Raw genomic sequence first — 72,089 nt, 5'->3', positions numbered from 1 at the left:
CAACAACACAATAATAAAAATAAAAGACAATACTGAGAGAAAATATTGGCAAAACGTTTAAGAAACAAGTAGTAATTATCATTGTATATAAAGAGTTCCCATGTTATTAAGAAGAGGCAATCCTCTTATAAGATGTTGGATAAAAGATACAAGGAAAGAATTCATAGAAAAAAACACTGTATACTACATATATATATAATTATGCTAAACCTTCATAGCTATCAGAAAAATTGAAACTAAAACAATATCACTATGTAATTTTTACTCAGGTTATAAACACTTTTAAAATTTGATAGTGCCGGGCTTCCCTGGTGGCGCAGTGGTTGAGAGTCCGCCTGCCGATGTGGGGGACACGGGTTCGTGCCCCGGTGCGGGAGGATCCCACATGCCGCGGAGCGACTGGGCCCGTGAGCCATGGACGCTGAGCCTGCGCGTGCGGAGCCTGTGCTCTGCAACGGGAGAGGCCACAACGGTGAGAGGCCCGCGTACCGCAAAAAAAAAAAAAAAAAAAAAAAAATTTGATAATGCCCATTTGGGGGAGGGTATGAAGAAACAGTTACTTTCATAAGCCATTGGTGGAAGTTTGAAGTCATAAACCATTTTTAGAGGGTACTTTTGTCACTATCAAAATTTAACATTTCTGTAAACCATACGCATGAATTTTACTTCTATATATTTAGCCTATGGAAATTCGTATTTGCCCAAAGATACATGTATAAATTCATTGCTGTATTTTTTTTTTTTTGGTACACGGGCCTCTCACTGCTGCAGCCTCTCCCGTTGCGGAGCACAGGCTCTGGACGCACAGGCTCAGCAGCCATGGTTCACGGGCCCAGCCGCTCCGCGGCACGCGGGAGCCTCCCAGACCGGGGCACGAACCCGCGTCCCCTGCATCGGCAGGCGGACTCTCAACCACTGCACCACCAGGGAAGGGGAAGCCCCTCATTGCTGTATTTTTTAAAGCAAATAAATCAAATCTATCTAATTTCTGTCAGAGAGTAACTAAATAAATCATGCCTTGTCAGTTCTATGGAATACGTTGTACTTAGTAAATAATGATGTCTATCTATATAGACTGACATTAGAGTCACCAAGATAAACTCTTAAAACAGTAATCATATCTCAAAATGTGTGTGATAAGATCTCATTTATATTTTTCCAATGTATGTATGTGAGTCTGTGTGTGTAAATGCAAGAAATAGTGGATTATTTTGAACTAACGTTTTGGTGGAAGAGAAGTGGCTGAATTTGAGAAGGGAAATATCTTTTATAAGCTATACAGCAAATTTTTAAATATCATCTCTCTGTGGGCAATTACAAGCTAAGGTACATAAACTTTATCCTACAGACCCAAAGTAAGCCTTTGAATACCAGCTAAAAAAAATTCTCTAATTTTATAGGCTTCACCTAGCAAAAGAATTTTTTCCTCCCTATACCTTATGGAAATTTCATTAAAAGAAATTACAATCTTTTTACAACACCTAGATGAAATCTAGGTGATGAACAATTTTGTTTAACACATATCATTTGCAGTTCAACTAGTAATTCAATTACATGAAATCACTTTTTTTTTACTTTCAAAACCAAGAGAGTAAAAATATATATTAAAAAAAAGAAAACATTGGTCTGGAGGTTTAAAAAAAAAAGACTGTAAAAATGTAGCCATGAAAATGCCTCTTTTACTAGACTTTAAATCGTTTTAGCATTCACTCCATGGATAAAAATTCTAGTTTTGCTTCAGTTATTTGGATATTTGAGACCAAATGAATTTAAAGTATGAATAACAAAAATAATTACTGTAAACTTTCTATTTTGGCTGGGAATAACATCATGTTCATACTTGGCAAGATTTCCCAACATAGTCTAATATATAGCTAGCTGATGCCTTAGGCATTTTTCTGTAGACAATTTATTCACCAGCATTATAAAATAATGTTTAAAATGGTGTAGTCTCACAGTTTCCTTTTAAAAAATTAAAGATGGAGTCGTCTCTTTATTTGTTGTAAGTCTTCAGAACTAAAAATTGTTGAAAATAAATTCTTATATCACTTCAGCATCAGTACTCAATGTTAAATAATAACTGGGAACAAAACAGAACAGCATTCTCTTCCATTATAAAATCTTTTCAAGAAAGATTTTCCTTTAATTCTAATCAGAAGCCATAAAATCCTCCTTTTGTTTGTGTGTATTAGCTTTAAGGATCTCCACAATGCTCATATAATGTCTGGAATTAGGAGATGTGTGGGAGCTTAAATAGAATTTGTCAAATTATTTCTCTTTTTGCGTTTAGATTTTTGAGCTCCTTGTAAAGGATAAAACTCATTTCAGTACTATTTACTGGATGTTGGTCTTTGGAAGCTTCAATGAATGGGCCAGAGGCAAGAACAGGTTTGCTTATAGAAGGCAGAAGTGGGAGCATTTTGCATTTATATTACGGCTATAGGGGAGGAGCTTCAAGATGGTGGAAGAGTAAGACGTGGAGATCACCTTCCTCCCCACAAATACATCAGAAATACATCTACATGTGGAACAACCCCTACAGAACACCTACTGAATGCTGGCAGAAGACCTCAGACCTCCCAAAAGGCAGGAAACTCCCCACGTACGTGGGTAGGGAAAAAGAAAAAAGAAAAAACAGAGACAAAAGAATAGGGACGGGACCTGCACCGGTGGGAGGGAGCTGTGAAGGAGGAAAAGTTTCCACACACTAGAAGACCCTTCGTGAGCGGAGACTGCGGGTGGCGGAGGGGGAAGCTTCGGAGCCACGGAGGAGAGCACAGCAACAGGGGTGCGGAAGGCAAAGCGGAGAGATTCCCGCACAGAGGATAGGTGCTGACTGGCACTCACCAGCCCGAGAGCCTTGTCTGCTCACCCGCCGGGGTGGGCGGGGCTGGGAGCTGAGGCTCAGGCTTGGAGAGCAGGGAGAGGACTGGGGTTGGCTGCGTGACCACAGCCTGAAAGGGTCTAGTGCGCTAGCCGGGAGGGAGTCTGGGAAAAGGTCTGGAGCTGCCGAAGAGACAAGAGACTTTTTCTTGCCTTTTTGTTTCGCCATGCACGAGGAGAGGGGATCAAGACTGCCCCCTAATTAAGCTTCAGAGACGGGCGCCAGCCACGGCTATCAGCACGGACCCCAGAGATGGTTATGAGACGCTAAGGCTGCTGCTGCTGCCACCAAGAAGCCTGTGTGCAAGCACAGGTCACTATCCACACCTCCCCTCCTGAGAGCCTGTGTAGCCTGCCACTGCCAGGGTCCCGTGATCCAGGGACAACTTCCTCCGGAGAACACATGGTGCGCCTCAGACTGGTGCAACGTCATGCTGGCCTCTGCCGCCGCAGGCTCTCCCGGCACTCCGTACCCCTCCCTCCCCACGGCCAGAGTGAGCCAGAGCCCCCGAATCAGCTGCTCCTTTAACCCCATCCTGTCTGAGCGGGAACAGATGCCCTCAGGCGACCTACACGCAGAGGCGGGACCAAATCCAAAGCTGAAACCCGGGAGCCATGTGAACAAAGAAGAGAAAGGGAAATCTCTCCCAGCAGCCTCAGGAGCAGTGGATTAAAGCTCCACAATCAACTTGCTGTACCCTGAATCTGTGGAATACTGAATAGACAACATATCGCCCCAAATTGAAGTGGTGGACTTTGGGAGCAACAACATATATATATATTTTTCCTTTTTCTCTTTTTGTGAGTGTGTATGTATATGCTTCTGTGTGTGATTTTCTCTGTATAGCATTGTTTTTACAATTTGTCTGAGGATTCTGTCTGTTTTGGGTTTTGTTTTGTTTTTTTTTTTAGTATAGTTTTTAGCACTTGTTATCACTAGTGAATTGTTTTTTGGTTTGGTTGCACTCTTCTCTCTTCTTTGTTTTTTATTACTTAAAATTTTTTTTTATTTTTAATTTTAATAACTTTATTTTCTTTTCTCCTTTCTTTCTTTCTTTCTTTCTTCCTTTCTTTCTCCCTTTCTTTCTTCCTTTCTTTCTCCCTTTTATTCTGAGCTGTGTGGATGACAGGGTCTTGGTGCTCTGGCTGGGCACCAGGCCTGTGGCTCTGAGATGAGAGAGCCAAGTTCAGGACATTGGTCCACCACAGACCTCCCAGCTCCACGTAATATCAAACGGCAAAAGTCTCCAAGAGATCGTCATCTCAAAGACCAGCAAGCTACAGAGTTGGACACCCTATGCCAAACAACTAGCAAGACAGGAACACAACCCCATCCATTAGCAGAGAGGCTGCCTAAAATCATAATAAGGTCACAGACACCCCAAAACACACCACCAGACGTGGACGTGCCCAACAGAAAGACAAGATCCAGCCTCATTCACCAGAACACAGGCACTAGTCCCCTCCACTAGGAAGCCTACACAACCCACTGAACCAACCTTACCCACTGGGGGCAGACAACAAAAACAATGGGAACTACGAACCTGCAGCCTGCAAAAAGGAGACCCCAAACACAGTAAGATAAGCAAAATGAGAAGACAGAAAAACACACAGCAGATGAAGGAGCAAGATAAAAACGCACCAGAGCTAAAAAATGAAGAGGAAATGGGCAGTCTACCTGAAAAAGAATTCAGAATAATGATAGTAAAGATGATCCAAAATCTTGGAAACAGAATAGACAAAATGTAAGATACATTTAACAAGGACCTAGAAGGACTAAAGAGCAAACACACAATGAAGAACAACACAATAAATGAAGTTAAAAATTCTCTAGAAGGAATCAATAGCAGAATAACTGAGGCAGAAGACGGATAACTAACCTGGAAGATAAAATAGTGGAAATAACTACTGCAGAGCAGAATAAAGAAAAAAGAATGAAAAGAATTCAGGACACCCTCAGAGACCTCTGGGACAATATTACATGCACCAACATTCAAATTATAGGGGTCCCAGAAGAAGAAGAGAAAAAGAAAGGGATTGAGAAAATATTTGAAGAGATTATAGTTGAAAACTTCCCTAATATGGGAAAGGAAATAGTTAATCAAGTCCAGGAAGCATAGAGAGTCCCATAATGATAAATGCAAGGAGAAACATGCCAAGACACATAGTAATCAAACTATCAAAAATTAAAAACAAAATATTAAAAGCAGAAAGGGGAAAACAACAAATAACACACAAGGGAATCCCCATAAGGTTAACAGCTGATCTTTCAGCAGAAACTCTGCAAGCCAGAAGGAAGTGGCAGGACATATTTAAAGTGATGAAAGGGAAAAGCCTACAACCAAGATTACTCTCCCCTGCAAGGATCTCATTCAGACTTGACGGAGAAATTAAAACCTTTACAGACAAGCAAAAGCTAAGTGAATTCAGCACCACCAAACCAGCTTTACAACAAATGCTAAAGGAACTTCTCTAGGCAGGAAACACAAGAGAAGGAAAACACCTACAAAAAAAACCCAAAACAATTAAGAAAATGGTAATAGGAACATATATATTGATAATTACCTTAAATGTAAATGGATTAAATGCACCAACCGAAAGCCATAGACTGGCTGAATGGGTACAAAAACAATACCCATGTATATGCTGTCTACAAGAGACCCACTTCAGACCTAGGGACACATACAGACTGAAAGGGAGGGGATGGAAAATGATATTCCATGCAAATGGAAATCAAAAGAAAGCTGGAGTAGCAATTCTCATACCAGACAAACTAGACTAAAATAAAGACTATTATAAGAGACAAAGAAGGACACTACATAATGATCAAGGGGTCAATCCAAGAAGAAGATACAACAATTGTAAATATTTACGTACCCAACATAGGAGCACCTCAATACATAAGGCCAATGCTAAAAGCCATAAAAAGGGAAATGAACAGTAACACAATCATATTAGGGGAATTTAATACCCCACTTTTACCAATGGACAGATCATGCAAAATGAAATAAATAAGGAAACACAAGGTTTAAATGATACATTAAACCAGATGGACTTAATTGGTATTTATAGGACATTCCATCCAAAAACAACAGAATACACTTTCTTCTCAAGTGGTCATGGAACATTCTACAGGATAGAACATATCTAGGTCACAAATCAATACTTGGTAAACTTAAGAAAATAAAAATCAATTTTCAAGTATCTTTTCCAACCACAATGCTCTAAGACTAGATATCAATTACTGGAAAAATTCTGTAAAAAATACAAACACATGGAGGCTAAACAATACACTACCGAATAACCAAAAGATCAGTGAAGAAACCAAAGAGCAAATTAAAAAATACCTAGAAATTAATGACAATGAAAACATGACAACCCAAAACTTATGGGATGCAGCAAAAGCAGTTCTAAGAGGGAAGTTTATAGCAATACAATCCTACCTCAAGAAACAAGAAATATCTCAAATAAAAAACCTAAACTTACACCTAAAGCAATTGGAGAAAGAAGAACAAAAATACCCAAAAGTTAGCAGAAGGAAAGAAATCATAAAGATCAGATCAGAAATAAATGAAAAAGAAATGAAGGAAATGATAGCAAAGATCAATAAAACTAAAAGCTGGTTCTTGAGAAGATAAAATTGATAAACCATTAGCCAGACTCATCAAGAAAAAAAGGGAGAAGACACAAATCAATAGAACTAGAAATAAAAAAGGAGAAGTAACAACTGACACTGCAGAAATACAAAGGGTCATGAGAGATTACTACAAGCAACTATATGCCAATAAAATGGACAACCTGGAAGAAATGGACAAATTCTTAGAAAAGTACAACCTCCCAATACTGAACCAGGAAGAAATAGAAAATGTAAACAGATCAAGCACAAGTACTGATATTGAAACTGTGATTAATAAGCTTCCAACAAACAAGCCCAGGACCAGATGGCTTCACAGATGAATTCTATCAAACATTTACAGAAGGGCTAACACCTACCTTCCAAAACTCTTCCGGAATATAACAGAGGGAGGAATACTCCCAAACTCATTCTACAAGGCCACCATCACCCTGATACCAAAACCAGACAAAGATGTCACAAAAAAGATAACTACTGGCCGATATAACTGATGAACATAGATGCAAACATCCTCAACAAAATACTAGCAAACAGAATCCAACAGCACATTAAAAGGACCATACACCATGATTAAGTGGGGTTTATCCAAGGAATGCAAGTATTCTTCAATATACGCAAATCAATCAATATGGTACACCATATTAACAAACTGAAGGAGAAAAACCATATGATCATCTCAATAGATGCAGAGAAAGTTTTTGACAAAATTCAACACCCATTTATGATAAAAACCCTCAGAAAGTAGGCATAGAGGTAATTTACCTCAACATAATAAAGGCCATATATGACAAACCCACAGCCAACATCGTCCTCAATGGTGAAAAACTGAAACCATTTCCACTAAGATCAGGAAGAAGACAAAGTTGCCCACTCCCACCACTATTATTCAACATAGTTTTGGAAGTTTTAGCCACAGCAATCGGAGAAAAAAAGGAAATAAAAGGAATCCAAATCGGAAGAGAAGAAGTAAAGCTGTCACTGTTTGCAGATGACATGATACTATACATAGAGAATCCTAAAGATGCTACCAGAAAACTACTAGAGCTAATCAATGAATTTGGTAAAGTAGCAGGATACAAGATTAATGCCCAGAAATCTCATGCATTCCTATACACTAATGATGAAAAACCTGAAACAGAAATTAAGAAGACACTCCCATTAACCATTGCAACAAAAAGAATAAAATACCTAGGAATAAACCTACCTAAGGAGACAAAAGACCTGTATGCAGAAAACTATAAGACATGGAAGAAAGACATTAAAGATGACACAAAAAGATGGAGAGATATACCATGTTCTTGGATTGGAAGAATCAACATTGTGAAAATGACTTTATTACACAAAGCAATCTACAGATTCAATGCAATCCATATCAAACTACCACTTGCATTTTTCACAGAACTAAAAGAAAAAATTTCACAATTTTTATGGAAACACAAAAGGCCCTGAAGAGCCAAAGCAATCTTGAAAAAGAAAAGCAGAGCTGGAGGAATCAGGCTCCCAGACTTCAGACTATACTACAAAGCTACAGTAATCAAGACAGTATGGTACTGGCACAAAAACAGAAATATAGATCAGGGCTTCCCTGGTGGCGCAGTGGTTGAGAGTCCGCCTGCCGATGCAGGGGACACGGGTTCGTGCCCCGGTCCGGGAAGATCCCACATGCCGCGGAGCGGCTGGGCTCGTGAGCCGTGGCCGCTGGGCCTGCGCGTCCGGAGCCTGTGCTCCACGGCAGGAGAGGCTGCGGCAGTGAGAGGCCCACATACAGCAAAAAAAAAAAAAAAAAGAAATACAGATCAATGGAAAAGGATAGAAAGCCCAGAGATACACCCACACACATATGGTCACCTTATCTTTGATAAAGGAGGCAAGAATATACAATGGAGAAAAGACAGCCTTTTCAGTAAGTGGTGCTGGGAAAACCAGACAGCTACATGTAAAAGAATGAAGTTAGAACACTCCCTAACACCATACACAGAAATAAACTCAAAGTGGATTAAAGACCTAAATGTAAGGCCAGACACTATAAAACTCTTAGAGGAAAACATAGGCAGAACACTCTATGACATAAATCACAGCAAGATCCTTTTTGACCAACCTCCTAGAGTAATGGAAATAAAAAAAAAAAATAAGCAAATGGGACCTAATGAAACTTAAAAGCTTTTGCACAGCAAATGAAACTATAAACAAGACGAAAAGACAACCCTCAGAATGGGAGAAAATATTTGCAAACGAAGCGACTGACAAAGGATTAATCTCCAAAATTTACAAGCAGCTCATGCAGCTCAATATCTAAAAACCAAACAACCCAATCCAAAAATGGGCAGAGACATAAATAGACATTTCTCCAAAGAAGACATACAGATTGCCAACAAACACATGAAAGGATGCTCAACATCACTAATCATTAGAGAAATGCAAATCAAAACTACAATGAGGTATCACTTCACACCAATCAGAGTGGCCATCATCAAAAAATCTGCAAACAGTAAATGCTGGTAAGGGTGTGGAGAAAAGGGAACCCTCTTGCACTGTTGGTGAGAAGGTAAATTGATACAGCCACTATGGAGAACAGTATGGAGGTTCCTTAAAAAACTAAAAATAGAACTACCATACGACCCAGCAATCTCTCTATTGGGCATATACCTTGAGAAAACCATAATTCAAAAAGAGTCATGTACCACAATGTTCATTGCAGCTCTATTTACAATAGCCAAGACATGGAAGCAACCTAAGTATCCATCGACAGATGAATGGATAAAGAAGATGTGGCACATATACAATGGAATATTACTCAGCCATAAAAAGAAACAAAATTGAGTTATTTGTAATGAGGTGGATGGACTTAGAGACTGTCATACAGAGTGAAGTAAGTCAGAAAAACAAATACTGTATGCTAACACATATATATATAGAATCAAAAAAAAAAAAAAAAACGGTCCTGAGGAACCTCAGGGCAGGAGAGGAATACAGATGCAGACGTAGAGAATGGACTTCAGGACACGGGGAGGGGGAAGTTTACGCTGGGACGAAGTGAGAGAGTGGCACGGACATATATACACTACCAAATATAAAATAGATAGCTAGTGGGAAGCAGCTGCATAGCACAGGGAGATCAGCTTGGTGCTTTGTGACCACGTAGAGGGGTGGGATAGGGAGGGTGTGAGGGAGACGCAAGAGGGAGGGAATATGGGGATATATGTATACATATAGGTGATTTACTTTGTTATACAGCAGACACTAACACAACATTGTAAACAATTATACTCCAATAAAGATATTAAAAACAAAACAAGAACAACAAAAATCAATATGGTGTTGGCCAACTACACTATATCTATGTAACGTGGCTGTGTAAAAAGAGTCTTTCTTAACTGTTTTCAGTTTCAATAACCACTTTTTGGAATTTATTTATTATGTTTCCAGCAAAAATTACTATATGCTCAGTAGAAAACAAAGAAATCTCAGAAACCTGCATTAAATCACCTGCAGTAGGAAACAACCAAGATTGAGCCACAAAAATTTATCAGGTGGTCAATACTCAGTATAGTTTAAAGACAAATGAATAGAGGAGAGGCTGAGGAAGCAAGTGTATAGAATATTTAAGGATTTTAACCTGTGGGAATGTCAATTAAAGTTCAGAGGAAAGTAAATATTATAATTAATACCTGTTAAATGCTTTTGGCCTTCAGGCTCACCCTGCCAGATGATGCATAATAATTAGAAAACATTTCATTACCAGCTGGCATCAAAGGATGAAATGTGTAAGAAAGAGCTTTGAAAACTATAAAGTTATGAAACAGGGTAGCTGCTGTTTCCATTATTAGTATCAAATGATACACGAAGTGGGCAGGCCTTTGAAACCTCACCGATAAATATTTAGTGATTTGTAAACTTTAAATACTGGGTACAAACCATAACCATAAGGGGATAACCATAAGGGGTTATATAGATGATTCTTCCCACTAGTCATAAATGCATAAGTCAAATTTTAAGATTTTACTGAGAATTATCTTTCTAACTTAGAAAGATATTAATATTAACTCTGATATTAATGCCACCAATTTATTTTCAAACATAAATTCCTCACATAATTAACATGAAGAAAGTCTATACTTTCCTACATTCTTAATATAAGTTTAAGGGGAAGGAAGACTTCAAATCGGTACCATATATCTATCATGTTTATTTGCATTTACATATTTAAAAACAAAATGAAAATTAATGATCAAAGAGCTTCAAATATTGCCATGCAACCAGCAAATGCTGGATGTGGGATTTGAATGAAAGGTCTATTAGAGTCCTTAGTCCAACATGCCTCTCCAACATAAATTTTTTTTTCAAAATTACTACTCACTGAAATTAAAACTCCACACAGATGTGTTCTATGAGAGCTCTGAGGCCAATGAAAGATGTAGGAGAAAGGGGAGGCTGTAAGCTGCCTGCTAAGTCTTTACATCTCCAGCATTAGTCTGTTAAAGAGTAGGTCAGTAACTGGTTGCAATTGTTGGATTTGTTTACTGAGATGTTTTCCTGTGTAACCTGTTGACCAAAGTATATCATTCCATACTCAGCAGTTACACAAGTTCTATTGACTTGCTTATCCGAAGTGCTTGTAATGGGTTTGCTCCACTCAATCATCCACCCATCCAATCATTCAAGTACCTTCTATGTATCAGGCACTTTGCTAGGAGTTAGAGATACAAGACTGAATAAATCATATTACCTGCCTTCATAAAATTTATATCCTAGTGGGAAGACATGTCTGTATACAAATAACAACTAAACAATAGAATAAGTTTTATAATGGAGAATAGATCTGGCTAGAAGGCAGAAAGTCTTTGATCTGAAAATTGATGGATGCATTTTCAGGAGTGTGCCAGGCATTTAAGGCAGAGATATGATAGTGTAGTTGTTTGAGGGGAAACAGAAGGTAGTTCTACATGGCTGGAAAGTAAAGTACATGGATTACAGTATATGGAAAGCTGACAGGTCATAGAGTCAGAAGCCAGATGACTGTTTAATTTACTCACATGCAAAAAGCAAAAACTAATTGGTCTATAGAAAATCCTGGGTACTTCTGGGTAATATTTTGAAATAACAAAGGCATTTTGCTAGACCTCCATAGATAATATGGGAGCCAAAGAATATGAAAAATAAGCAATAACTTTTATCAGCCGTGAAAACTAGAATTTTACCCTACTGTCAGAAGTATAAGGAATTTCTACTAGGTACAGTGTGGAACAAATGAGAGAGAATACAATGGTGAGGAAATAGAGGAAACTGTAACTGAATCCCACTCTATACCCCTGGACTATGAGGAGTTAGAATACATCAGGCCAAGGCCGGTAGGATGGAGTTTCCTTCGGAGTCAATGGCCAGGAGGCAAGAGGGTTAGAATGGCAGATCAAAGTCATTCTATCAAGATGAAAAAAACAAGAGTAGGGAAAAGTCATAAAATGTATGAAGAACTGTATTCTAAAGGAGGAGAATGACTTTAAGAATCAAAGTCAGTGAGTATCAAGAAACAAGAGAAAAATGCAAGGAAACTTTGGATTAACGTTCTCAATAATATTAAATAAAGTAAGGCAGTCACAAAAACAGGTTGCTTTCTGAGATCAGAGAAAATAGCATGGAAACTAGAAACTCAGTTGTAAATTTACCAAATACAATGACGATAATAAGCAGCATATACAAAAATGCAGGCAAGGGCTTCCCTGGTGGCTCAGTGGTTGAGAGTCCGCCTGCCAATGCAGGGGACACGGGTTCGTGCCCCGGTCCGGGAGGATCCCACATGCCATGGAGCGGCTGGGCCCGTGAGCCGTGGCCGCTGAGCCTGCACATCCGGAGCCTGTGCTCCGCAACGGGAGAGGCCACAACAGCCCGCATATCACAAAAAAAAAAAAAAAAAAAATGCAGGCAATGCAATTAAAAACTATAAGACAAACTCTGGAAATTTTTCCAGAACTCAAAAATAATTAATAGGTAAATAAAATAAAAAGTAAAGAGATTTGAAGATATCTGTGTGTACTGGAAACAGCAGAGCACATAGATACTGAGCAATAGTTAAAGAATAATGGAAAAATTCTGGAATGAAGCAAGACATGACTCTAGATAAAAAGGTTTTTACCAAGTAAGAGTACTTCTTACCTAGCAAAATGTCAAACTCTAGACGCACACAGAATGGGAACAAGTTTTTTCATCTTGTATTTTTTAAAGTCTTGTATTTTAAGAGATCTATTCCACAATCACCACAGCAGAGAAAAGAAAGTATTACCTAAATAGGGGCAAAAAAGGAATCTGTTTGGAATCGGAATTCTCTTCTACAGCACAAAATATACCAGGTATCAATGGCTTGAGGAGGAAATGATTCTAAAATAAGAATTCCATGTCCAGTCAATTGGTCTTGCAGGTTCAAGAGTAACTAAAAGTTATTTTAGACAAATAAGGAAGAGAGTGTGACAGCTATATTCTCTTCCTGAGAAATTGCTCAAAAACATACTCTAACTAAGGGATGAATTCACATAAAGAAACCAACTATGGAAATTTCATAATAAAAGAATTGATAGTGATAAAATAACCCAATCAAATACTCTCTGTATTTATAAATATGGTTAATCTTATAATTAGAATATAATTATTAATAAGTCCTTAAACTTCAAAGTAAATAGCAAAATGATATCTAAAAGTTTCATCTTGAAAGAAATAATACTAAGTTGGACCTAAATCCCAGCCAACATAAAAAAATTGAGGGTAAAGAAGGAAGGAATGAAATCATTACATGTCAAAGTTTTCATCATATTCAAGACATATTATTACATAATATTTTATTCTTTATATTTATAATGGAAGAAATACATTCAATTATATGTACTCTCAAAACTTTCTTACAAAGAAAAGATGTTGTCTACAACATTAGGAAAATAAAAAATAACTGCATATTTAAAGGAGTTAAAAGAAAAACAGAAAAGCAAATAAATACTATTACACTTTTTTAACATTATCTTAGTGAAAACAATCTCCTAGAACTGTCATATATGCTGATTTTCCTCTTTGTTTCCATATTTTCAAACACTATGTGAATCAGCCTTAAAGAATTCAGAACATCATGTGGCATTTGTTTTTCTTTCTCCCATAACCTATGTCATAAACTATCCATAAGAGTAATTTTTGTACAATAAATAAATAAAACAACATTCTGATCAAGTTAAGCATCACTGGAATTTAAAGGACTACTTTGAAATTCTATTATGTGTTCTTAAGGAAACAATGCTGTATCAAAAAAAAAAGATGCTAAAAAGCAAAAGCTACAAAACATTAAGAGAATAGGTTATATTGTTTTAAACGGGTAAGGTAGTGAAACAGATGAGAAAGCATGGTGGTGTTTATCCATGGTGGTATATACAACTGTACAGAACATATACCTTGAAATCCTAGGTCTCGGTTTGAAAACCAATTATAGTTACTTAAAAAATGATAACTTCTTACTCTGGGAATTGAGAATCACTACCTACAGCGATGTCATTGCATGACGTGTGACATCAGGCCTTAACGCATTCTGTACCATAACTCTTCCCACAGGTTCTACTTTCGTTTGTTTAGAATGTTAAATACAATGTCATAAGTGAATCGGTTGTCTGCATCTATTCATCATAGACTCATTTGTCTGTTTAAAGTTCTTTTAATTTGTAAAGGAAGAAATTGCTGTTTAAAAAATATAAGCCGCAGCTCTGAGGCTTAGTTTTCACCTCTGTAAAGTTAAGATGTTGGATTAAATGACCCCTGAGTCCCTCTGAGCTCCAAATCCTATAATTCTACCATCTAGTCACCTCAGGCTTATAGTGTTCAATGAAGTACTTACCATGTAGACTAACTGTAAAGTATTTATGAATAGCTAAAGTAAAGGCACTTAAACTTTAGATTTTTAAATAGCATAAGCCTAATTTTTAGAACTAGCTATACCAGGATTTCCCACTCTTCTTCTCTTCTACAAAATAAGGCATATCTCATATTAAATAAACATACAGTCTGTTCAGTAAACTTGTTTAAACTGTAGGTGGCAATTTGTCAAAATACCCAAATCTAAGGCATGAAGAAAGAACTTGAGTTTTTTACAGAAACTATAGGAAAACAGAATTATAACTATAAACACTATATCTTCAGGTAATTAACTTGATTAGATCACAGTTACCTTTGTAATAAATATGCCAAAACATGGCAACTCTCCGTCAAATTATATTGTGCTCTATTATATTGGTGTCAGGCATGTTTTAACTTAAATATCAGAAGCATATGCATAGTAACTCATTTAAATTGCTGGACCTAAAGATTCTATTACATTCATGATCATCTACTGTGCTCAGAAAATGTAACTAATATTTTCCTTAAAATAACATGTCAAATGCCAGGAAAATTTGACCCTACCCCACCTCCACCACCTCCCTGACACCCACATTAACTCAAATCACCTAAGCACCATATGCTGTAATGCAAGTGTTAATGAGATGTCAAGTTGTGCAGTTGACACCAATCCCATGTTAGACTCTTAAAAGTGAAACTAATTAGAGCATACCCTGAGTGTGAATTTCACGAGGTACAGAGGGGGAAAAGAAAATTTTACATATTGAGACCGAGTTAGACTTTATGTCCAGAGCTTTTGGAGCCCTTAGCCTCTGTGTAAAAATTTAGAATGCTTCACCAAAAGTGAGATTAAGAGCAAGAACAAGATCAGAAACCTTACAGCTCGGGCTTCTTTGTGTTCCAAGGACACAGAATTAGTAGGTACAAGGAAAGTAAGATTGTGGTTATGGTTTCACAGGTGTATGCATATCTTCAAACCCATCAAATTGTATGCATAAAATATGTCCAGTTTTTTGTATATCAAGTATTTCTCAATAAAGCTGTTAGGAAAAAGAAACTTTAGAAGACAAGTTTATTTTATGGTACTAATTTTGGAAAATCTGGAAATAATAGAAATAGACAAGAAATTTTTCTTTCTTCCTGTTTGTCTAGGATTCATCCTCATGACTTTCTCCCTTGCTTTTGCAGGAAGAACAAAGCATTTCAAGGAGCAAGAGAAAAAAAGAATGTGTCTTTCAAGGTTCAATACAAATAATAATATTATATATTGATATTTGTATAGCACTTTACATCTTAAAAACTACTTTTGGAGGATAGCCAACATCAGGAGTGAAATGGTCAAAAAAACCCAAAAAAACTCTGAGCTGTGGATGTTTAATAATTTTTTTGCAAAATAGTATGACATTTTCCCCTGATGGGAGATAAATTAATTATCAGGTTGATCCCTAAACAAGATGCTATTTTTCTTGCTGAAAGAGATAAGATATGTAGACTTTCCAACTACTGCAGTGGGACAGCCAGCAAAAACAAGAAAATTAGGGGAAAGAATGCCATTCCTTGTTAAAAAGCATAGTCAGTCAATATGCAGAACTTAATGGAAAAAACACACCTTCATCAAAACTAACTGATAAAGATTTGAACTTCAGACAATAACATTAGCAGAATCTGAGAATAATCTGCAAAGAATACTATGATCTGGGGCTTCCCTGGTGGCGCAGTGGTTGAGAGTCTGCCTGCCGATGCAGGGGACACGGGTTCGTGCCCCACTCCGGTGGGATCCCACATGCCGTGGAGCGGCTGGGCCCGTGAGCCATGGCCGCTGAGCCTGGGCGTCCGGAGCCTGTGCTCCGCAAAGGGAGAGGCCACAACAGTGAGAGGCCCGCGTACCGCAAAAAAAAAAAAAAGAATACTATGATCCAATGAAGAAAAGAGCTATCAAATTCCAATGAAATTAGAAAACAGAAAAGAATTATTAGCACCTAGGAAACAATGAACCCAAACCAAAAGAGAAACACTTCCTTAGCCTCAATTACTGAACCTTCTCTCCAACTTTCTTTCTTTGTGAAAAAGAGCTAGAAAATGCCAAAACTCCACTTCACAGCAGGATAATATATCTATGCATAAGCTAGTTGTGTCATATATGTAGTTCCCGTTATGCAGTGTGGTTTTGTTTTTTGGTGTTCTGAAACCAATTTCTATGTATGTGTGTCTGGGGGGTGGGGGCGGTGGGATTCCTACACCAATACAAGCAGTTCTCTGACACCAGCTAGGGATCCTACAATTCAACTCGATTCTGACACTATCTATCCTGAGATAATGTCAGATTTGACATGTTAAAGAGTTCAGTCCTGTAAGAATGTCCCTTGCCCAACACTTCAGATGTCAATCACAAGTCCAGGTTATTAACTGTGTTTCTGACCAACTGGTTATAGATTGTGGATTCCATCTACTATACTTGAACTTCAAATGCCAATTGCAAGTCCAGGTTATTATCTGTACTTCTGACCAATTGGCTCTAGATCAGAGGTGCCCATGACCTCCTCTTTGGGTTTGATGAATTTGCTAGAGTAGCTCACAGAACTTAGGAAACCCATTTACTCAGTATCACAAGTTTATTATAAAAGGATATAACTCAGGAACAGCCAGATGGAAGAAAAGCATAGGGTGAGTATAGAGAAAGGGCAAGGAGATTCCATGCCCTCTCCAAGCTTGCCAATCTCACATAATTTCCATGTTTCACCAACTGAGAAGCTCTCCAAATCCTCCACGTTTGGTTTTTTATGGAGGTTTCATTACATAGGCATGACTGATTAACTCATTGGCCATTGGTGATTGATTCAGCCTCCAGCCCCTCTCCCCTCCCAGATGTAGGAGGTGGGCCTGAAAGTTCCAATCATCTAATCATATGGTTGGTTCTCCTGGCAATCTACTGGCACCCTTATACGGGGTCCCAAAGTCACCTTATTAACATAACAAAAGATACATTTATTGCTCTTCTCACTTAGGAAATTCCAAGGATTTTAGGAGCTCTGTGCCAGAAAAGGGGATGAAACCAAATATATATTTCTTATTATAGATCACAATATCATACTTTTCTTAGTCTAACTGACCCTTTTGTTATCTTCAGAGGGTTTTGAGTTAAAGAATTTCTTCAACTATTTTTACAGATGGATGTGAACTGAGTGGACCTTAGGAGATTCTTGACAGTTAAGATTTGTTATCCTGAGTGGATAAAGCATCCTTAATGAAGTTTAATTCTCTCTGAATAGTTTACATTATCACAAATATAATCACATTTCATATTCAAAAAATTCATGTGGAAATGATGGTAGAGATATTATTAATTCTACTATATAACAATACTATCAAAGTGACTTATTCAAGCTCATATAGTTTGTAAGCATCATAACCTATTCGATACTAACTGTTATAAATCTAGAACTAATTCTAAATCTTAAACTCTCTGCTCTGAAAGCCTAAAAATTTCTCAGGTAAAAGCAGTTCAAAGGCTCTTCATTCTTCCGTTTAATTTTAAACACCATTGTTCTCAATGCCAAGCCAAATTTCAGTGGGCTTTTTTTTTAACTGCAACATTTAAATTTTCTGATTTTTATTTTATTTCAGATAATTTTTTGCATAAAAACAAAACAAACCCATAGAACAATCAGTGGAATTTATATATTCATATGACAGAATTTGCCCACTGGTTTTCTCTGTTGACATATCAGAAAAGACTTATGTTAGGGAAATGCCACCACATAACACATCAAAAGGGCCAAAATTTCAACAAATGAAAATTCCACATGTCAACAAAAACATGGAGAAACTACACAGTTTTGAAAATTACTTTGGAAAAGTGGGCAGCATCTACTAAAGCTGAAAAAAGTAATTCATTCCTTGCTGGGTATCTAAGGGAATCACATATGTAAGAATACCAAAAGACACGTATAAGAAGTTACACAGGTTTATTCATGGTAGCACCAAACTGAAAACAATCCAAATATTCAAGGGTGATCCACAAGCCAAATCCAGCCTGTCACCCATTTTGTAAATTATTGGAACACAGCCACATCTACTATTTACACATCGTCTATGACTGCTTTAATGATATAATCTCAAAGTTGAATAGTTGCAACAAAAACATGTAGTCCACACAGCCTAAAACACTTACTATCTGGCCATTTACAGAAGAATTCTACTGACTCCTGATCTTCAGTATACTAGCCTAAACATTTTTTTGGTATATTCATAGAGTGGAATACTATGCAGCAATGAAAACAAATGAACTACAACTACATGCAACAATATCAATAAACCTAACACACATAATGTTAAGTCAAAGAAGACAGAAGAAAATAATTACTGCTCTATGACTCTATGTAATTTTCAGAAACTAGCAAAACTTATCTTTGGTGACATTGGATTCCTTTGGCAAAAGGAAGGTATTAGTGATTAGAGGGGTTATGATGGGACTTCTGGATGATGGAAATGTTCTGATTTAAGTGTTATTAGAAACATATTTTAGTAAGTCACTGATACATTATTTTATATTTTGGGCACTTTATTTATATTATACTTTTCTGTAGAAGTATAAAATTTTATATATTAATTTTACCAAAATGTAACCAAATTAACAGTCTTCCTTTCACGGAAGAAGTACATTTCTCAGCTACTTGGGGTAGAGAATCAGAGCCCCCCACCTCCACAGGGATGGAGGCAGACTAATGACACCCCTCTCCGCAATGATGATCTTAAAATCTGGAACCTGTAAATATGTTAGCTTAAGGGAGAAGGGGAATTTGCATATGAGATTAAGGTAAAGAACCCAATCTAATCACACAAGTCTTTAAAAGTTGAAAAACTTGCCAAGCTACAGTCACTAATAAATGGTATAAAGAAGAGGAAAAAAGGATACATGCCAGATTTACTGGGGAAGAGCAGAAGGCCTAACTCAGCTAGGATAGCCAAGGAAGACCTATCTTGGAAATACAGTATGAGCAAAATGTTGAGAAAAGGCAGTCAGCCAAAATCTGGGAAGAACTGTCGCAAGTCAAAGCAATAGCTAGTACAGAGATTCTGAGACGAAGACAAGATCTAAGACCTCTCAAGTCAGAAAGATGAGTGTGGCTGTTGTGAATGGCGGGAAGTGAGGTCTGGGAAATAGCAGGACATAGGTCTGGGTGAGGTCTTTTAGTCCATGGTAGGGATTGAATTTTATTCTAGATGGACTGGGATGACATTCTGCAGTTTACATTTTTAAAGATCATTCTGACTATAATGTTTAGAAGATAGATTAGGACAGGGGAGGAGGAGTGAGGGGAGATGGGTGAAAAAGATATCAACTGGTTGAAAAGCTCCAGGTGAGAACTGATGGTGGCTTGGACTAGAGTTTTAGCAAAACAGATTATAAGAAGAGCAGGATTTGAGATAATTCTGGAGGTACAGCCAATAGGATTTGCTGAGAGATCAGGTGTAGATTATACGGGAAAGAGAAGAATCAGGAATAACTCCTAGGATTTTGACCTGAGCAATTGAATAGACGATGATGATGCCCTTGGTGGAGCATATTTGCAGACTAATATATTGGTAATTTCATTTGGCCATATGTTTGCTTTGGCCCTTGAAGAAAAGTTTCCTACATAATCTAAAATTTCATTTTATGTTATCAGTCATATGTTCTTTAATAAGCCTTAGTCTCTTGATGAATGGATTCCCTTTGTGAACCATTAACCAAAACTACTAATGCCTGTCAACACCAAGCTCAACAAGGGAAAATGCCATAGAGACCATGGAGTAAGCTGATCACTACATCAACAAAAGACAAAAGCTCACATCCAATTTTCAGGAGGCTGTGGCTCAACAACTGCCCCTGAAGTGGATTTCAAATAAGCTGACCCTGCCCTGGCACGCTGAATAATTGTTTACATCCTAAATCACATGGAAGGTAAAAGTTGTTGCCAACTGGATTTGAGACATCCTTAAAGACAGGTGTCTATTAACTCCATGCAGTTCTCCAGATAAATCAAGGACTTAGCTCATGTTGTTTTCCTCTGAAGTATTCCTTGACCCTTCCCTATCCTCTGGCTGGGTGAAATACCCTTTTCTTATGTCATCTCATAGCATCCTCATCATAATATTTAATTCACTACCTGTTTACTGTCTACTCCCCCACTCGACTGGAAATCCCATGAGGGCAAAAGCTATGCCTTAGTCACCATCCCAAAAGAGTTTAGAGAAGAGGATGTTGGCCCCTGGGGAATGAATATTTTTATCCCGTTGGAAAAACTATCCCTGCGAGAAGGAACAGTGACTCAAAACAGCTTACCTGGGAAAAACCCTCAAATGATTTAAATCAGCCCTTCTATTTTGATCTCACACAAATCAACCTTCTGTTTAAATGTAACTTCCCTTGGAGTTTTTCCTATTAGAAAATAATTCTCTAGTCATGTTGATTTGAAAATGCAAGTTACATTTCTCATTTTTTTAAATTCAAGCATTAGTTAATCCTTGCAAAATGGATTCACTTCGAAAGGGTTATCCAAGCCAGTTTCTGATTTTGCAGACAATGACTACCCCCTGTGTAGATCCTTCGGGAGACAGCCAGTGGCCTTTCCTGGTAACAACTTGACCTCATTCCATCTCAATTTAAACTGTAACCCTGTGAATTGGCATTTTGTGGTTGTTTCATTACTGATTTACTAATAGATAGTAAAATAGTTTCTTGTTAATTATTGGTCAAAACAAGCATTATTTTCCTTTAATTGTTTGATTTTTTTAAATTTACTGCCTTAGTAATTTTATTAGGTATTGGGCCAAAAATGTGTATAGCAAAATACATTTCCAATTTTATTATAAGATTGAAGGATAAAATTCCATTTCATGTATAACAATGCAGTTTACACAAAGTTCATCTGGAAAATAAGCATTCCATAAAATGATTAATGCTTATATCAACAATACATTGACTGAATTTATAATTGAATCTACTTTTCTATTGTAATATAATATTTATAACAAGGTATGGGTGAGCCAAAAACTCATCTCTTACATTGGCTGTGTTGCTTCACAAGCAGAGGGGTTAGTGCTTTTTAGACATCTCTCCTTTGGTCATGTTTTGTAGCCCTTAGAAATGTGCCACATCATAAATTGAAAAATATAAAAACTGAGGACTTCTCCACTGCCACTGTTCCATGCTGCCTTCCAATCCTATCCCCCCATCTCACACACACACACACACACACACACACACACACACACACACACACAGACACTTAAGGCAATCAACATTTGTTTAAATGTGTGGGCATGGACTCCTTGCTCCCTGAATGTTTAACTGAAACAGGCTGTGATCACAAATGCCAAAACTGTGATATTCCTGGTTGCCTTGCAAAGCTGCCTGGGCTAAGTGGAGTTGGACATCATTTCTACTGGAACATCATTTCTCAGTGCTCTTCTTCAGGAAGAGAATATTTGCAATGGGTGTTAAGCCAGAAAGATTCATCTAAAATGGTAGCAGCAGTTCTTTCTCCTTTAAAGGATTCTGGCCAGAATTTTCTCAAGAGCTTTCAAACACAGTAAAGAACTTAAGTCTGCATCTCCCAAAGATTTTTCTTGAAGGAGTTCATTTCTCATGATCCATTTTCTCCATCACACCTCACCTCCCAAACTACTGCCTGTTTTGAATGAGATATTGGAAAGCTAACCAGCAGTGCCTAAGAAGTGCATGAGCTCCCTCTCGTGGGTCTTGGAAGTCACTTCTGAAACTTGAAGCTCCAGCCGCTCAAATTGAATGTAGGTGAATTTGAAATTGTCTTTGTCTCCAAGAGAAGGTCTAGTGTCTTGTCCCATCCTCACCAAATATCTTACCAAATGAACTATCCCCATTTCAAGCTATGCTTAGTTGCTCTGGGAACTTCTCTTGACTCTTTGAATAAATCCTAGAATCATTGTTGTGCATAAAAAAAAAAAGTTTTAGAAACTTGGTTGTGACAATGCATGCCTACTATTTGCTTTACTAAATTTACATTTTATAAAGTACACTCATATAACATTATTTCATTTGAACTGCACAATAACTCTGAAAATGTGACATTACCATTCTCAGTTTCAGGTTTGGAGTCAGCAGGGCACAAACATAAACCTAAATCTTTTGGCACAAAATCTAACATTCTTTCCATCCCACCCAGTCCCTGCCCTTCCACATTGGCAGTCTTGCCATTCCTCCTTCCAAGGAGAGATTCTTTCTCAAGTTTCAAAGTCTCAGATCACTGTTCCAATATCTCTTTCTTTGAAACTTTCATACCAGATATATGATTGAAAAATTAAAACAAAAAATCTGGCTGGGAAGCCAGATGTTTCTAACTCTTAAAATATTCATCAGTTAGGGGCTTCCCTGGTGGCGCAGTGGTTGAGAGTCCGCCTGCCGATGCAGGGGACACGGGTTCGTGCCCCGGTCCGGGAAGATCCCACATGCCGCAGAGTGGCTGGGCCCGTGAGCCATGGCCGCTGAGCCTGCGCGTCCGGAGCCTGTGCTCCACAACGGGAGAGGCCACAACAGTGAGAGGCCCGCGTACCACACACACACACACACACACACACAAATATATATATATATATATATTCATCAGTTAATGCTAATACCTCTCTCCACAGTGACAATATTTTTGAACAGGAATTTAAGATAATTTTGGTAAGTATGGGACTGCAATTGAGGATGAAGTATTTGGAAACAGAGTCTCTCAAAAATTCAAAACTTAAGGTTTCCAGTCCTACATCCTTTTTTTGTTTGATTATACAGAAATAACTATTGAATTTGAAGGAAACTAAGTTGAAATATCACTTATCCAAACAAAGCCATTGACTGAATTGTAATCAAATGATAAATGATACCTGCTACACAACATAAAATGTATTACAAGGCTCATTACAGAGAGATAAGTGACATTGTACTTACCCCTTATTCCCTCAGTCCAGTTCATGCCTGCTTACAGCCAGAAAGCAGTGTTGAGTCTGAAAACTAACTCTTCCATTTACTAATTGTATCCTTAATCTTAATCTCTCTGAGATTTAGTTTCCTCATTTGTAAAATGAAGGTAATAATAGAAGCTACCTCATAGGGTTGTAGGAAGGATTAAATGACACGATGTATAAAAATACTTAACAGTATCTGGCACAGATTAAGTAGGCAAAAAAAGTAACTCTTACTAGTTCTGTTAATATTATTAATCCATGAGCTCTGTAAATACCTCAATTCTTGCTGCTTTGGTCCCATTCCTGATGTCCAAACAGCTTGCCTAGTTTTGACCTCTCTCTGCACACATCCATTTGCTCTGGTCTCTAACTCTTTGTTCTTGATCTCTGTTGCCTTTTCTTATGTACTTTCACCCTAAGGAATGATGGCACAAATCGCCCCACTGAACCTCTCTGCCAAGCTGGCTTCCATTGCCTTGATCACTGGCCCTGCCAATCCTCTCCAGTATAGCTGAAGCTCCTAATCCTCACTGCACATGTATAAACTTATGCTGCTCCTATATGAAATCAGGACAAGGATATGGGCACCAACTTGAATCCCAAGTCTCTGCTTAATAAACAGCCCTTTGCAAGTACTGCTCAAACACTGACCAACCAATTTACAAATCAGCTCAACAGAAACCCAACAACACAAGGTGTCATGTAACCATTCACTGAGCCCTTTATTCATTATTTATCTATTTAAGTACAACTGAAGACTGAAGAGCCTACTGCAATCAGAGTGATGACCATCCCTACTTTCTTCCTCCTTATCTCCACACTTGCAGCTCAAAACAGCACAAACAGATACAGGAGTGAATGCCTAGCACTCAGATACACATGGGAAAAGGGGAAAATTTCACGGATGCAAGAGGATGCTGTGGACTTGTCTGATACAGAAGGAAAGATAAAACCCTAGGAAAAGGGGGAACACAAAGCAGAAACTTCAGAAGCATCAAAGTAATAAGAGCTAAGATGCGAGAAAATGGGGGTGGGTGCTGTGAGAAGCAAAGAGGCTGCATTTCTGCATAAAAAAACATCCATTTAGGGATAATACAGATTGGCACAGTGAGGTCCTACATACTTTTTAATCAATAGGAAAGAATTTGCTAGATTAAAGCAAGCAATGACTACTTTCTCATGTTAGTATCTCCATTCTATCTGGTTTGGATTTAATCCCCAGGAACCTTGACTAAATAGCTGCTTGGGCAGGATCACCAAGATATTTCTACACCCACATTCATCGCAGCATTATTCACAAGAGCCAACAGGTGGAAATAACCTAAATGTCCATTGATCAATGAATGGATAAAGAACACATGGTACATACATATAATGAAATATTATTCAGCCCTAAAAAAGACAGAAATCCTGGATTAACCTTGAGGACTTTATGCAAAGTAAAATAAACCAAATGTTGTATGATTCCACTTATATGAGGTATCTGAAGTAGTCAAACTCATAGAAACAGAAATATAAATTATTTCCAGGGGCTGGGGGAGAGGGTAATGGGGAGTTGTTGTTCAAGAGTTATAGAGTTTCAGTTTTACAGATAAACAAATTCTGGAAATATCCTGCACAACAATGTGAATATATTTAACATGACTAAACTGTTTTAAAGTTCTTAACCATTTAAAAATGGTTAAAATGGGGTAGAGGAACCAAGATGGCGGAGTAGAAGGACGTGCTCTCACTCCCTCTTGTGAGAACACCAGAATCACAACTAACTGCTGGACAATCATCGAAAGGAAGACACTGGAACTCACCAAAAAAGATAAACCACGGGCTTCCCTGGTGGCGCAGTGGTTGAGAGTCCACCTGCCAATGCAGGGGACACGGGTTTGTGCCCCAGTCTGGGAAGATCCCACATGCTGCGGAGAGGCAGGGCTGTGAGCCATGGCTGCTGAGCCAGCACGTCCGGAGCCTGTGCTCCGCAACGGGAGAGGCCACAACAGTGAGAGGCCCATGTACTGCAAAAAAAAAAAAAAAAAAAAAAGATACCCCACATCCAAAGACAAAGGAGAAGCCACAATGAGACGGTAGGAGGGGTGCAATCACAGTAAAATCAAATCCCATAACTGCTGAGTGGGTGACTCACAGACTGGAGAACACTTATACCACAGAAGTCCACCCACTGGAGTGAAGGCTCTGAACTCCATGTCAGGCTTCCCAACCTGGGGGTCTGGCAACGGGAGGAGGAAATCCTAGAGAATCAGACTTGGAAGCCTAGTGGGATTTGATTGCAGAACTTCGACAGGACTGGGGGAAACAGAGACTCCACTCTTGGAGGGCACACACAAAGTAATGTGTGCATCGAGACCCAGGGGAAGAAGCAGTGACCCCAGGGGAGACTGAACCAGACCTACATGCTACAGTTGGAGGGTCTCCTGCAGAGGTGGGGGGTGGCTGTGGCTCACCATGGGGACAAAGACGCTGGCAGCAGAAGTTCTGGGAAGTACTCCTTGGCGTGAGCCCTCCCAGAGTCTGTCATTAGCCCCACCAAAGAGCCCAGGTAGGCTCCAGTGTTGGGTTGCCTCAGGCCAAACAACCAACAGGGAGGGAACTCAGCCACACCCAAAGCAGAGAAGTGGATTAAAGTTTTACTGAGCTCTGCCCACCAGAGCAACAGTCAGCTCTACCCACCACCAGTCCCTCCCATCAGGAAACTGACACAAGCCTCTTAGATAGCCTCATCCACCGGAGGGCAGACAGCAGAAGCAAGAAGAACTACAATCCTGCAGTCTGTGGAACAAAAACCACATTAACAGAAAGATAGACAAGATGAAAAGGCAGAGGGCTATGTACCAGATGAAGGAACAAGATAAAACTCCAGAAAAACAACTAAATGAAGTGGAGATAGGCAACCTTCCAGAAAAAGAATTCAGAATAATGATAGTGAAGATGATCCAGGACCTCAGAAAAAGAATGGAGGCAAAGATCGAGAGGATGCAAGAAATGTTTAACAAAGACCTAGAAGAATTAAAAAACAAGCAAACAGATATGAACAATACAATAACTGAAATGAAAACTACCCTAGAAGGAATCAATAGCAGAATAACTGAGGCAGAAGAATGGATAAGTGACCTGGAAGACAGAATGGTGGAATTCACTGCTGCAGAACATGCTAAAGAAAAAAGAATGAAAAGAAATGAAGACAGCCTAAGAGACCTCTGGGACAACACTAAACGCAACAACATTCGCATTTTAGGGGTCCCAGAAGGAAAAGAGAGAGAAAGGACCTGAGAAAATATTTGCAGAGATTATAGTCAAAAACTTCCCTAACATGGGAAAGGAAATAGCCACCCAAGTCCAGGAAGAGCAGCGAGGCTCATACAGGATAAACCCAAGGAGAAACATGCCGAGACACATAGTAATCAAATTGGCAAAAATTAAAGACAAAGAAAAATTATTGAAAGCATCAAGGGAAAAACAACAAATAACATACAAAGAACTCCTATAAGGTTAACAGCTGATTTCTCAGCAGAAACTCTACAAGCCAGAAGGGAGTGGCATGATATACTTAAAGTGATGAAAGGGAAGAACCTATAACCAAGATTACTTTACCCAGCAAGGATCTCATTCAGATTCAATGGAGAAATCAAAAGCTTTACAGACAACCAAAAGCTAAGAGAAATCAGCACCACCAAACAAGCTCTAAAACAAATGCTAAAGAAACTCCTCTAAGTGAGAAACACAAAAGAAGAAAAGGACCTACAAAAACAAACCCAAAACAATTAAGAAAATGGTCATACAAACATACATATCGATAATTACTTTAAAAGTGAATGTATTAAATGCTCCCACCAAAAGACACAGGCTTGCTGAATGGATACAAAAACAAGACCCATATATATGCTGCCTACAAGAGACCGACTTCAGATCTAGGGACACATACAGACTGAAAGTGAGGGGATGGAAAGAGATATTCCATGCAAATGGAAATCAAAAGAAAGCTGGAGTAGCAATACTCGTATCAGATAAAATAGACATTAAAATAAAGAATGTTACAAGAGACAAGAAAGGACACTACATAATGATCAAGGGATCAATCCAAGAAGAAGATATAACAATTATAAATATATATGCACCCAACATAGGACCACCTCAATACATAAGGCAACTGCTAACAGCTCTAAAAGAGGAAATCGACAGTAACACAATAAGAGTGGGGGACTTTAATGCCTAACTTACATCAATGGACAGATTATCCAAAATGAAAATAATAAGAAAACAGAAGCTTTAAATGACACAATAAACCAGACAGATTTAATTGATATTTTTAGGACATTCCATCCAAAAACAGCAGATTACACTTTCTTCTCAAGTGCACACGGAACATTCTCCAGGATAGATCACATCTTGGGTCACAAAGCAAGCCTCAGTAAAGTTAAGAAAATTGAAGTCATATCAAGCATCTTTTCTGACCACAACGCTATGAGATTAGAAATCAATTACAGGGAAAAAAAACGTAAAAAATACAAACACATGGAGGATAAACAATACATTACTAAATAACCAAGCGATCACTGAAGAAATCAAAGAGGAAATAAAAAAAAATACCTAGAGACAAATGACAATGAAAACACCACGATCCAGAACCTGTGGCATGCAGCAAATGCAGTTCTAAGAGGGAAGCTATAGTTTATAGCTATACAAGCCTACCTCAAGAAACAATAAACAAATTAACAATCTAACCTTACACCTAAAGGAACTAGAGAAAGAAGGACAAACAAAACCCAAAGTTAGCAGAAGAAAAGAAACCATAAAGATCAGAGCAGAAATAAATGAAATAGAAACAAAACAATAACAAAGATCAATAAAACTAAAGGCTGGTTCTTTGAGAAGATAAACAGAATTGATAAACCATTAGCCAGACACATCAAGACAAAGAGGGACAGGACTCAAATCAATAAAATTAGAACTGAAAAAGGAGAAGTTACAACAGACACCACAGAAATACAAAGCATCCTAACAGACTACTACAAGCAACTCTATGGCAATAAAATGGACAACCTAGAAGAAATGGACAAATTCTCAGAAAGTTATAACCTTCCAAGACTAAACCATGAAGAAACAGAAAATATGAACAGACCAATCACAAGTAATGAAATTGAACCTGTGATTAACAATCTTCCAACAAACAAAAGTCCAGGACCAGATGGCTTCACAGGTGAATTCTATCAAACATTTAGAGAAGAGCTAACACCCATCCTTCTCAAACTCTTCCAAAAAATGACAGAGGAAGGAAAACTCCAAAATTCATTCTATGTGGCCACCATCACCCTGATACCAAAACCAGACAAAGATACTACAAAAAACAAAAATTACAGATCAATAACACTGATGAATATAGATGTAAAAATCCTCAACAAAATACTAGCCAACAGAATCCAACAACACATTAAAAGGATCATACACCATGATCAAGTGGGATTTATCCCAGGGATGCAAGGATTCTTCAATGTAAGTAAATCAATCAATGTGATACACCATATTAACAAACTGAAGAATAAAAACCATATGACCATCTCAATAGATGCAGAAAAAGCTTCTGACTAAATCCAACACCGATTTATGATAAAAACTCTCCAGAAAGTGGGCATAGAGGGAACCCACCTCAACATAATAAAGGCCATATATGACAAACCCACAGCAAACACATTCTCAATGGTGAAAAACTGAAAGCATGTCCACAAGATCAGGAACAAGACAAGGATGTCCACTCTCACCACTATTATTCAACATTGTTTTGGAAGTCCTGGCCATGGCAATCAGAGAAGAAAAAGAAATAAAAGGAATCCAAATTGGAAAAGAAGAAGTAAAACTGTCACTGTTTGCAGATGACATGATACTATACATAGAGAATACTAAAAATGCCACCAGAAAACTACTAGAGCTAATCAATGAATTTGGTAAAGTTGTAGAATACAAAATTAATGCACAGAAATCTCCTGCATTCCTATACATTAATGATGAAAAATCTGAAAGAGAAATTAAGGAAACACTCCCATTTACCATTGCAACAAAAAGAATAGAATACCTAGGAATAAACCTACCTAGGGAGACAAAAGACCTGTAGGCAGAAAAGTATAAGACACTGATAAAAGAAATTAAAGATGACAACAACAGATGGAGAGATATACCATGTTCTTGGACTGGAAAATCAATATTGTGAAAATGACTATACTAGCCAAAGCAATCTACAGATTCAATGCAATCCCTATCAAATTACCAATGGCATTTTTTACAGAACTAGACAAAAAACCTTAAAATTTGTATGGAGACACAGAAGACCCCAAATAGCCAAAGCAGTCTTGAGGGAAAAAAATGGAGCTGGAGGAATCAGACTCCCTGAATTCAGACTATACTACAAAGCTACAGTAATCAAGACAATATGGTACTGGCACAAAAACAGAAACATAGATCAATGGAACAAGATAGAAAGCCCTGATATAAACCCACGCACCTATGGTCAACTAGTCTATGACAAAGGAGGCAAGGATATACAATGGAGAAAAGATAGTCTCTTCAATAAGTGGTGCTGGGAAAACTGGACAGCTACATGTAAAAGAATGAAAGTAGAACACTCCCTAACACCATACACAAAAATAAACTCAAAATGGATTCGAGACCTAAATGTAAGACCGGACACTATCAAACTCTTAGAGGAAAACATAGGCAGAACACTGTATGACATAAATCACAGCAAGATCTTTTTCCATCCACCTCCTAGAGTAATGGAAATAAAAACAAAAATAAACAAATGGGACCTAATGAAACTTAAAAGCTTTTGCACAGCAAAGGAAACCATAAACAAGAAGAAAAGACAACCCTCAGAATGGCAGAAAATATTTGCAAACGAATCATCAGACAAAGGATTAATCTCCAAAATATATAAACAGCTCATGCAGCTCAATATTAAAAATACAAACAACCCAATCCAAAAATGGGCAGAAGACCTAAATAGACATTTCTCCAAAGAAGACATACAGATGGCCAAGAAGCACATGAAAAGCTGCTCAACATCACTAATTATTAGAGAAATGCAAATCAAAACTACAATGAGGTATCACCTCACACCAGTGAGAATGGGCATCATCAGAAAATCTACAAACAACAAATGCTGGAGAGGGTGTGGAGAAAAGGGAACCCTCTTGCACTGTTGGTGGGAGTGTAAATTGACACAGCCACTATGGAGAACAGTATGGAGGTTCCTTAAAAAACTAAAAATAGAATTACCATATGATCCAGCAATCTCACTACTGGGCATATACCCAGAGAAAACCATAATTCAAAAAGACACACGCACCCCAATGTTCATTGCAGCACTATTTACAATATCCAGGTCATGGAAGCAACCTAAATGCCCATCGACAGACGAATGGATAAAGAAGTTATGGTACATATATACAATGGAATATTACTCGGCCCTAAAAAGGAACGAAATTGGGTCATTTGTTGAGACATGGATGGATCTAGAGACTGTCATACCGAGTGAAGTAAGTTAGAAAGAGAAAAACAAATATCATATATTAACGCATATTGTGGATCCTAGAAAAATGGTACAGATGAACCGGTTTGCAGGGAAGAAGTTGAGACACAGATGTGGAGAACAAATGTATGGACACCAAGGGGGGAAAGCCATTGGGGGTGGGGTTTGTGGTGTGATGAATTGGGCGATTGGGATTAACATGTATACACTGATGTGTATAAAACTGATGACTGATAGGAAACTGCTATATAAAAAAATAAATAAAATAAAATTCAAAAGTTAAAAAAAAAGGTTAAAATGGTAAATTTTATGTTATGTGTTTTTCACCACAATTTTTTTTTAAAAACAGCTGCTTAAATCTTCTTCTAGCATTCTGTCTGTGTGTGTGTTTGTGTGTGTGTGTGTCTGTGTTTCTTTTGGCTGACAGTAATGAGTAAATCACAGTGGTCAGCCACCACAACTATCCCAAGCAATAGCAACCTGTCATGATACCTTTAATTAGGTGATGAAGTGGCAAGAGAATCACCCGTGGAGATAACCCAGCTGGAAGAAATGAAGGACAATCCTCCCTTTTCTCCTTCCGCAGAGAACTTACAGGTACCCACTCTGGACCAAAGATAGACTGCCTGGTGCCAAGTTACAAGGATTAAAAGCATGCCCTATATAAGGTTGCAGCCCTCATTACTTATGATAACATGTGAAACTGCTTTGTGAATGGTAGAGTATTCCTGTCTTGTACTATATTCTCCATCAGGGTCTAGCCTCCAAACTTTCTACTATGGCCAATGGAAAATTTTAGGCATTCATCCACCCAAAGCCTTTCTTTGTCTCTCTCTGTCTCCCTCTCCCCCACTTCTCTCTCACCCTTCTTTCTCCTCCTCTCCCCCCACCCCCTCACTCGCGCATATGCTTGCACATGCACGTGCGCACACGCACAACCACTCTATCCTATGATAAAGTTTAACATCTCAGGAACTTTGAAAAAAATTCTATTTCACCATTGTGACTATCTTGCTGATAACTATAACTTTGGGACAGTTAATCTGAATAATGGCTCTGCCCATTTTTGGTGATGTTCTTGATATTCGTTCTAATGTCAGACATGTTTATATTCATTTTACGTAATGAGACATTCAATTTGCCCAACTTTCATGTTTCTTCTTGAGTCAAAACAGCAGGCATGAATTTAACTCATTACCAGTATAAATCACAAGTTGGAATCTTTGGAAATGCAAAATTCATTTTGTAAATTTCTACTAGCTGAATTTTCCTGTCTTTATAGAGCCTCAGCTGTAAATACTGATATTTTCTGACTCTCTTTTGGGACAATTTCCATTTTTGGATTAATAACCACATGGCAGCTTCATCAATTCTTCATAAAGTACAGCTAAGAAGCAGGTACTCTGCAAGGCACTTTACAAACATTACCTTTTTTATTTCTCAATGAAAAAATTCCTCAATGAGTCTATGAGACAGATATTATCATTATAAACCTTAAGTTATAAATGATAAAATTAAGATTTAGAGAGATCAAATAGCTTGCCCAAAGCTATTTGTTACTTACACAGTAAGTAACAGCAAAGATTTTGACCCATCTGACCACACACTCTATGCTTAGTTACTTCTTTACTGCCCATGCACACAATATCTAAATCCCTGGAGAAACACAGATTAACTCGTTATTAATTTTACCAAAACAACACTATAATCTCCTCAGTATATTTAAAATGCCCTGAGGCCTTCATTCATTTATTCGTTCACTCATTCATTCCTTTATTCATTCCACAAGCATTATTCCAGATACTGGATGTACAGTTATGTACATACAAAGACCCTACTTTCATGAACTTATGGTCTAGTCCATGTTCAAGTCCATGTTTAAAATCCTCACACATGAAAAGGCTTCTCACAGAGTGGGGCAGAATGCTCTCTGTCTTTCACACTAGGGACAGAGAGCCAGTGCAAGACAAAGTCCATATGCTTCACTGTGGAAGAAGAATAACGTTTCCTTTATTTCTATTTGGATCAAGGTTTACAGACCCAATTTACCTAAGTTACATGAATTTTCACAAATATTCTCAAATATGTCTTATGATACAGAGTTAGTCATGCATGCGTGTATGGCTGTGTCCAAACTTTCCATTTTATAAACACATACTCTGACTTCTCAAACATCTTCTGCAGCTGTGATTATAACTTTAAAGATCATTATCCTAGGAGTATGGTAGGGATTCTTTTATCCTAAGTGCTTCTCTTTTCATTTGCCCATTCATGAGCTCAAAGATACTCCATACACAGCAAACAGCCTTTCACAAAACATGTCATAATTAGAAATGAAGCCAATATCTTGACAAATGGAGATTTATTTTCTCATCACAACAGATTTTTTTCTAAATTACAGTCTCCAAGTGGCAAAACCTGAAGAGGCATTGCTGGTAAGTTCACAAGTTTTAAGACTTTAGAATCACCAACTGGGCAACTTCCATGCCCCATCCAATGTGCAGACTGAAAAATCCTGAATATACCCTTGTTTTACTTAATAAGGGTTGATTAGCTTTGCAATGAAGCCATACAGTCTTTAGGCATTGCTCTGAAAGAGTACCCATCTACTTACTGCCACTTAAAAAGTCTTACTTTCCGTATAATAGCCTTTTCGGTTAGTTTCAATTGGAAAGAACAGACACAGCACCATTTAACACAAACTCAGTCTACGAGTACACCAAGGAACAAGCAAACGTCTCAGTTTGCAGTTAATGAATCAAAGTTTAAGACGACAAATTGGCTCACTGAGTCAAAATAGTTAATTAACTTTTAGTCAGGAATATTCATCCTGCTTTCCTGGCATAAACAAGTCTCATAAACTCTGTTTACTTACTCAAGTGTTTTTCTTCTCTACTCATCCCTAGGCATCATTCAGAGTGCTTAATATATCATGTCAGAGTAGCTTCATAATTTTAACCCAATTTTTTGTTTTCAGCCTCCAAGACAAAAAAAAAAAAAAAATTACATCTCTTCATCATTAATTAGGTTCTGTAAACACTGGAGTATAAATTAGAAAAAGAAAGAAAGAAAAACCTCCAACATTAAATTCTGTAGCCTCCATGATTTTGGATGCTAATTGTATCAGACTTTGTGTTTCTTAAAGTAAACACATTAATTCAAAATGTTTGATTAGCTCAGGCTGTTTAGCCTGTCAGGTAAAGCTGCAGATTAATGTTATAGGAGTAGCTGGCGTGTCCAATTAGCAAAGAGGTTTAATGGCAACCACTCCATACCCTCTTGCCTCTGGTACTTTTCAGATGCACCATTTCCTTAAAACAATGTTTTACATATTAGCTAATTAGAGAACTATGTCAACATCTTTGATGAATATACACCTGAACAGTCGTTACATTATATACTCTCTAGCCACTCTTCCAAAGTCACCTTTTGCTAATTTTCCCCCCAATTATTATGTTTCTTCTTGGAGAGAACTCTCATACGTTCACTGAGAATGGTGCCTATCTTCTGTCATTGGCCTGTGTTTTCTTTTTTTTTTTAACATCTTTATTGGAGTATAATTGCTTTACAATGGTGTGTTAGTTCCTTCTTTATAACAAAGTGAATCAGTTATACATATATTCCCATATCTCTTCCCTCTTGCGTCTCCCTCCCTCGCACCCTCCCTGTCCCACCCCTGTAGGTGGTCACAAAGCACCGAGCTGATCTCCCTGTGCTATGCGGCCGCTTCCCACTAGCTATCTATTTTACGTTTGGTAGTGTATACATGTCCATGCCACTCTCTCACTTTGTCACAGCTTGCCCTTCCGTGTTTTCTAAAGGAAGACTGTCTGCTACAGTAAATGCTTGCATTTAACAGCTACTGACACTAAATGCAGTTTACAGTTTGTTCTTTACAGTGTTGCCACAAAGTTTACTTTTTTTCTAACTCTGCACCAGATTTCTTAAACCTCAAGTCATCATCATTTTATGAGATGATTTTTCCAAAAGCAAATTACAAGTTCATGAATTGAGTAAATGTTGGTCGAGACATGGTGCTTGTTTTTGGAAGTGACTCATTTGTGTGTGTATGAAAAGTCAGGTTAATGCCTTTTCCTGTACATTTAGGGATAGACACAGCATACTAGAGATGGCAACCCTCAACTAAAACATAAAATAGTTTCAAAAAGTTTATTCTAGGTTGACATATTTTCCCATAGGTAATTTAAACATATTTTAACTTATGTAAGTATTTGACTTATGTAAGTTCAAAATATTTTCCCATGAAATCAACCCTAAACAAGATTGATATTGTTTAATTCAACAAACCTGTACTGGAACTCCTACAAGGCATCAGGTGAGGTTCTAAGAGCCAGGTATATTAAGATGAATAAGACAGAGTGCTGTCCTCAAGGATTTGCAAGGTAACAAGACAGAATTTATTTTTATGGGAAATCCATTCAAAGCTCTTCCTTGGAAGTCTAAACATGTATCATCCTTCACTCTACTCATGGACTCCTCATATCCCTCCGCCTACCACCTGGAGCAAAGACTCTCCCAAATAAAATTCCAGTGCAGTGTGATAAGTGCACAGAGTGTTAGTGAAGCAAAAAGGGTACTGATCAAGATGGGGAGGGGTGATGAGGGTATGAATGAAGAGAAAGGTTTCCTAAAGGACATGATAGCTCAGCTGAGCCGTGAAGGATGTAAAGAATTTATTAAGTTGCTGATCTTCAAAATATATGGGCTTTATACCAACAGCATCAACGTTATCTGAGAACTTGTTAGAATTACTCATTACAGGGCTCCACCCCAGAGCTGAATCAGAATTTCTGAGGGTGGGAGTCAGCCATCTGAGTTTTAAGATGGTGATTCTGATGCACCGTAAGGTTTGAAAACCACTGTATTAAGGCAAGTTTTCAGGCAGTAATACAGGAGGAGGGGCTGACGATTTTTCATGGAGTGAATTGTGTAAGTGAACACTTGGAGTCATTGTAGTAGATCTCTCAGCTGCTCTGAGCATGGGTCGTTAAGAGCTCCCAGTTGCATTCTTCTGAGAATTGGTCTCACAACCTTTGGGAAGGAGCTCACCTGGGAATGGCTGGGAGTTACTGCCCTTTCCAAAAGTGGCCCACTGCCAATGATACACTGATATGGAGATATAAGAGGCTAGGCTGTTCACCTCAAGGTAGAAAAAATTTGTGGTATAACTCATGCTCCAAGAGCTCCCCATAGGATCAGCTGAACCCACATTTTGGCCTGACTTCTTTCCCTGTCCTATTCTGCTTCCCTCACTCCATTCCAGGTTTCTCCTGAAAGCAGTTCCTCAGTCAAACACCGGCACAAGAATCCCCATCTCAGGCTGTTTCCAGGGAACCTAACCCAAGACAGTGGTACACAGCAGAGGAATGCCTGGAGAACTTTGGGAGGTTGCACTGACAGAGCATAAAGTGTAAGTTTGGACTGGTGAGAAAGGAAGCTGGAAGGGTCAGAGGAGCCAGTCTCTGAGGGGTTGTGGGCAACACTTCATAAAAGCATCAAAATTCACTCACACACACACACACATTGAACTTCAATACATACAAAGTACTGATGTGAGTAGAGAGAGGGAGCTCACTCAGAATCCCACCTTGAATTGCAAGGAAAGTATCTTCCCTATTTACAATAAATAATAATTTACATCGCATTTCTCACCAGGCACCAGAAATAAGGAGATTCCTAGATGCAAGCCACAGAGGTCAGGGGCTATGTGATCATTTGTAGAGACAGAATCTTGGTGATACGGAAGGGAGAGAAGGACTGGCAAAGTGAAGAGCTGGGGTAACCCTCTAAGTGATGAAAAATTGTAAGGGAATAGACACTGGGATGGGGATGGCAACCAAAGGAATGATATTCTATAAGGGCCAATCGTGGGCTTCCTTTTTCCTTCTCTGTCTTCTTTAGCTTCTTCTTTCCTTGACTCTGGGGGCTCCTGCTAGTGCAAACTACTAGGACCACATTTCCAGTCGAGGGGATCTTAATGGTTAAACACATTCTTTTCTTCTAAGTGCTTCTGCTTCCCTTTCTGCTCCACCAGTAATTGCTTCTAACCAGGATCTCTTTCCAATCTGTTCCAGCACAGTATGGGAATCTGGTCAACACTCCAGGCTTCCCCCCTTCTCTTGTCACTCAGATAAGCACACATACCTTTAGCACACGTTCTGAAGGTGTTTTGTTTTGTTTTGTTTTTCCTGTTAGAACAGCAAAAAAACAGGCCAGGGAGATGCACTAGATTATTATTTTGACATTTTGATTGTGTGCCTCCCCCAGCATCCATTTCCTCTTCTTATAGAAGCAATTCTCTGTTTCCTTTTAAGAGTCCACACTGCCTCCCCTCTCAATTCATTTGTCCTGAAAGGGTCTCCATTACTAGTTCCACCAAAGAAGGGGGCTCTATCCTGAAAACAGGAAAGGATGGAGATTCTGCAGATTTCGTGCCCCAGCAATTAGACAGAATGAGCTTCCAGAGACTGTACAAGAATGCTGAGCATAAAGGTGGCACTGGAGGTGGAGGAAAACTGCTTGATCCCTGATTTTAGCAGTGTCTGAAGCCACATCTACCCTGGATTTTTCAGCATTATGAAATATTAAATTCTCTTTTTTGCTTTAAACATCTTTGAAACTGTTCTCCTAGCTCTTTCAACAGATAGTCCTTACTGACCTAAGATGTCTTCTATTTTTCAGAAAGTATATATGACTAAATCTAATCTTTCTTCAGGCTTCACTTGCTGAAGGACCTTTAAATGTCTTCATCTTCCTTCTTTCATTTATACACAGTAGCCCAAAAATGTGTCCCAAGGAAAATTAGTTTGGGTTACTGTGCCATACAAAATGTAAAAGGAAAGAGATGCTCCATGGTCACAGAAATGTGGAAATTACTTCCTTCTGCAAAGTTAGATGGCTTTCTTTACTGCAAGTCTTCTCAGAGTCTTTGACATGTGATTTATGTGCTAAATCTCCAAGGGAGGGTCATAGTATGTCTAACTCCCCCAGTGTGTGTGGCTGTAGAAATGTTATTTTCATGGAGTAACTATAGGACAAGATTACATGAAATACATTTCAGAAAATGGGGATCCAGCTGGAATTCCAGACTTTTTTTCTATGCCAAACTGCTTAGCATTTAGGGGTCCTTTGATCATTCCATCTGGTGAGCTCCCAAAGAGCTCTACACGAAAACAAAGTTGGAGGACAGGGTGAAGGAGAATGCTAAGCAAAGGAGAGGGATAAGTAAGGGTGATCCCCACCACCATAATGTGGAAGAAGGTTTCATTGCCCTTTTATATCTTGTAGGTTTCCGATGTAATATGGTCATTTTTATCTTCATTGTTTCACGTGATGTATGTTTGTTGAACTTAAAGAGTATATGTCCATGAAAACTTCTTTTTTTTTTTCATGAAAACTTCTAAAACACACTAACAAAAAAACAAAAAACAGAAAGGAAAAACCTCTACCCAGAATATAAAAACTACTATGCCAGTTAATTATCTCGAATACATCTGAGCAGAACAGATTTTAGAAAGTCACTTTTAAGGTTTTGGCTGTACTTTCTAAAATGTTTTTGATGGGCTTTTAATGTTTTAAAAGTCTGACAGCTGCTCCTGAAAATGAAATACTGTTTGTCAGCAAGCTACAGTTAACTCATGTCAATAAATACATAATTTGTTCCCTTAGAAAGCAGTTGAAAGCATTCAATGACTTTTGAGCAAAAAGAAAAACTGGGTAATTTGTGGTGGGAGGGAGAGGATCAAATCTTACGCAGCATCTCACCCCAAGCTCTCTGAAGGCAAGAGAGAGATTGGACACATGAGGGCAGACTATTCTGGTGTCGCCAGTGAAAGGGATCAAATTGCAAATGATTCTCTTTTACCGCCTGACAGTGAAAAGAGGCCACAGTATGAAAACCTGATTCCTCTATGTGGCCTTTTGCATTTACTTTATGTATAGCTGATTCACTTTGTTTTAAAGCAGAAACTAACACACCATTGTAAAGCAATTATACTCCAATAAAGATGTTAATTTAAAAAAAGAGACATATCATCTAAAGCGTCTCTCTGAAGTTCACACTTCCATGCATTAAGGGATATTCTTACTGTGGATAACATGAAATTCAGATATTTTCTTCCAAGAGCTTCTCAGTCAAGATGATGCCTCTTCTAACAATGCTCTGATGCAGCCAGCAGTTTGCTGGACCAGATCAGAGATTGTTCTATTTTTCTCCAGCCTTTGGTACTCCCAGTTGCCTGTGTAACCACTCCACAGTTAGACTCACAAACACACACAATCAATCTGGTCAGGAAAACAGAAACCGCTGTGACATGTCAAAATACAAAGGACTTGGGAATTCCCTGGCGGTCCAGTGGTTAGGACTTGGCACTCTCACTGCAGTGGCCCAGGTTCAATCCCTGGTCAGGCAACTAAGATCCCACAAGCCACGCAGTGTGGCCAAAAAAACAAAATGAGCAAACAAATACAAAGGGCTTAATACAGGGAATTGTTTACAACAGGTGTTGGATGACTAAAAGAGGAAAAGGGGAGCTCTGAGTTAGCCCAGGCAGGAAGCAGTTACGACACTGGAAGAAGGCAAGGAAGAGAGGCGTTTACAAGAGCCTATGAGCTTGGACCAGGAGCCTTTGGTGTTGGTGCTCAGGCCTCTAAAGAGGGGGTGCACCATTTGCTATGGCTGGTACCCCTGAGTGGGTATGAAGACACATGTTCTTAGGGTGTTGGAAGTAATTAGAGGTTGGAACAAACGTTTGCTGCTAGGGCCTCCTACTATTGTACTTCACACTGTAGAAATAGGTAAAAAGGGAGAGAAGTCCTCTCCCTCTTCCTCCCACTTTCCAGTCTCTCTGTAGTGCCCCTATTGGCAGATCCTAAAAGAGAACCACCTTAGCAAAGAAGTCATAGGAGAGTTGACTTGGAGCTGAGAGAAAACAGTTAAATAGCCAGCCTTACAGCAGACTTCTCTCCTCCATAGCTAGCTCCAGACTCTACTCTCTACCCTACTGGTCTAAATATAACCAAAAGAATAGAAGTAAATGTCATTATAGCCTTCCTTAAGCACCAAACATTAAGTGACTTGCCCTAGGTCACAATGTTGGTTGTCATAGTCATGACAAATTCCCCTAAGGGAAAGGTAACTGACTTTAGGCAAGTTGCCTAAGTTTCCTCTGGCATTAGTTTCCTCTTCTGGGACAATTACTTCTACCTTGGATGGTAGGATCATGTGTACAAATAGATAATATGAATAAAGGGCTTAGTACAGTGCCTGTCCCATGATAGATGCCCAATAAAAATTAATTGACTTCCTTCTTTTCCTCCCTTATTCCTCATCCTTCCTTGTGGAATAAAAGGCTTTAATACCTTATAACTAGACTCTCTGGCATCAGTAAACACCTGTAAGGTCATTGGCAGGGAAATGTTTCCTCTCAGCTAGAGAGGTTTTACTAGTCCATCAGTTCAGATTCTTAAGAGTTTCAAGGAAGAGATATACAAATTGCTTCCAAGGATGAATTCATTGTAAGGATACATAGGAAATAGAAAGGGAGGTCTTAGAAGAGCAACTTCCTGCTCAGGAATGTGCGGCAAGCTTCATAAGACACCAGGAAAATCTGCCTGACTTTGCTAGGGAAAAAAACCTTTGCTTGAGTGACCTGACTTTGCTTAACAGGCATTTGTATTTCCCCCAGATTGTGAATTCAAATGGGTCCTTTTGTCCCTCTAGGTATGAAGCATTGCTACTGAGCAGAGTTCACACCAAATCTTCTCAAAGATTATTGATCAGGAATTCCCTGGTGGTCCAGTGGTCACGACTCCATGCTTTCACTGCCAAGGGCCCAGGTTTAATCCCTGATCAGGGAACTGAGATCCCACAAGCTGCGGGTGTGGCCCAAAAAAAAAGTGAAAAGTAAAAGTAAAATTAATAAAAAAGATTATTGACCTCCCAAACCCAGCCTACCTGGGGTTGATTCCAGCTCACGTACCTTCCCCTGTAAAATCACTGAGCTAAGGTAGCAAGGTTCAGACTGATCTGTGAAAGGTCCTCTCCTAATCCATCCACCACAAAGCAAAAAGGCTATCTAGTCATTTTTCCCACAAACTAGACTTCATTGGCTCTTTCTGTCTATCTTGATAATAAAGAAACATTTTCTACTCCTTCCTTATAACTACCCTGTCCCAGAACTCTTTCTCATTGAACAAGGCTTCATGAAACACCATGAGAAACAGTGCACTAAGAGTTCACCAAGATAAGTGAGATTTCTAGGAAAGCAGAAACTTTGTCTTTCAACCATGTCATGATATGGATCTCAGAAGTGGGGGACAAAGGAAAAGAGAAGGAACTAATGCCTAGATTTCTAGACTGAAGGATTAAATGACTGTGGTGTTATTAACAGAAATAGAGAAAACAGTGTTAGGGCTTGCTTGTGATGAATGAGTTGTAGAAAAGTTGAAGAAGGTACTTGTGGAGTGTCCAAAACGAGTTTAAGCATGATGTAGAGATAAGAGCTTAAAATCAGAGAATGAATGAGGGGTTTTCTGCCTTATCTTGTTTTATGTTTAGTGTAAAGACTCCTAAGCTTTTTAGTATCATATGTCACTTGAAGCATCTAATGACAGCTATATACTCTACACTCAGAAAAAAAAGCAAAGAAAAATGTACATATGTACATTTTTGTATATATAGCTAAATTGTATATAGAGTTTTAGATTTTCAGAACTCCCAGGTTGAGTTCTACCATCTCACCCATGTAATGAAAAAATATAAAAGTCCAAGCCCTGAATCTGTACTGTACTAGAACTTAACATTTCCTCTTCTTGTAGTTCACTTTCCTCACCCCCAAACAATCTAAAATTCCATGTGTGCCAAATAGCTTCTTGCCTAGTAATGCTTTAGACAGTTAGTGAGAAACAAAGCAGGGCAACTCAATGATAAGAGTTTCTAACTGCTACAAGCAAGATAATGACCCAAAGTGTTCATTTTCTCAGTTACTGTAATTCTCCTTTTCTTGTTGGATGGCCGAGTGCTCCTGAGCAAATCTTGGGGCTAACTGTATACATCCTGGCATGTACAGTGAACCCCAAACCTAGAGGCAGCAGCTAGCAATTATATTCCACCGATTAATGTGCAATCGTAAATTTACAGGCTTGATGGTCCAAAGAGGATCCCTGCTATGTGAAATAAGGAATAGGAAATTGTCAGCATAATTAGCCAAGTCAGATCTTGCAAGTCTACCTGTGAATTGAAAGTAAAGAAACAAACAAAAAATGCCTGTCCTTTAATAGAATTAGAGATTGAAAGATGGGATGTGGAGAAGGAACGATGAAGTCAAAATACTGCCTTTTTCCATTTTGGTTTAATTTAGCTCACTGGCCATTGTGTTGAAACAGAATCTAGTGCTGTACCTCTCAGATCCCCCTACAAAGTACCAGGATTTATTCCTATTACCCCAGCCACTAGAAGTACTGCTATCTCTGCAGTCAACCCTCTGCAGAATTTGCCCTTAGCTAGAGTCAGCTGCCCTGGCCAAGGTCAGGCTATATTACTAAGGAGGGAGCAGGGAAGCCCATATTCAATGACTGGGCAATGCCAGATTATAAAGGTCTGGTCTCTCTTGCCAGAATAAGACACAAATCAGAAGGGCCAACCCATCTTCAAAGCTCCCTAAGGGGTTGGCTAAAGTGTTGCTTTAGACTGAATTGTGGACCGACTTCTCCCTCTGCCCATCCCTAGCTCTTTCCCTGAGAATACTCTCTAGTAAACTTCCTATATACCATTTGCTATCTGAATATGCTCTCCAGAAAATCCAACTCGCAGCAGTGTCAAATCATAACATCAGTGTCAGAATTACAACAAAGAAATGCCCTTAACAAGGGCATTCAATTCAGTTTAACAAATATTTTTGTATGCCTACTGTGTACAAGGCAAGTCTACCAAAGTAAATTTTCCCTTGAGATTTTCTCTTGAGAATTTTTTTCATTGTTTTTGTTTATTTATTGTTTTGGTTTGGTGTTGTGAATCAAATATACATAGACACTAACTTGTAAGGTGATTCTTCTGAGTAAATTTACCTACTTCTGGATTTTCTCACAGTCTAAACTAAAACAAATAATAGTCTTTAAAAATACACCAAAAGAGAAACAGTTGATGATGAAAGTCATTAATATTTCTATGTTACATCTGAAGTACATAATTATGTGTACAGCTTGACTATAAATTCAAATAGATCAGAAGATGGCATAAAAGGACTTTATACATCACCTATATAGGTGATATTTGATATAAACATTATATATTATCAATACAATAAAGGACAACAAAATCTCTATTAACTTTAAAGACCTAGAGAGGTGAAAGGAATGAATTATACATGTTAAAGGATGACTCACTTTTCAAGTGTTATATTGATATAGTTCTAAATGATTCAGGTGGATCCACTTTGTGCAAATCTGATACATGAAAACTCAGACTAACATAAAGGATGGAGAGTGATTTTAAGATTTTAAAATGAATGTGGGACTGATGGGATAAAGGTAATGGAGTAGGAAGATTCTGAGCTCACCTCCCCACCACAAACACATCAAAACTACAAATACATATAGAGTAAAGTTCTCTGAGAATGACCTGAATGGCTCTCCTACAACCAAGCTGTAAAGAAAGAACCATATGGAGTATGGTAGGGAGGGAGGAGAGGTGATGTAGTCGGGACCCACACCCCTAGCAGGTGACTCACAGAGGAGGGGGATATCACAGGCTTGGGGATCCTCCCTGGGGAGTGATGGGTTCCAGCAACATATTAGGTAACCCAGCTGTGGGGTCTAACACCAGGAAGACAAATCACCTTAGCTGATTTGAATACCAGTGGGGCTTAACAGAAGGCTGTGAAAAACCAAGACTCCTCTCTCAATGAACGCATGCACAGACTTGCTTGCCCCCAGTCTCAGCACAGAGGCAGCAGATTGAAAACTGCCTCATGCTCTGGCCGTCCTGCCAGGACAGCCCCACATGCCTTCCAGCCCACACTGGCCTCCTGCTTCAGCCCCTCCTGCTCCAGAACTGCTTCCCACTAAGGAGGAGGCCAATGTGTGTGCATGCATCAGAGAAGGAGTGGAACCAGCTTGGGCCCCAGCCCTGCTGCATAGTCACGGCAGAAACTGCCATTGCTGGTGTGCACACATGCACAAAAGAAGGAGAAAAAACAGTTCAGTAGAGCAGCTCCAAGCCCTTGGGCCCTGGCCATGCCCCCAAACAAAGTGGAGATTTTTACTGAGCCCAGGAGAATCCCTGGCTCATACCTGGCTCTAGCTCAAGCCCATCCATCTCTAGCTATACCTCTCACCAAGGCACCAGCTGCCAGCACACCCCCGGAGAAGACATGCTTTGTGCTCACTTCAGATCCAGCTCTACCACCAAAACACGTGGGAATACACAGACTGCATAGGAATGCTCCCACACAAAGACATGCCTTCAAGACCAGGATAGGTAACTATTTCAACTAATTTCATAGAGACAAAAAGAGAAAGCTAAACAAAATGAGAAGACAGAGGAACATGTTTCAAATGAAGGAACAAGATAAAAACCCAGAAAAAAACCCCTAATTAAAGAGAGGTAAATAACTTACCTGATAAAGAGTTCAAAGAAATAGTAAGAAAAATGGTAACTAAACTTGGGAAAAAATAGACAAACACAGTGAGGACTTCAACAAAGAACTAGAAAATGTTAAAAATAAAAAAAAAGAAAGAACCAGCCAAAGCTGAAGAATACAATAACTGAAATGAAAAATACACTAGAAGCAACACTTTTCAGATATAAGAATACTAAATTAATTAGTTAAATTACATAAAATTATATTAACCTAAAAAAATATACTAGAAGGAATTAACATCAGATCAGGTGATACAGAAGAACATATAGGTGATCTGGGAGATAGAGTAGTGGAAATCACTCAATTAGAACAGCAAAAAGAAAAAATAATTTTTTAATGAAGATAATTTAAGAGACCTCTGTGACAACATAAATCATACTAATAGTCACATTATATGAGTCCCCTCAGAAAAGACACAGAGAAATGGGTAGAAAATGTATTTGATGAAATTATGGCTGAAAATTTCCCTAATCTGCAGAAGGAAACTGATATCCAGGTATAGGAAGCACAGATAGTCCCAAGCAAGATGAACATAAAGAGACCCATACCAAGACACATTATAATAAAAATGGCAAAACTTAAAGAAAAAATATAAGGCAGCAAGAGAAAAACAAAGAATCACATACACGGGAACCCCAAAAGTCTATCAGCTGATTTTTCAGCAGAAACATCATAGGCCAGAAGGGAGTGGCATGATATAGTTAGAGTGCTGAGAGGAAAAAACTACAAGCTAGGATACTCTACCCATCAAGGTTATCATTCAGAATTGAAGGAGAGATAAAGAACTTCTCAGACAAGCAAAAACTAAAAGAGTTCAGTACTTAACCAACATTAAAAGAAATGTTAAAGGAAGGATCTTCTTTAAGTGAAAAAGAAAAGGCTATAATAAGAAACAAGAAAATATAGGAAAGGGAAATTTCCACTAGTAAAGGCAAATATATAGTAAAGGCAATAGATCAACCACTTAAATAAGCTAGTACAAAGGTTAAAAGACAAAAATCAACTATAACTATAATAAGCAGTTAAGGGATAAGCATGAATATATAAAATATGACATTAAAAACACAAAATGTGATTTCTAATCTCATAGTGTTGTGGTTGGAAAAGATACTTGATATTATTTTAATTTTCTTAAATTTACCAAGGCTTGCTTTGTGGCCCAGCATGTGATCTATCCTGGAGAATGTTCCATGTGCAGTTGAGAAGAATATGAATTCTGCTGCTTTCAGACAGAATGTTCTATAAATAACAATTAAGTTCATCTCATCTAATGTGTCATTTAAGGCCTGTGTTTCCTTATTGATTTTCTGTCTGGATGATCTGTCCATTGGTGGAAGTAGGGTGCTAAAGTCCCCCACTATTATTGTGTTACTGTCAATTTCCCCTTTTATGGCTGTTAGCATCTGCCTTATATGTTGAGGTGCTCCTATGTTGGGTGCATATATATTTACAATTGTTATATCTTTTTCTTGGGTTGATGCTTGATCATTATGTAGTGTCCTTCTTTGTCTCTTGTAGCAGTCTTTATTTTGAAGTCTATTTTGTCTGATATGAATATTGCTACTCCAGCTTTCTTCTGATTTCCATTTGCATAGAATACCTTTTTCCATCCCGTCACTTTCAGTCTGTATGTGTCCCTATATCTGAAGTGGATCTCTTGTAGACAGAATATATATGGGTCTGGTTTTTGTATGCATTCAGCCAATCTATGTCTTTTGGTTGGAGCACTTAAACCATTCACATTTAAGGTAATTATTGATATGTATGTTCTTACTGCCATTTTGTTAATTGTTTTGAATTTGTTTTTGCAGGTTTTTTTCTTCCCTTCTTTTGTTCTCTTCTCTTGTGATTTGACTATCTTTAGTGTTGTGTTTGGATTCCTTTAATGTTTTTGTATGTGTATCTACAAGTACAACAAAAAAAAAACTGTAAAAAACACAAACATGTGGAGGCTAAGCAGTGTGCTACTAAACAACCAATGGATCACTGAAGAATTCAAAGAGGAAATCAAAAACTACCAAGAGACAAACTGATACAAAATCATGATGATCCAAAACCTATGCGACCCAGCAAAAGAAGTTCTAAGAGGGAGGTTTATAGCAATAAAATCTTACCTCAGGCAACAAGAAAAATCTCAAATAAACAACCTAACCTTACGCCTAAAACAACAAGAGAAAGGAGGACAAACAAAACCCAAAGTCAGTAGAAGGAAAGAAATCATAAAGATCAGATCAGAAATAAATGAAAAAGAAATGAAGGAAACAATAGCAAAGATCAATAAAACTAAAAGCTGGTTCTTTGAGAAGATAAACAAAATTGATAAACCATTAGCCAGACTCATCAAGAAAAAAAGGGAGAAGAGTCAAATCAATAGAATTAGAAATGAAAAAGGAGAAGTAACAACTGACACTGTAGAAATACAAAGAATCATGAGAGATTACTATAAACAACCATATGCCAATAAAATGGACAACCTGAAGAAATGGACAAATACTAAGAAACGCACAACCTCCCAAGACTGAACCAGGAAGAAATAGAAAATATAAACAGACCAATCATAAGCACTGAAATTGAGACTGTGATTAAAACTCTTCCAACAAACAAAAGCCCAGGACCAGATGGCTTCACAGGCAAATTTAATCAAACATTTAGAGAACAGGTAACACCTATCCTTCTCAAACTATTCCAAAATATAGCAGAGGGAGGAACACTCCCAAACTCGTTCTACGAGGCCACCATCACCCTGATACTAAAACCAAACAAAGATGTCACAAAGAAATAAAACTACAGGCCAATATCACTGATGAACATAGATGCAAAAATCCTCAACAAAATACTAGCACACAGAATCCAACAGCACATTAAAAGGATCATACACAATGATCAAGTGAGGTTTATCCCAGGAGTGCAAGGATTCTTCAGTATATGCAAATCAATCAATGTGATATACCATATTAAAAAATTGAAAGATAAAAACATATGATCATCTCAATAGATTCATATAAAACTTTTGACAAAATTCAACACCCATTTGTGATAAAAACCCTCCAGAAAGTAGGCATAGAGGGAACTTTCCTCAACATAATAAAGGTCATATATGACAAACCCACAGCCAACATCATCCTCAACTGTGAAAAACTGAAACCATTTCCACTAAGATCAGGAAATAAACAAGGTTGTCCACTCTCACCCCTATTATTCAACATAGTTTTGGAAGTTTTAGCCACAGCAATCAGAGAAGAAAAATAAATAAAACGAATCCAAATGGGAAAAGAAGAAGTAAAGCTGTCACTGTTTGCAGATGACATGATACTATACATAGAGAATCCTAAAGATGCTACCAGAAAACTACTAGAGCTAATCAATGAATTTGGTAAAGTAGCAGGATACAAAATTAATGCACAGAAATCTCTTGCATTCCTATGCACTAACGATAAAAAATCTGAAAGAGAAATTAAGGAAACACTCCCATTTACCATTGCAACAAAAAGAATAAAATACCTAGGAATAAACCTACCTAAGGAGGTAAAAGACCTGTACTCAGAAAACTAACGACATGATGAAAAAAATTAAAGATGATACAAATAGATGGAGAGATATACCATGTTTTGGATTGGAAGAATTAACATTGTGAAAATGACTCTACTCCCCAAAGCAATCTACAGATTCAATGCAATCCCTATCAAACTGCCATTGGCATTTTTCACAGAACTAGAACAAAGAATTTCACAATTTGTATGGAAACACAAAAGACCCTGAATAGCCAAAGCCATCTTGAGAATGAAAAACGGAGCTGGAGGAATCAGGCTCCCTGACTTCAGACTATACTACAAAGCTACAGTACTCAAGACAGTATGGTACTGGCACAGAAACAGAAATGTAGGTCAGTGGAACAGGATAGAAAGCCCAGACATAAACCCACGCACATATGGTCACCTTATCCTTGATAAAGGAGGCAAGAATACACAATGGAGAAAAGACAGCCTCTTCAATAACTGGTGCTGGGAAAACCAGACAGCTACATGTAAAGAATGAAATTAGAACACTCCCTAACACCATACATAAAAATAAACTCAAAATGGATTAAAGACCTAAATGTAAGGCCAGACGCTATCAAACTCTTAGAGGAAAACATAGGCAGAACACTCTATGACATAAATCAAAGCAAGATCCTTTTTCATCCACCTCCTAGAGAAAGGGAAATAAAAGCAAAAATAAACAACTAGGACCTAATGAAATTTAAAAGCTTTTGCACAGCAAAGGAAACCATAAACAAGATGAAAAGACAACCCTCAGAATGGGAGAAAACATTTGCAAATGAAGCAACTGACAAAAGATTAATCTCCAAAATTCACAAGTACCTCATTGCAGCTCAATATCAAAAAAACAAACAACCCAATCCAAGAATGGGCAGAAGACCTAAATAGACTTTTCTCCAAAGAAGATACACAGATTGCCAACAAACACATGAAAGAGTGCTCAACGTCACTAATCATTAGAGAAATGCAAATCAGAACGGCAATGAGTTATCATCTCACATCAGTCAGAATGGCTATCATCATAAAATCTACAAACAATAAATGCTGGTAAGGGTGTGGAGAAAAGGGAACCCTCTTGCACTGTTGGTGGGAATGTAAATTGATACAGCCACTATGGAGAACAGTATGGAGGTTCCTTAAATAACTAAAAATAGAGCTACCACATGACCCAGCAATCCCACTACTGGGCATATACCCTGAGAAAACCATAATTCAAAAAGAGTGTTGTACCACAATGTTCATTGCAGCTCTATTTACAATAGCCAAGACATGGAAGCAACCTAAGTGTCCATCGACAGATGAATGGATAAAGAAGATGTGGCACATATATATGATGGAATATTACTCATCCATAAAAAGAAACAAAATTGAGTTATTTGTAGTTAGGTGGATGGACCTAGAGACTGTCATACAGACTGAAGTAAGTCAGAAAGAGAAAAACAAATACCGTATGCTAACACATATATATGGAATCTAAAAAAAAAAAAGTCATGAAGAACCTAGCGGCAGGACAGGAATAAAGACGCAGACATAGAGAATGGACTTGAGGACATGGGGAGGGGGAAGGGTAAGCTGGGACAAAGTGAGAGAGTGGCATGGACTTATATATACTACTAAATGTAAAATAGATAGCTAGTGGGAAGCAGCTGCATAGTACAGGGATATCAACTCAGTGCTTTGTGACCACGTAGAGGGGTGGGATAGGGAGGGTGTGAGGGAGACCCAAGAGGGAGGATATGGGGATATGTGTATATGTATAACTGATTCACTTTGTTATAAAGCAGAAACTAACACACCATTGTAAAGGAATAATACTCCAATAAAGATGTTTTTAAAAATTTAAAAATATCAAAATAAAATCTCCCCTTTCTCTCCCTATCTTCTGTATAAATTTCATCACTGTTTTCCTTTTTTAACTATGATATTGTGATTTATACTAAGAAATATATATTCGGTCTTTATCCCCTTTTCTGGCCCAGAGCTCAGAATTTTCTAAGTGATGAGAGCAATAATGATGTCTTATGTTATGTTAATAAGGTGACTTTGGGACCCCCACTTAAGAATGGGGGCTGATTACCTGGAGAACCAACCATGTGATTAGAGGTTGAAATTTTCAGTCCCATGCCCTGACCACCTAGGAGGGGAGAGGGGCTGGAAGCTGAATCAGTCATCAACAGCCAATGATTTCATCAATCATGCCTATGTAATGAAGCCTCTGTAAAAATCCAAAAGGACAGGGTTTGGAGAGCTTCCAGGTTGGTGAACAATGGAGGTTTGGGGAGAATGGTGCACTCTGAGAGGGCATAAAAACTCTGAGCCCTTTCCCATAATTTTCCCTATGCATGTCTTCCATCTGGCTGTTCCTGATTTATATCCTTTTATAATAAACAGGGGATCTAGTAAGCAAAATGTTTCCCTGAGTTCTGTGAGCTGCTCTAGCAAATTTTCAAACCCAAGGAGGAGGTGGTGGGAACCTCTGATTCCTAGCCAGTTGTCAGAAGTATAGGTAATAACCTGGACTTGCAACTGGTGTCTGAAGTGGGGGGCTGGAGGACAGTCTTGTAGGGCTGAACCCTTAACCTGTGGAACCTGATGTTATCTTTAGGTAGAGTCAGAATTGAATTGAATTGAGATTCTCGGACACCATGCTGGTGTCCAAGAATTCCTTGGTGGTTTGTGGGGAAACCCCCAGCATCCCACCCCCCCATTCACAAACACACACACACACACACGCGCACGCGCACGCGCGCGCGCACACACACACACACACACACACACACACACACATATTGGAATTGAGTCCAAGAACTTTAGAGATTAACCTATTCATAATAATCACTTTCCTGCCCCTTACCAGCAGTGTGACCTTAAAAGGATATTTGTCCAACCAAAACCTCAATTTCCTCTTCTGTAAAATGGAGCTGGAGAAAGCTAGCTGAGAGCTATTGAGAAAAACTAAAAAGAAATGTATGAGAAAATGCCTCACAGTCTTCAATGGCTATTATATATTGTCAATAACGTAAAATGTTTCATAAAATTTTCCACACAGATATTTCAGAAGGAATATGTTCAAATAATGCAGTGATTTAGGACACATTCAAATCCCTTACAGCTTGCATGACTATATATATTTTAACACAAAGAGAGTATTATTTTAAGATAAACCTTTTAACTCTGTATTTATAAATAATGCCCCGATACAGAACAACTCATTATCCCTCTTCAAAAATGGCTTAAAATAAAGGAAACTGCTTTCAGATTAAGAATATCTGCATGAGTCTCCTCTTCTCAAATACATAATGTTCCTTAAAGTTTGGTGCTGAAAAAAAAAAAGTCTTCATGAGAAGAGGCAACAGCCTCACTAAGTACTCCAGTACTTTGTAATATAAGGATCTAGCAAGTGTAATAGGCCTTAAATAATCTTTTAGAAGAAATTCTGTACAGTGTTTAGTAAATAATTTTGACTACTGTGATCATTTGCTTTAAAGCTGAATTTGCTGAAAAGCCTCAGGCACAATTTTAACCGTGTCCCAAAGCACTGTAATTGGGCAATTAGTGCTTAATGACAGAAGGAGGCTGCAGCTCTACTCTACATAAAACTGAAAGAAAGGTACTGTTTGAGCTGCTCAGACCACAGAGGCATGCATTTCCCACTGTCAGCATTACAGGGGTTTTGTAGTTATTTTTTAATGTATAGCAACAAACACATATTTACCTAAAGGCAATCAGTCAACATTCAGAAGCAAAGGTGCACAAATAGGAAAAGAGAGGCTTTGATTTTCCTGTTCATTGAGAAGTCAAGTTGAGTGCATAGCACATTTATGTGTTCGGTGAGCTTGCTTTTGCTTTTTCCTAGTCCTGTTTCATGTGTGATACTAGGATGAAGTGCGTTTTGGAGCTCTATAGTTTTAACACTTTTAGGACTTTTCTCCTTTACGAGGCCAAGATTTCTGTAAAATTTAGGAACTTTAGGAAATGGCTTTCTAAATTCAAATTTTACTTCCACAAGACCTATGTGGAGACATTTTGAAATATTCAATTAAACAGACATTCACCCAGTGCCATGCACTCTGTGAGGTACTAGGAATGTAGAAATGACACGATGTATGAGCAAGAGGCTTTCTCTCTGGCGTTCTTGGCAATGGGTTTTTATTATAACTACAACCCTTTATACGACTAGTTCATACAAAATTAAGGTTATTCTTTTGTAAGACTGATGTGAAATGACCTTTCATGGATGAGTTTTTCTTCTAAAAAGTGACATCAAACAGAAGCACTAATTCATATAGAGATAATAAAAAACAAAAGAACTACTTTCTTCATGAGACAAACAGATTCAGAAGCAGAATTCAGACTAGTTCTGGCTTAAAATCCACCCAATCCATGCAAGGACTAACAGGATGGAAAGACGTCCAGAAATGGGCCCAAGGTGATATTTAATCACACTGATAAATATTATTAAATAAATTCAATTTACCAACATAAGTATAAAGGAACAAAATGGATTTTAAAGTACATTTGAGAACTTAAGCATCGAAATGAAGGCCAGGGAGCCCAGGGTGCAATCTCAGCTTTCATTTACTAATAGTATGCCTCAAATATTTGAAAGCCTCCATTTCCTCACCCATGAGTTTGACATAGTAATGCCTGCCCTTTATTCACAACATAGGTCATTAATATGAAAGCCTTTTATGAATTATAAATGCCTTACAAATGTGGGGAGGTAAACTGGCTGTCACTAGGGGTGTCTTCTTATAAAACTACATGTATTTATTTGAAACAGTACAAAGTTCCCAGACACATAAGTCCTCTTAGGAATGTACTCATCCTTAGTTCCGCTGAACCAAACTTCAGATGGTGCTGACTGTGTCTGATGAAGAAAAGAAATGTGCTGAATTTTAAAAATAAAATCAAGACATTAACTGTCCAGGTCTTTTTTGAGGCAAAAAGTAGAAACAATTCTTGATTAGAGAACATGTGCTTAGAAACAGAAAATAGATGCCAGAGAACAAACACTGTACTTCTCTAATCCAAACGCTTCATGTTACTCTTCAGGTGGAGGGTTCAGGTATTCATTATCCAGCTGGGACCTAAAAGGACATTCATGGAAATATATTCCATGGCTGTATGCTTTTTGAACTGCATTCTAATGCCTATATCCAACACCCTAGAGAGTCTTTTTTCTAATTATTAGGTTTTTTGAACTAGTTTTGAATTGAAAGACTGCTTTGTTTTCTCTGAATGACTAGGTAAAGTAAGTATGAATGGATATATCCCACTGTGAAAGCCAATGTACTGATCACACCATCCCTTGAAATTCAGACCCCTTTCAAACCAAACTATAACATAGATTTATGTGATATCAGGGCTCAAACTCAAGATTAAAATTTGAATTGTCCTTTCAATAACTGTCTCTGAACACCTAAACAAGCAGTTCATTACCTAAAATCTATGGACTTTGGGGGAGGAAGTGTGCCAAGAATGCTTCAAAATAACCTGTAAAATATTTGTAAATATGAGCATTTTTCTGGGGAGATGATCTGTTTCTGTCATTAGGCCCTCAGGATGATCTAAGACACACAAAAAAGGTAAGAACTACCACCTTAGTTTAAACAAGAGTGATGATTTTAAGCCTGCCAAAACTCCTATAGAGGAGCTTCAAGATGGCAGAAGAGTAAGACGTCAAGATCACCTTCCTCCCCACACATACACCAGAAATACATCTACATGTGGAACAACACCTACAGAACACCTACTGAATGCTGGCAGAAGACCTCAGACCTCCGAAAAGGCAAGAAACTCCCCATGTACCTGGGTAGGGCAAAAGAAAAAAGAAAAAACAGAGACAAAAGAATAGGGACAGGACCTGCATCAGCGGGAGGGAGCTGTGAAGGAAGAAAGGTTTCCACACGCTAGGAAGCCCCTTCGCGGAAGAGACTGCTAGTGGCAGAGGGGGGAAGCTTCGGAGCCACGGAGGAGAGCACAGCCACAGGGTGCAGAGGGCAAAGCGGAGAGATTCCTGCACAGAGGATCAGTGCCAACCAGCACTCACCAGCCAGAGATGCTCTTCTGCTCATCCGCCGGGGCGAACGGGGGCTGGGAGCTGAGGCTCAGGCTCCAGTTGGATCCCAGGGAGAGGACTGGGGTTGGCGGTGTGAACACAGCCTGAAGGGGGCTAGTTCACCAGAGCTAGCCGGTATGGAGTCTGGGAAAAAGTCAGGAGCTGCCGAAGAGACAAGAGACTTTTTCTTGCCTCTTTGTTTCCTGGTGCGCGAGGAGAGGGGATTCAGAGTGCAGCTTAAACAAGCTCCAGAGATGGGTGCAAATCACGGCTATCAGTACGGACCCCAGAGATGGACATGAGACACTAAGGCTGCTGCTGCCACCACCAAGAAGCCTGTGTGCAAGCACAGGTCACTATCCACACCTCCCCTCCTGGGAGCCTGTGCAGCCCACCACGGCCATGGTCCCGTGATCCAGGGACAACTTCCCCAAGAGGGTGCACGGCACACCTCAGGCTGGTGCAAGGTCACGCTGGCCTCTGCCACTGCAGGCTCGCCGAGCATTCTGTACCCCTCCCTCCCCCCAGCCTGAGTGAGCCAGAGCCCCCGAATCAGCTGCTCCTTTACCCCGTCCTGTCTGAGCAGGAACAGACGCCCTCAGTCTACCTACATGCAGAGGCGGGGCCAAATCCAAAGCTGAACCCCAGGAGCTCTGCGAACAAAGAAGAGAAAGGGAAATCTCTCCCAGCAGCCTCAGGAGCAGCGGATTAAAGCTCCACAGTGAACTTGATGTACCCTGCATCTGTGGAATACCTGAATAGACAACGAATCATCCCAAATTGAAGAGGTGGACTTTGGGAGCAACGGTATATATATATATTTCCCTTTTTCTCTTTTTGTGAGTGTGTATGTGTATGCTCCTGTGTGTGATTTTGTCTGTAGAGATATGCTTTTACCATTTGTCCTTGGGTTCTGTCTGTCCATTTTTGTTTTGTTTTATCTTGTTTTGTTAGTATAGTTTTTAGCACTTGTTATCATTGGTGGATCTGTTTTCTGGTTTGGTTGCTCTTCTTTCTTCCTTTTTTATTACTTAAAACAATTTTTTAATAACTATTTTTTATTTTAATAACTTTATTTTATCTTCTTCTTTCCTTCTTTCTTTTTTTTCTCCCTTTTATTCTGAGCTTTGTGGATGACAGGCTCTTGGTGCTCCAGCCAGGCGTCAGGGCTGTGCCTCTGAGATGTGAGAGTGAAGTTCAGGACACTGTTCCACAAGAGACCTCCCAGCTCCATGTAATATCAAACAGCAAAAATCTCCCAGAGATCTCCATCTCAATGCCAAAACCCAGCTCCACTCAACAATGAGCAAGCAACAGTGCTGGACACCCTATGCCAAACAACTAGCAAGACAGGAACACAACCCCATCCACTAGCAGAGAGGCTGCCTAAAATCATAATGAGACCACAGACAACCCAAAACACACCACCAGATCTGGACCTGCCCACCAGAAAGACAACATCCAGCCTCATCCACCAGAACACAGACACTAGTCTCATCCACCAGCAAGCCTACAATCCCACTGAACCAACCTTAGCCACTGGGGACAGACACCAAAAACAATGGGAACTATGAACCTGCAGCCTGCAAAAAGGAGACCCCAAACACAGTAAGTTAAGCAAAATTAGAAGACACAGAAACTCACAGCAGCTGAAGGAGCAAGACAAAAACCCACCAGACCTAACAAATGAAGAGGAAATAGGCAGTCTACCTGAAAAAGAATTCAGAATAATCATAGTAAACATGATCCAAAATCTTGGAAATAGATAGAATGGAGAAAATACAAGAAACGTTTAAGGACCTAGAAGAACTAAAGAGCAAACAAACAGTGATGAACAACACAATAAATGGAATTTAAAATTCTCCAGAAGGGATCAATAGAAGAATAACTGAGGCAGAAGAACGGATGAGTGACCTGGAAGATAAAATAGTGGAAATAGCTTCTGCAGAGCAGAATAAAGAAAAAAGAATGAAAAGAATTGAGAACAGTCTCAGAGACCTCTGGGACTACATTACACGCACCAACGTTCGAATTATAGGGGTCACAGAGAAGAAGAGAAAAAGAAAGGGACTGAGAAAATATTTGAAGAGATTATAGTTGAAAACTTCCCTAATATGGGAAAGGAAATAGTCATTCAAGTCCAGGAAGTACAGAGAGTCCCATACAGGATAAATCCAATGAGAAACACGCCAAGACACAAATTAATCAAACTATCAAAAATTAAATACAAAGAAAAATTATTAAAAGAAGCAAGGGAGGGCTTCCCTGGTGGTACAGTGGTTGAGAGTCCGCCTGCCGATGCAGGGGACATGGGTTCATGCCCCGGTCCAGGAAGATCCCACATGCTGTGGAGCAGCTGGGCCCGTGAGCCATGGCCGCTGAGCCTGCGTTTCTGGAGTCTGTGCTCCACAACAGCAGAGGCCACAACACTGAGAGGCCCACGTACCACACACACAAAAAAAAAGCAGCAAGGGAAAAAAAACAAATAACACACAAGGGAATCCCCATAAGGTTAACAGCTGAACTTTCAGCAGAAACTCTGCAAGCCAGAAGGGTGTGGCAGGACATATTTAAAGTGATGAAGGAGAAAAACCTACAACCAAGATTACTCTATCCAGCAAGGATCTCATTCAGATTTGATGGAGAAATTAAGACCTTTATAGACAAGCAAAAGCTAAGAGAATTCAGCACCACCAAACCAGCTTTACAACAAATGCTAAAGGAACTTCTCTAGGCAGGAAACACAAGAGAAGGAAAAGACCTACAAAATAAAACCCAAAACAATTAAGAAAATGGTAATAGGACCATACATATCAATAATTACCATAAATGTAAATGGATTAAATGCTCCAACCAAAAGACATAGACTGGTTGAATGGATACAAAACAAGGCCCATATATATGCTGTTACAAGAGACCCACTTCAGACCTAGGGACACATACAGACTGAAAGTGAGGGGATGGAAAAAGATATTCCATGCAAATGGAAATCCAAAGAAAGCTGGAGTAGAAATTCTAATATCAGACAAAATAGACTCTAAAATAAAGACTATACAAGAGCCAAAGAAGGACACTATATAATGATCAAGGGATCGATCCAAGAAGATATAACACTTGTAAATATTAATGCACCCAACATAGGAGCACCTCGATACATAAGGCAAATATTAACAGCCATAAAAGGGGAAATCGACAGTAACACAATCATATTAGGGGACTTTAACACCACACTTTCACCAATGGAAAGATCATCCAAAATGAAAATAAATAAGGAAACACAAGCTTTAAATGATACATTAAACAAGATGGACTTCATTGATATTTATAGGACATTCCATCCAAAAACAACAGAATAGGGCTTCCCTGGTGGCACAGTGGTTGGGAGTCCGTCTGCCGATGCAGGGGACGTGGGTTCGTGCCCCGGTCCGGGAGGATCCCACATGCCGCGGAGCGGCTGGGCCCGCGAGCCATGGCCGCTGAGCCTGTGCGTCCGGAGCCTGTGCTCCTCAGCGGGAGAGACCACAGCGGTGAGAGGCCCGCATACCGTAAAAAAACAAAACAAAACAAAACAAAACAACAGAATACACATTCTTCTCAAGTGCTCATGGAATATTCTCCAGGATAGATCATATCTTGGGTCACAAATCAAGCCTTGGTTAAATTAAGAAAATTGAAATGGTATCAAGTATCTTTTCCAACCACAATGCTATGAAACTAGATATCAATTACAGGAAAAGATCTGTAAAAAATACAAACACATGGAGGCTAACAATACACTACGAAATAACCAAGAGATCACTGAAGAAATCAAAGAGGAAATAAAAAAATACCTAGAAACAAATGACAATGAAAACACAATGAAACAAAACCTAAGGGATGCAGCAAAAGGAGCTCTAAGAGGCAAGTTAATAGCAATACAATCCTACCTTAACAAACAAGAAACATCTCAAATAAACAACCTAACCTTACACCTGAAGCAATTATAAAAAGAAGAACAAAAAAACCCCAAAGTTAGCAGAAGGAAAGAAATCATAAAGATCAGATCAGAAATAAATGGAAAAGAAATGAAGGAAATGATAGAAAAGATCAATAAAACTAAAAGCTGGTTCTTTGAGAAGATAAAAGAAATTCATAAACCATTAGCCAGACTCATCAAGAAAAAAGGGAGAAGACTCAAATAATAGAATTAGAAATGAAAAAAGAGAAGTAACAACTGACACTGGAGAAATACAAAGGATAATGAGAGATTACTACAAGTAACTATATGCCATTAAAATGGACAACCTTGAAGAAATGGACAAATACTAAGAAATGCACAACCTTCTGAGACTGAACCAAGAAGAAACAGAAAATATGAACAGACCAATCACAAGCACTGAAATTGAAACTGTGATTAAAAATCTTCCAACAAACAAAAGCCCAGGACCAGATGGCTTCACAGGCGAATTCTATCAAACATTTACAGAAGAGCTAACATCTATCCTTCTCAAGCTCTTCTAAAATATAGCAGAGGGAGGAACACTCCCAAACTCATTCTACAAGACCACCATCACCCTTACACTAAAACCAGAAAAAGATGTCACAAAGAAAGAAAACTACAGGCCAATATCACTGATGAACATAGATGCAAAAATCCTCAACAAAATACTAGCAAACAGAATCCAACAGCACATTAAAAGGATCATACACCATGATCAAGTGGGGTGTATCCCAGAAATGCAAGGATTCTTCAATATATGCAAATCAATCAATGTGATACACCATATTAACAAATTGAAGGAGAAAAACCATATGATCATCTCAATAGATGCAGATAAAGCTTTCGCAAAATTCAACACCATTTTGTTAAAAACCCTCCAGAAAGTAGGCATAGAGGGAACTTTCCTCAACATAATAAAAGCCATATATGACAAACCCACAGCAAATATCGGCCTCAATGGTGAGAAACTGAAACCATTTCTACTAAGATCAGGAACAAGACAAGGTTGCCCACTCTTACCACTATTATTCAATATAGTTTTGGAAGTTTTAGCCACAGCAATCGGAGAAAATAAATAAATAAAAGGAATCCAAATCGGAAAAGAAGTAAAGCTGTCACTGTTTGCAGATGACATGATACTGTACATAGAAAATCTTAAAGATGCTACCAGAAAACTACTAAAGCTAATCAATGAATTTGGTAAAGTAGCAGGATACAAAATTAATGCACAGAAATCTCTTGCATTCCTATACATTAATGATGAAAAATCTGAAAATGAAATTAAGAAAACACTCCCATTTACCATTGCAACAAAAAGAATAAAATACCTAGGAATAAACTTACCTAAGGAGAGAAAAGGCCTGTATGCAGAAAACTATAAGGCACTGATGAAAATAATTAAAGATGATACAAATAGATGGAGAGATATACCATGTTCTTGGATTGGAATAATCAACATTGTGAGAATGACTTTACTACCCAAAGTAATCTACAGATTCAATGCAATCCCTATCAAACTACCACTGGCATTTTTCACAGAGCTAAAAGAAAAAATTTCACAATTTGTATGGAAACACAAAAAACCCTGAATAGCCAAAGCAATCTTGAGAAAGAAAAACGGAGCTGGAGGAATCAGGCTCCCTGACTTCAGAGTATACTACAAAGCTACAGTAATCAAGACAGTATCGTACTGGCACAAAAACAGAAATTTAGATCAGTGGAATAGGATAGAAAGTCCACAGATAAACCTACACACATATGGTCACCTTATCTTTGATAAAGGAGGAAAGAATATGCAGTGGAGGAAAGACAGCCTCTTCAATAAGTGGTGCTGGGAAAACTGGACAGTTACATGTAAAAGAATGAAATTAGAACACTCCTTAACACCATACACAAAAATAAACTCAAAATGGATTAAAAACCTGAATGTAAGGCCAGACACTATCAAACTCTTAGAGGAAAACATAGGCAGAACACTCTAAGACATAAATCACAGCAAGATCCTTTTTGACTCACCTCATAGAGAAATGGAAATAAAAACAAAAATAAACAAATGGGATCTAATGAAACTTAAAAGCTTTTGCACAGCAAAGGAAACCATAAACAAGGCAAAAAGACAACCCTCAGAATGGGACAAAATACTTGCAAATGAAGCAACTGACAAAGGATTAATCTCCCAAATTTACAAGCAGCTCATGCAGCTCAATATCAAAAAATCAAACAACCAAAAATGGACAGAAGACCTAAATAGACATTTCTCCAAAGAAGATATACAGATTGCCAACAAACACATGAAAGAATGCTCAGCATCATTAATCATTAGAGAGATGCAAATCAAAACTACAATGAGATATCATCTCACACCGGTCAGAATGGCCATCATCAAAAAATCTACAAACAATAAATGCTGGAGAGGGTGTGGAGAAAAGGGAACCCTCTTGCACTGTTGGTAGGAGTGTAATTTGACATAGCCACTATTGAGAACAGGATGGAGGTTCCTTAAAAAACTAAAATTAGAACTACCATATGACCCAGCAATCCCACTACTGGGCATATACCCTGAGAAAACCATAATTCAAAAAGAGTCGTACCAAAATGTTCATTGCAGCTCTATTTACAATAGCCAGGACGTGGAAGCAACCTAAGTGGTCATCGACAGATGAATGAATAAAGAAGATGTGGCACATATATACAATGGACTATTACTCAGCCATAAAAAGAAACGAAATTGGGTTATTTGTAGTGAGGTGGATGGACCTAGATTCTGTCATACAGAGTGAAGTAAGACAGAGAAAAACAAATACCATATGCTAACACATATATATGGAATCTAAAAAAAAAAAAATGGTCATGAGGAACCTCGAGGCAAGATGGGAATAAAGACGCAGACCTATTAGAGAATGGACTTGAGGACACAGGGATGGGGAATGGTAAGCTGGGACAAAGTGAGAGAGTGGCATGGACATATATACACTACCAAATGTAAAGTAGATAGCTAGTGCGAAGCAGCCACATAGCACAGGTAGATCAGCTCGGTGCTTGTGACCACCTAGAGGTGTGGGATAGGGAGGGTGGGAGGGTGGCAGACGCAAGTGGGAAGAGATATGGGGACATGTATACGTATAACTGATTCACTTTTTAATAAAGCAGAAACTAACACACCATTGTAAAGCAATTATACACCAATAAAGATGTTTAAAAAAAACCTCCTATAAAAACTAAATTTTTTATATGCCTTTTATCCTGTAAAGTACAACTTGGCAAACAATCTGCATAAGCTGCTGCTCTTCCCTTATGTAAATATTTTTTAAAACTTTGGGTTAACTCTTTGATTTCAAGTGATGCTAAAAAAATTGTGCACTAAACTGAATCAGTCAGCAGTTCTTCAGCCAGTATATACAATCTGGGCTCTAACTCAAGACATTGCTTATCTCAGCCCTTGTTGGCTGAAAGAAGTGAGTGTGAAGGTCCTTTTAAACCTAATTTTAAGATTAAAAGATTTTTGAAATGATTTCTATGATTGATGCTTACTGGCATTTTATTGAAATTTTAAAAATATAAGCCACTTACTCCCCTAGCAAAGAAATCATGACTGTAATGAAAGATTCCAATTAATAAAGCTGTCACCATTGCTTCAGATTAACACTGTTAAAGCATCTGTGAACTAAAGTTAAAATAAAATTCTCTGGAACTGCTGCAGATGAAGTCGTTTTGGATTAAGAAAAATATTTCTCTGCCTTTCAAAGGCATTTCCTTCTTTGCCTGTACATGAAATTTCATAGAACCTGAAAATCATTATAATAACTCAAACCTATGAGTTTTTAAAAGAAAATATTTTAAAATTAAATATAAGGAAAAGTAGCTCTACAATTTAATGTTTCTCTTTAGAATGACAGACTGCTATAGCCACGGTAGCAATGACTAATATTGATATAGGATTTTCCTGTGGGAAAATCTTTTTCCAAAATTTTATGTCTACTTTACATTGACCATAAGAATGTGATATTAATGTTATCCTATATTACAGAAAGGAAGAAATAGATTCCCCTTGTGCTGTGATCAAACATCCTCAGAAAACTTCTCATTTGAATGTTCTCATTTGAATGCGGAAGGGGGAGGAGGAGGAGGGGGAGGCGGAGGGGGAGGCGGAGGGGGAGGAGGAGGAGGGGGGAGGAGGAGGAGGATGGGGGAGGAGGAGGGGGAGGAGGAGGGGGAGGAGAAGAAAGTAGAGGATGAGGGGGAGGAGGAGGGGGAGGAGGAGGAGGAGAGGGATGGGGGGAGGAGGAGGGGTAGGGGGAGGAGGAGGACGGGGGAGGAGGGGGAGATGGAGGAGGAGGCGGGGAAGGTGGAGGAGGAGGCAGGGAAGGTGGAGGAGGGGGAGGGGGAGGAGGAGAAGGTGGAGGAGGAGGAAGAGGGGGAGGAGGAGGAGGAGGGGGAGGAGGAGGAGGACAAGGAGGAGGAGAAGAGCAAGAAGAAGAAGTGGGCAGGGGAGGGAGAGGGGAGGGGGTGGGGGGGAAGGAGAAGAAGAGGAGGAAAAAGGAGGAGCAGGGAGAAGGAAGGAGAACAGGAGGAGGAGGGGTGAAGATGAAGCAAAGGAAGAAGAGGAGGAAGGGGGAGGGGAAAGAAAGAAGGGGCAGAGAGAGAGAGGATTACATAGGAAGGAAGGAAGGAAGGAAAGAAGTGAGAATGAAGAGAAAATCCTTCCTAATTGCCAATGCTGCTTTAGATTCCCTCCTATCTCTATCTTAACCTTCAACCCAAACTTTTTTATAAGCGTAATTAGTATGCATGGTTTCTTGGTTCTCCCATCTTCTCACCCTTCAATTCACTCCATCATGGCTTCCATCCTCACCACACAATCAGAACTATTCTTACTAATGTAACCACCCTTCTCTATTTAATAAATTCTTGGGAACTTTTCAGTCTGCAACATCTCACAGAACCCTTCCTAACATTTCCAACATTTGACTTACGTATTACCATCATTATTAACTTCTGATTGCTACCTTTGCATCTTGTTTGAGATTCCCTCGTTACTCTTTTCCTTTAAATGTTTACATAAATCAGGAATATACCCTTAGAACTTTTCTCTTCTCATTGATCTCTTCTCTTCTCTATAAACTTTATTGAGTACTCTTATCTATTCTGATGTTTTCAACCACTGTCTTTTTTTTTTTTTGGATACAGTTTATTTCAGAATTTAAAGCAAACACATCCAGAAATTGCAGTCAGAATATTCAAATAGAAGCATGTGAGAAATTGTAAATATGACTACAGGGGTATCTCTTACATGAGATCAATAGAAAACTAAGTATATATTTTTTATTATCACAAAGTACACATAGATTGGTTATTACATCAATAATTTTACTCAAGCAGGAAAGAAAACTCAGAAATTAGGACAAAATTAATTGTAAATGCTCTGTAAAAAACATGTATTTATCAGACGTATATGGATATCTAGATATTTGGTTCCCATTTCTTATGATAATGGTAAAATAAATAAGAATCCTTATTTAATGAAAGGTAACCATAAAGTAGGTGTATTTCAAAAAAGGGACCAGAAAGATTTCGAATTCAGCATGAAGTTTCTGGGATTCTTTCAGGCGGATGGTACATGTATGGTTTACGCATAATATAGAGAAGGTATATATTTTTGATACTGTGTATTTGGGAAAAATCAATGTGCTCCAAAATACAACAAAATATTCCTGCATGTATATAATTCTGTGAAATGTGAACAGATAGTTGGTTTTTCAAACTTGCCTTTATTAGATGTTGTTAAGGTTTTCTAAGAGGGCTGAACTAATATTTTCTCTAAAGCCAATTTCACTTGAGAAGGGAAGGCTCATAAAGTTAAGGTGTGTTATTGGAATTACAGATGTTAGTATTTTAGGTTATGTGGATGTGGATATTACAAAGGGCTTATTACTTTGACACCTGGGTAGTTGCGTGTGTGTGTGTGTGTGTGTGTGTGTGTGTGTGTGTGTGTGTGTGTGAGTGCATGCACACGTGAATGTGTGGGTGAAGAAAAATGATGTCTCCTTCTGAGACCATACGTCCAAACAGTTTTAATAATAGCATATGTAAGAGAATTTTGCACACTTAAGACTTATTAAAAAATCTGCCTTTGATCCCCAACTGGGTCATGCTGTATGTAGACATTTGATATTTTGCAGAATAGTTTTCAAATTTTAAATCAATTTCTAAAACAAAGAAGTCCATATATCCAACTGTCTCTTGACTGTTCTTACGTGACAAACTTAAAATGTCTACAATAGAGCACTTGGTTCTCCCTCAAATCTTCCCCTCCCCTAATCTTCCTCGTCTCAGCAAATGACACCAAAATTGATGGAGTTGTTTCTATGCATTTCTTAATTAAAATTTTGTGTATGTGTCTGAAGAGGAGTGGTCTGTTGTATAATCACTGGAAGTTTGCCATGTGTGTTCCCAATTTACACTATAAAGTTCCTCTTAAGGGGGATCTTTTTATGAAGACAGAATGACTACTAGAAAGTTTTTCATGAGTGGTGCTAAATTATAAAGACCTGGCATAATCACATGTATATTAATATTTATCGAGTGCCTACTAAGTGCTCAGCACTCTTTTAAGCACTGAGAATACGTCTCTGAATTGATGTACCTCAGCTCTGCAGAGACAAAACCAAATGGATGAATCATATAATCTGATGAGGGTCAACTCCACTACTGCAGTTTCCTACTGGGGACACACAAAACAATTGCCAAATTCCTTTCTATCACTAAGAATGTCTTATTTTTGGTAGAACCAATTTAAAAAATTAAAAATAAAATGAGTCCAAAATAATTCAAGCGATCTTTAAGTCAATATGAGCTAGCGTAGCTTATACAACATACATGAATATACATGCATGAGGAATTCAGAGGAAATAAAAGAATTGAGTCAACTGAGTCATTAGTTAAACAAACACATATTGAGAACTGGTTAACCAGTTGCATACATTTGGTAGGCTCACCTACCAGAATAGTCATGACTGTTCCTTGCTTCTTTCACTCAACACATGTTTACTGACTGTTTACTCTATGGTGGGCACCAAGCTAGGGGCTGGGCATAAAGGTTGCATCAGACACATCCTTGTCCTCCTGGATTTCATGCAGGATCCACTGGGTCTCATGAGAGGACAATTTTCTAAGTCATTTATGTTTTCTGGAAGCTGACATTTCTTGTTGCTTTATAGGAGGACCACCTCATACGTGTGGTCACAATTATACGTCACCATCTGCAAAATACAGGGTAGCCACCCTGGAATCAGGTCCCATTTCAGCAAAGTTTTAAAAAAGCTTGGCCTTGTGAATTAGCTGCCTCTTTTGTAGGACCTCTGGGCCTGATCTTGTGTCCTGACCTGTGAGGTGAGGTAGCTTTTCTATTCTTCTCTGCTACCCACTGGGAGTTTTAGAATCTGGATTTCCTGTTGTTCTCAATTCTCACTGCTTGAGCCTTCAAGCCCTGGATGGGGGGCGGGATGAGCTTTCAACTGGGGGGACCGGAAAACGGAGTCTTGAGCTGAGCAGTGACCCCAGCTATGTAGCTCTTACCTTAATAGATTTCAGTTTTCTCCTCTGCCCAACAAAGAATTTAAGGAATTTTAGGGATCCCTAACAACAGCAAGTAGAAGTATGAACCTCTGAGTCTCAGATGGTCTGTAGAGCCAGGGTGGGGGGATGAGGGGTGGGGAGGTGAGGAGACAGCTTGTTTGTTCCCACGCTTCCCTTGTAGGTGTGAGTACGTGTCACGTGCCTACGATGGGGAGAGTGTTGATATTTTCACTAAGACCCTTCCTCTCCTTACATCAACCACTCTCTTTTGATGACTCCCAAATCTTTGTCTTCATCCCTAACCTTCCTCCTGAATTCCTACACAACTACCAGCTATAAATTAGACACTTTCATCTGCTCCACAGTCAAGCTCAATATGTCCAAAGCCAAACGCAGTTATTTTCCTCATCAGACTTTCTATTCTTGCCACATTCCCAATCTTTATGAAGCACACCAACTGTAGAAACATTTGTCCCAGTAGGAAAGGATCCTGGACCCCTCCTCTCCCTCATCCCACATTTAATCAGTCATTCAGTCCTGTTGAGTCTATTGTCGTAAGTATATAACTTATCTTTCCCCTCCCCACTATCTTTGACCATGGCAACATCTACCTACCTACTCTCACCAATTGCCTATCTATGTTTCACAATATTAAGAGAGTGATCACTCAAAAAAATATATTCATGACAATGGACACATTTAAAATCCCTCAGTGTCACCCCCACTAATTTTAGAACAAAATCTTGTCTTTAACATTATAAAGTCTTGCCTACCTTTCCAAATCCATCTCCCACTCTTTCCTAACACACCTTGTGAACTAAGCATACTTTATTTCCCTGATTATATTATATTTGACCTCATCTCTGTGTCTTTGCACATACTGATCCCTCTGCCTAGAACTTTCTTCTCCAAATAATAGAATTCAGAAAACCATCATTTTATAATCCCTAATGAAATAACTGATTCAGGCAATGGTCATCGATGGATATTAAAACCACTAAGCATAAGATTGATGGGGAATAACACACTTTCACCATCTCAGTTTACTAATATACTAAAAGTGAGACAACCAGACATTATTTGATCCCAGATGTGATGTGATATGAGGTTCTCAGCACTGTCTATGAAGAATTCTTGATTCCCCCCACAAGAAACACTAAATCTAAAAAAAAAAAAAACTTTAGTCCTAACTTCCAGCCTATAGAAATAGACTAATAAATTTTAACTGACATCATGAAAATTATTTAACTAAATTTAGAGAGTAGATAGCTTGGGTTCCCCCCAAAGAAGACCTTGAGACTAGGTTTATGGTTTATTTGTGGAATGTCATTGGCAGAGAAATGAGGAAGCAAAACAAGCAAGGGAAGAGAAGGAAGCCACTAATAGGAGTATAACTGAGCAGGTTACTGCTGCAGGTAACTGGGGTTCAATCCCACTAAGGAACTCTGAAAGACAGAGTAGAACCTAACTCAGAGTTATCCCAAGTTTAGGAAGCTAGATCCTTTATCCACTCTCTTCAGTTCTTTGGTTGAAGGCCGCTTGGGGTGGTGGAGTGGGAGTGAAATGGAACAGGACCCTATGGTCCTTGCCCACCTTGTCCTCAGCCTGCCTTTTGTCTGTAGAAAAACTTTAGCCAAAGAAAAAATTTAGTCAGAGAAGTGAGAAAATGCAGAAACAAAGGAAAACAGTCAAACGAGACCAAATAATAAGAATTTAGTCATTAAGTAAAGTCAAGGACTTTTAGTTCCTCCTCAAGGGCTATAGATAATATTCTGAGCCATATCCTTTGAACTGTCTTATAGATACTGAAACCCCCAATAGGTGGAAGAAGTTAACTACATCATGACAAGACTGTAGTCATGACATAAGCTGCCACAATTCTGAGAACTGGCCTCAAAGAAATGGGAACAAACCGACCCTGGAACTAAAGACTAACCGTACTTAAAACAATCAAGATGACGCTGGTCAGACCACTGCATTACCAATTTTAAGACGACTATCAGAGCTGACTGTGCTGTTTCTGCATGTAGCCCCCTCCCTCCAACTATAAAAGCTCTTGCCCACTGATTGTCAGTGGGGAAGTTGGCCTTTAGACAGGAGTCCACCCTCGCCCACCTCCCTGCCAGCCTCCTAAATAAAGCAGACTTTCCTTTCCACCAACTTGCCTCTTTATTGGCTTTTGAGTGGTGAGCAGCCAGGCCCCCACTTTCGGTAACAGGAGGAGGGTGCATGGCTGATGGTGGGAAGACGCAAGGAAGCCCAAAGGCAGTGTCACAGTTAGCTGCTTTCTTTTGGAGGCTATTGGGTCAGGGTGCATGAGAACAATGAGTGCCAAAGGAATATGAGCAGGGCACTAACAGCATCTGCTACAGTAAAATAATCTATAGGACGACTGACCAACATAACCATGAAAAGGGGAGTGAGGAAAAGCCACTATTCCAGACTAAAGGAGACTTTAAAAAGACTTCAGTGAAATAACCAAGTCAGCAAGTGGTTTGTTTGAACAAACCAAAGGCATTTTAAGTCAATCAGGAGAATTTTCAGATGCTTTGCAAGACATATTCAGGAAATGTAAGTCCCATTTTGTGATACAAACAATAAAGACTCAGTGCTTAAAGTGAATGTAGTACTATTGCAGAATTTTCTGCGAGGAGTTAAGTTGGACGATACAAGCAAGAACATTTCAGGATGAAACATCAACATTATAAGAGAAAAGAGGATCTACAATTCTGTTGTGGAAAAAGTGAGAAAGCCTGTTACTTTCATTGTGACTATATTCCCCATGGCATGATCATACATCACGGTCTGGAGAAACTTGGGTTTCATTATGAATTGATCTTTCATAACTACAGTTCAAAACACTAGGGAGTGGAGTGAGCATATTTGCTGCAAGTGACTAAAATTAGGGTTTGTGTATTTGTCTGTAAATATGGCTCAGGACTCAGACTCTGAAACAATTTTCAATTCCTGTCTCAGGTTAATAACAAAGGAAATCATCTCTTTAACAAAAATGCCATTGGAGATCATGTATAATTTTGTGATACTCTATAGCTACTAAGGCACCTAAGAGAGCAAAGCTCTCTGATCAATTCCTTTATAGAAGCACAGTCTAAAGGGTTTTGCCATTTCCTGACTCTAGGCACAGAGATAAGCTGGGCCAGCTGCTCTGTTCCAGCTAACCACCACAAATGACTTCACCCTGTGGCCAGCTTTGCTGAACCCCAGTTATAGAGTCGCAAGGTTATTGAAAAAACTGTTAAAAAGGGAGAGAAAAAAGAAAAACTACCCACTGATACCAAGGCTTTTTTTCCCACACAACATGCCATATCTTTGGTGTCTGCAACCACAATAACAAAGGTTATTTGTTTATGTACATTGGCTTCCAAGCCAGCCCCCAAATCACAAGTAAATATTATAGATGGTAGACAGCAACACGGTTATTAAACACTCTATAAAGAATTGTTGCCTTGGGGACTTCCTTGGCAGTACAGTGGTTAAAAATCTTCACCTTCCAATGCAGGGACGCGGGTTCAATCCCTAGTTGGGGAGATAAGACCCCACATGCCTCGTGGCCAAAAGACCAAAAACACATAAAACAGAAGCGATATTGTAACAAATTCAATGAAGACTAAAAATGGTCCACATTAAAAAAAAAAACTTTAAAAAAAAAAGAATTGTTTCCTTGAAACCTCCTGCCACCAGGAAGGTTTTCCAAGGAGAATCTCTTGCCTGGCTATGAATAGATAACAGCTGGTCAGATTATCACTCTACCTTACAATTCACAAAAGCCCTAAATAATGTACATCTAGCCTCATCTCTCACCACACACACCTCCTCTCTAACCTTGCATTCCATCCTTAGACCTTGTGGAATTTCTATGAATTCTTTGAACGTGGCTTGCTCCCTCTCATCATCTCTCAGGCTGTTCTTCAGTCACCTCACCCAACAAGTAGCTCTGATTAACCGTTAAGACCTCAACTTTGCTGTCACCTCCTCCATGAAAGCCTGCATACACACCCCACCCCAAGTTGGAAAACTCCTGTCGGTTCTCATCACTTCCCCTCTCATAGCACCCAGGATGCTCTTTGCTTGTCCCTCTTTAATTCGGATGCCCACAAGGAGAGGAACCATATATAACTTGTTCAACACTGTATCTACAACAATTAGCGTAGTGCCTAAAAAACAGTAGCCACTCAATTACTATTAATATGGATGAATAGGTGAATAATTAATTGATTTTAAAAATACAGAAAAGAAAATAGAATTTTGACCAAAAAACAAAATATGATCTGGAAATCCTTGCCTATGATTTACTTATTTCTTTAAAAATGTTGCATCTTAATGATGAAGGTATTGAGGAGAGGGTGATGCATCACCTCTCTGTCACCACCTAAGCACAGCATCATGAACGTTAATCATAACTCACACCATGGAAGGTTTTCCAGGCAGTGCTCCAAGTGCTTTGCACTTTTTTTCATTCACTTACCTGATCCTCACAACAACCTCATAACAGAGATACTAATATTACATCCTTTACAGATGAGGAAAATGAGGCACAGAGAGGTTAGTTAACTTGTAAAAAGGTACACAGCAGGGAGTCAGGATTTTAATTTAGACATGGATTAGATGCCAATAGGAACCATCTCAATTAAATATTAAAAAAAAAAGATTTTAGCATCAGGGGAATGAGAAACACAGGTAAATTTATCATGGATTTGGTCCACAATTGCCTCCCTCCATCATGTTTAGAGTAGAAAATGCATCTACGTGGTCCACTGATAGCAGCCAAGAATTTTGGACATGAAAATCCCTCTCAAAATAAAAGAAACTACGATTTCAAAATACGATTTCCAACTATAATTTCAACGTTATTTTACTACTAAGTAAATAAATCCAAAGAGTGTTTAAATGCTGAGTATTCTTTCTTGGCCCTGAGGTTAAATATTGATACTGGCTATTACAGGAAATTAATATAAACACGTGCCTTGAAGAAAATATTAATAAGAGAGAATCAGTGTAAAATATGTTCCATGGATTCCAAGCTTTGCACCGTACTATAGGAATAAAAAGTCACAGAAATTTGGGAATGTACATGAAAGTCAAACAAGAATGGATACTGCCAACCTTCTCAGAGCCTTTAATATGTTATTCATTGTGAAACCCCATACATAATATGCAGTGTTTCCTAAGCTATTTATTTTTTTAATAGATCTTTATTGGAGTATAATTGCTTCACAATACTGTGTTAGTTTCTGTTGCACAACAAAGAGAATCAGCTGTAGGCATACACATGTCCCCATATCCCGTCCCTCCTGAGCCTCCCTCCCATCCTCCCTATCCCACCCCTCTAGGTCATCGCAAAGCACTGAGCCCATGTCCCTGTGCTATGCTGCTGCTTCCCACCAGCCAACTATTTTACATTCTGTAGTGTATATATGTCGATGCTACTCTCACTTCACCCCAGCTTTGCCCTCCCACCCTATGTCCTCAAGTCCATTTTCTATGTCTACCTCTTTATTCCTGCCCTGCAACTAGGTTCATCAGTACCAATTTTTTTTTTTTTTAGATTCCATATATGCTCATTAGCATACGGTATTTGTTTTTCTCTTTCTGACTTACTTCACTCTGTATGACAGACTCTAGGTCCATCCACCTCACTACAAATAACCCAATTTCGTTTCTTTTTATGGCTGAGTAATATTCCATTGTATATATGTGCCACATCTTCTTTATCCATTCATCTGTCGATGACCACTTAGGTTGCTTCCACGTCTTGGCTATTGTAAATAGTGCTGCAATGAACATTGTGGTACATGTCTCTTTTTGAATTATGGTTTTTTCAGGGTATATGCCCAGTAGAGGGATTGCTGCGTCATATGGCAGTTCTATTTTTAGTTTTTTAAGGAACCTCCATACTGTTTTCCATAGAGATTGTATCAATTTACATTCCCACCAACAGTGCAGGAGGGTTCCCTTTTCACCACACACTTTCCAGCATTTATTGTTTGTAGATATTTTAATGATGGCCAATCTGACAAGGGTGAGGTGATACCTCATTGTAGTTTTGATTTGCATTTCTCTAATAATTAGTGATGTTGAGCATCTTTTCATGTGCCTCTTGGCTATTTGTATGTCTTCCTTGGTAAAATGTCTATTTAGGTCTTCCGCCCATTTTTTTAACTGCATTGTTTGTTTTTTTGATATTGAGCTCCAAGATCTATTAGTATATTTTGGAGGTTAATCCTTTGTCTGTTGTTTCATTTGAAAATATTTTCTTCCATTCTGAGGGTTGTCTTTTTGTCTCGTTTATACTTTCCTTTGTGTGCAAAAGCTTTTAAGTTTAATTAAGTTCCATTTGTTTATTTTTGTTTCTGTTACTCTAGGGCATGGGTCAAA

The sequence above is a fragment of the Pseudorca crassidens genome, chromosome 7 (genome assembly GCF_039906515.1).
Source record: "Pseudorca crassidens isolate mPseCra1 chromosome 7, mPseCra1.hap1, whole genome shotgun sequence".
Taxonomy (NCBI): domain Eukaryota; kingdom Metazoa; phylum Chordata; class Mammalia; order Artiodactyla; family Delphinidae; genus Pseudorca; species Pseudorca crassidens.
The sequence above is the reverse complement of the archived record's forward strand: the minus strand, read 5'-3'. Positions refer to the sequence as shown.